At 43.8% G+C, this 71,504-nt stretch overlaps 3 protein-coding genes across 9 annotated transcripts in view; all 3 read right to left on the bottom strand.

Annotated features, from left to right (window-relative positions):
* cacnb2a (calcium channel, voltage-dependent, beta 2a) overlaps positions 1-4,282 on the bottom strand; it is a 106,951-nt gene extending 102,669 nt beyond the window's left edge. For 2 of the 4 annotated variants that reach the window (XM_064941817.1, XM_064941821.1), the window contains exons 1-2: positions 3,823-4,277; positions 1,634-1,726 (exon numbers count right to left, since the gene is read on the bottom strand). In XM_064941817.1, the coding sequence (XP_064797889.1) occupies positions 1,634-1,726; positions 3,823-3,900 (171 nt within the window). In that variant the 5' untranslated portion in view covers positions 3,901-4,277. Of the gene's footprint in view, positions 1-1,633; positions 1,727-3,822 lie in introns of all 4 variants that reach the window. The other 2 variants (XM_064941818.1, XM_064941823.1) reach the window with 2 other exon arrangements.
* Positions 4,283-18,631: 14,349 nt separating this feature from the next.
* LOC135517484 (zinc transporter ZIP12-like) lies at positions 18,632-33,336 on the bottom strand. Of its 2 annotated transcripts, none has more exons than XM_064941815.1 (13): positions 33,213-33,336; positions 31,659-32,335; positions 28,104-28,430; positions 27,714-27,921; positions 27,420-27,568; positions 27,102-27,273; positions 26,515-26,687; positions 24,773-24,925; positions 24,249-24,344; positions 23,279-23,354; positions 22,907-23,065; positions 22,497-22,684; positions 18,632-22,254 (listed from the first exon to the last, which is right to left on the bottom strand). In XM_064941815.1, the coding sequence occupies exons 2-13, from the start codon at positions 31,926-31,928 to the stop codon at positions 22,126-22,128; spliced, it is 2,100 nt and encodes a 699-aa protein (XP_064797887.1). In that variant the 5' UTR covers positions 31,929-32,335; positions 33,213-33,336; the 3' UTR covers positions 18,632-22,125. The 2 variants fall into 2 exon arrangements, with proteins under 2 accessions (XP_064797887.1, XP_064797888.1); XM_064941816.1 differs by having other exon boundaries at positions 31,659-31,961.
* A 17,709-nt stretch (positions 33,337-51,045) lies between these two features.
* LOC135517483 (macrophage mannose receptor 1-like) lies at positions 51,046-69,322 on the bottom strand. Of its 3 annotated transcripts, none has more exons than XM_064941811.1 (30): positions 69,138-69,322; positions 67,880-68,281; positions 67,360-67,533; positions 66,331-66,486; positions 65,859-65,972; positions 65,581-65,724; positions 65,013-65,198; positions 63,857-64,014; positions 63,472-63,588; positions 63,177-63,292; positions 62,892-63,040; positions 62,502-62,701; positions 62,202-62,317; positions 61,941-62,022; positions 61,573-61,717; positions 61,296-61,334; positions 60,869-61,032; positions 57,842-57,906; positions 57,512-57,612; positions 57,207-57,346; positions 56,778-56,886; positions 56,081-56,253; positions 55,664-55,769; positions 53,901-54,133; positions 53,372-53,537; positions 53,042-53,194; positions 52,691-52,807; positions 52,174-52,332; positions 51,996-52,028; positions 51,046-51,717 (listed from the first exon to the last, which is right to left on the bottom strand). In XM_064941811.1, exons 1-30 carry the CDS (start codon positions 69,205-69,207, stop codon positions 51,482-51,484), a joined length of 4,323 nt encoding a protein of 1,440 aa, XP_064797883.1. In that variant the 5' UTR covers positions 69,208-69,322; the 3' UTR covers positions 51,046-51,481. The 3 variants fall into 3 exon arrangements, with proteins under 3 accessions (XP_064797883.1, XP_064797885.1, XP_064797886.1); XM_064941813.1 differs by having other exon boundaries at positions 65,013-65,195; XM_064941814.1 differs by lacking the exons at positions 66,331-66,486; positions 67,360-67,533; positions 67,880-68,281; positions 69,138-69,322 and adding an exon at positions 66,107-66,230.
* Positions 69,323-71,504: the final 2,182 nt, after the last annotated feature.

The raw sequence follows: 71,504 nt of genomic DNA, 5'->3' as shown, positions 1-71,504 counted from the left end.
GACAGCTTGACGAATAGGCAGCGAAACATGTTTTGAAACCCAGTTCCCACTCTGTGTTAGTTTAAAGTTTTAGACACCACAGCCTCATACTTGTGTGAGAAGTGAAAATAATCATGTCCAACAAGATGGGGAGGGAGAGGGGGAAGGGAAAGAAGGTCAGCTTAACCCGCTGTTATGATAAAACAATTCAAAAAGCACTGTAGTTACTTTAGTAACTTAGTTCCTGAAAGGGCTGCTATTCCTGCAGTCCTCTTCCAGCAAACATCTAAAAGGGGATACTATAGCTGCTCTTAGCGTTGCCAGTCTGACCCCGGGACACAACCTTTCCCCTCTCTCTCTACTTTCTCTCTCACATCCTACATCATGTCTGGGTATCTCTCTCAGCAGGGTTGTGTCTCAGACATACTGTGGTTGCTTGTCTGACCCTCATACGTTCCCCCTCGCTCCCTTTTTCTTTCCCTTTCTCTCTCTCCCCTCTACTTGACGCTCCTTCCCTGTCGTAACTTCCCGCTCATGTCTCGGCGTCTCCCGCAGTGTCGTGTCTCGGATGTAAGTTACTGTAGTCGCGCTCAGTCTAATTGAGTTTGGTCACGGAGACTGAGAGCGTTGTAGAGGATGACGACAGTCAGTCAGAGGTGGTCGGCCTAATGAGTCTGTTGGCATACCCAGTGGGGGGGTTGAGGGGAAGGAGGGTAGCCATGACATATCACTGCTGAGAAGACCCTCACCACCACCCTAATCCACACAGCAACTCTTCACTGATCGTATAAACACACGGTGAAAGCAAATGTGAGCTCCCCTTAGCCTCAACTCAAACACCTTCTCTGTGCCTGAGAGAAAGCAGACGGCAATTCCACAACGTGCCATATTGTTCTGCTCCCACTCTGGTTTCACCGCTGCTCTGCTAAAGAGGAGGAGATCTGTGTCTCCTCCAAAAAAGGAAGAAACAGTTCTGCCGAGGAGCCCATCCTTAACCCGTCCTCTCCCTGTCGGTCGCCTGCAGGTCCGCTGCTCCAACAAAAACCAGACGCCGCGAGTGCTTCACGTACACACCATGTACCTCAGAGGGTCTGCTTTTATAATAAGCCACAGTCTCGCCAGCCACACTCAAGCTACTGAGTGCAGAGCTACAGGGCCACCGATGCCGGCAGTTCACAGAGATCGTTAACATACTGTGCCCAAGCACTGTTTACCAAAGGGGCTTTCGTTGCAACATGCAATGATTTATATCAATGACTTGGCTGTTTTCACTCTAACGCCAGTATGAACTTTACTGGCTATGTAATGTAAACCATAGACGTAGAACGTTCCAATTATATGCGGTAAACATCCAGTGCAGAGGTGATGTCGTAAGTGTCCGGTGGCCAGATATTCTAGCGCATACAGAACGCCTGGAGATATCATCACATTCATACCATTATAGTGACCTAATGCCCCTCGACGACGCATTCAAAGTCAGAAAAGGGTACTGTCTCAGGATTACTTTCACACTCCCACCCGCACTTCCTAAATCAGATTCTCACTGCCAACCACTGGGATCGCTGGCTGTGCAGAAAATCCACAGACCTTCCAAGATACTGAGATGATAAGTACCTTTTAGGTGACCTAAACGCTGCGTGCTTGTTCCCCTTACCTGTCGCACAAAGCTGTTGGTTGTTGTATCTGAAGAGGTGCTTCCATCTGATCCTTTGAATCTGCCTTTCCTCTGTGCTCCTTTTCCATGTGACTTCAGTAAGGGGAGAAAACATTATTATTATTATTTTTAAAGACCATTATCAGAAGGTAACACTAAAACCTGGATAACAAAGGGTATGACGTGTTGACATATGGGGTATGACATCTTATGTTGGTCGTAGAAGCTGGGGTCTTCGTGTGGGTGGTGGGGGTGTCTTCCCAGGAGATGTTGTTTTGTTGAACGACTGTGAGAAGGTTTTGTAACTTGTCACTCTGATCTTAAAAGCGTGTGTCAGCAGAAATTTTAGAAATTGTAGAAAATAAAAATATATATTATTTTAAATATTTTATTTTGGGGGAAGAGTGGCGGGGAATATAGGGGAAACAATGAGTGTATTACTATGGGAAAAGATTCTGGTGGCACTGAAGTTAGTTTTCAAGTCATTTGAAAATAAAAACAATGGACATTATTGCACGGGGCTCATATGATCAATAGTTGATATACTATTTGTGATCATAATAGGCTACACCTCGGGAAACTGCACTACAGGGCTGAAGTGCTATGTTGCTAGTAGCAACTGACAAAAACACCAAATCTGCTTTTATTCCAAAACATTCCCCCAGGACATGTAAATTATGAATATAAAAAGAAAGCTATTCTGTTGGTTACTTAGAAACCAAATCCAAATCAAACCAATCCAAATGTTATTATGTCTCGTCTATTTACTCTAAAATACCCATTTTGGTGCAGGCACTCAATATGCAGTGACGTTAGACAACGTTGAATGTCATTTCTGGTGCATATATGTGCTATATATTTTTATTAGAGCAGCCTAGTTGTCATTGATCATTCATTATGAATTCACTATATTCATAAACAGATTGGCAAGTGGAAATAGTACAACATCCAGTACTTATCATAATTGCAATCTGCTCTTTCAGTAGTTCAAAACCAAGGCTATTATATACTGCCCATTGGAGAACCCTCTGAAGAACACTTTTTTGGGTGCAGGTAAAACCCCTTTTGGTTGCAGGTAGAACCCTTTTGGGTTCATGTAGAACCATTTGTACCGCAAGTTCTACATGAAACTAAAAAGGATTCTACCTGGAACCAAAAAGAGTTATTCTATGGAGCCAGCCAAATAACTCTTAAAACCATTTTTTTTCTCAGAGTGTAGAGCTTGCCAGCTTGTAGTACAAAAAAAATGGAAATGAGTTTCCTCTGGTTTGTTCAGCCATTATAGGAATGCCGAAAATAAGATCTGAGATCCTATCAGTCAGTTAACATGACCTTTATGAATTATATAGCCTTTTATGTGCTTTATGTTCTTGTTTCGATTACATAAATGCTTCAAAATTCACAAAAAGTGACGTTAGCTGATGACGTTATATCAGAGAACAAAACGTATAAGACCCCCGACGCCTGTGTCAACCACAGACCTTACTTTCAGTTACCTCAAAAACCTATTTATATATATTTTTTTGTATCATTCATTTCCCCATAGGCTTTGGCCAACGAGTCACCGTGGAGTTAATGCCTACGAAACGACACATTTACTATTGCTCTCTATTACTGAATCCTGTCATGTAAAATTATTCAGACATCTTACTGAACCACTGAACTGGTCAAGAGACCATCTAAATATTTTCTTAATCACATCAAAGCAAACCCCATTTTAACTGCGTGGATTTCATATCCAACCCCCAAGGCTAATAACGTACTGCACTGGCCATGCAAAAAATGTACTAATATTTACTGATGCATAAATGTAAGAAACATTGCCTAATAAACCAGTTGGCTAGGATCACCAGGTAAAATAATCAGGCTGCTGTAATTCAATTGTCTTCAAACGAATGACAGCTATACCTATGTAACACACCTGAAACAATAGTAGACTAGTTGTTTCACTTTTTACAAGAATATTCGTCCTTATTATCCAAAAGGTAGGCTATACTACCTGGCATAACGCAGGCTCCTCCAACGTTTTGGTCATGGTTTACTGATTCGTTACATTTGGCGTCAAGCCAAGATGGTATTGGAAATGAGGTATTAGCATCTATTTTTGTTGGATAACTTCATAAATGGCAAGTTATTTATTACTATACACGTGCGACATAGACATGATAAAATGTTGCAACTGTACATACTTGTAGCCCAGGGTTTTCGAGCGAATCCATATGTCTGTCCAAAAGTGAGTGCGTCTTTTGCAAGTTATTATGGACCATTTGACATCCAACCGTCGATCGATCGTTGAGATAGACAATCAACTTGTTCAAGGCTCGGGGATCAAGCGTGACTCCCGCTCTCTTCAAAATGTAGAGCAGACATTTTTGTTTGACACGACTTTACGTCCCTCTGAATACAAATAGTTGCGTGGAAGAGACTTTTGCGACGGAGGAGTTAAAGTGACTAGGCCATTTTCCTCAGTCCACTCTGCCATGCAATCTGGAAGTTTGAGTCAGACCACAACCGGGAAGACTTAGGAAGGGAGGAGCAGTTTGCGGTAAAAAAAAAAAAAAATCAAAAAATCAAATCACACAAAAAAAATACGTTTTTCTAATGGGCTTGTGTCCTACCTTTAGGTGAAAAAGAAAGAAAGAATAAGACTGCATGTCATTGGACAGCTCAGTCACTTGCGAGTATCTGGCCCTCACTCCCACGTTAATTCACTGTCAGCCTTCCCCCACGTTCGCACTCAACTGGTTAGAGTTGCTCTATCGAGCAAAGGCACAGGTGCAAGCGTTGTCTCAAGCAAGGGACATCTAAACTAATTCTGGTTGCTCGAGTTAACATTTGCAATGATTTTAACTTTATTTTGTAAAATAATAGTTACTTTTATGATGGGGTTCGAACATAATGGAAAGGGGAAAATCTAAAAGCGTCGCACGTTGATAATTGTTTGTAGCCTAGTAAAGCTCGTTCACCAGACACTTCCCACTCATGCACAATTGTCCTGAGGATGAGGTTAGTTTGTGATTGACTCATTTCACAGTAAGAGTTGTTTTGGATACAAACACATTAAATGTTTATGTTTCGCAATAAATAGCCTTACTTAAAAGGACACTACTGTCTTTGCACTATAGCACATTTACACGCCACAATGTGCAAATTATGGGGGCCAGGGAATGAGACATTAGCTCCCCTAAATACAACAAAAGTCCAACATTGGTGGGGGGTGGCTCTAATTTTTTGCACTGTTATAGTGTTAAATATGAAAATAAAAGCTTGTTCCAAATTAAACGAACACTCCCACCACTATGTCATGATTTAAACCTTTCAATTGAATGAATCTCTCTACTCCACCTGTCTGCTAGTTTGGCTAACACCTAACTCTCAAATTCCACTGGACTTCAGAGTCTGGAATGGCTGTAATGGCTCTTTGATGCTGGCACATTGAGTCAATAATGAAGGGGGCTGGGCTTTTACTGGTTGGCTCTTGTGTCTTTCTCGCTCAAAAGCCTACATGCACAGCCACACACAGAACCTGAGCGCAGCTCTCTTCCATTACAACAGTTTTCAAATACAAACAACAAAAGGTCTCAACCCTTGTGAAAAAAAAGTATTTAAGCGAACCAATCAAATCACTAGCTCAATTTCTGAGCGAATAATGCATTAAAACTTCTTAAGGCTAGGGGGCAGTATTTTGAACTCCGGATGAAAAGCGTGCCCAAAGTAAACTGCCTGTTACTCAGGCCCCGAAGCTAGGATATGCATATAATTGTTAGATTTGGATAGAAAACAATCTAAAGTTTCTAAAACTGTTAAAAAAACGGATGAAATTACTGATTTGGCAGGCGAAATACCGAGGACAAACCATCCAGGGGGGGAAAAATTGAGGTCATAGGATTTTCCAAAAGATTTTCTATGGAGAAACCCTATTTTATTCGTAACCTGGTTGCAGTTCCTATGGCTTCCACTAGGTGTCAACAGTCTTTAGAAATTGGTCGATGTTTTTCATTTGAGAAATGAAGAAGTAGTGCTGTTCTTTGTATGTGTCAATCTGAAGGTCCCTAGTCTTTTGTTGCGCGTGAACAGGAGCGTGCTCCGTGTTATTTTTCTTCGGTATTGGAAACAGATTATCCCGTCTTAAATTGTATTGATTATTTACATTTTAGGATACCTGAGGTTGGATTAGGAACATTGTTTGAAATGTTTGGACCAAGTTTACAGGTAACTTATTAGATACTTTGTAGTCATGTTGGGCGAGTTGGAAAGGGTGTATTTCGGAATCAAACGCACCAAATAAATGGACATTTCGGGGATATAAAGAAGGAATTTATCAAACAAAACGACCATTCATTGTGTCACTGAGACATTTGGGATTGCAAAAAGAAGAAGATCTTCAAAGGTAAGGCATTTATTATATCGTTATTTCTGACTTTTGTGTCGCACCTGCCTGGTTGAAAAATGATTTTCATGTGTTTTTCGGGGCGCTGTCCTCAGATAATCGCATGGTTTGCTTTCGCCATAAAGCCTTTTTGAAATATGACACAGCGGCTGGATTAACAAGAAGTTAAGCTTTATTTTGATGTATTACACTTATATTTTCATGAATGTTGAATATTGATATTTCTGTAGTTTGAATTTGGCGCTCTGCAATTTCACTGGATGTTGTCAAATCGATCCCGCTAAAGGGATTGGCGCTTTAAGGGATCAGTGTGTCACAGCTCTCCCTGCTCTGTAAGTCGTGGGTCGAGGCAGCCATGCTACCTGTCGGCCTTGCTCTCTGTCTGTCTTAAGCTTTCCATAGTGAACTTGCAACATTGTATCTCGACTGGGTCCCAAATTGCTGGTGCATAGTGCACTCTTTGTGCACTCATCCGCAGGTAGCCTACCTTTTTAAGTGATTTGTTTGACAATACAATGAAAACATCATGACTGGTTGTGTTCATGCCACATTAAAAAGTAATACATTTTTACCGTTAAAATACTTCTTCACTATTAGGCCCAAATAAAAAGTCCTGTGAAAAAGGGATCCCCCGAATGAAACAAGGGACCCCCCCCACGAATGCCACAATATAATTCGCTCACTGCACACACACAGACACACAAATAAAATTGTATTTGTCACATACGCCAAATACGACAGGTGTAGACGTGAAATGCTAAATTACAAGCCTTTAACCAACAATGCAGTTTTATGAAAAAGAGTTATAATATTTACTAAATAAACTCAAGTTAAAAAATAAAAGAGCAACAATAAAATAACAATAACGAGGATATACAGGGGGTACCAGTACCTAGTCAATGTGCGGGGTACAGGTTAGTCAAGGTAATTGAGGTAATACCATATGTAAATGCATGTAGGGGTAAAGTGACTATGCATACATAATAAACAGCGAGTAGCAGCGGAGTAAAAAAGGGGTGGGTCAATACAAATAGTCTGAGTAGCCATTTGATTATCTGTTCAGCAGTCTTATTGCTTGGGGGTAGAAGCTATTAAGAAGCTGGGAGATAGAGTGAAGATAAATCATATATGTTTTACATTCTATCTGTCTTTTCATGCTTCATCACCAGGAATCCTATTCCTGTCAAAGCCAAATGTCACCACTAAAACGTTTTCTAATACACAATGACAGTTGCCTTTGTCATGGGCAAAATGACTGATACCTCCTGGAAACTGTCCCCAAACACCCCCTCTAGCAGTATGTTGTTGGTTGTTGGTAGGACAAAACTCAGTGCCTTTATTATTCATCATTGCCCTCTAGTGGTTTTATTTGGTTCAACACACCGGGCTCTTTTCCAATTCCTCTTTCCTTGATTCCTCGCGTCTTCTCTCCCAATCTCTTCTTAAAACTCATTGGAGGAACAGGTCCTAGGGGAGGGACCTTGAATCTACTATGCCAATGCTCTTTGAGAAGGAGGGGAAGAGAGAGGAAAGCGAGGAATCAAATAATTGAGATACACTCTGGGAGTTGCTACCCTAATTAATGACAAGATTTTGCATGAAAGTAGAGTCTGTTCTGATCGGATTGCCTTTAGACTGGTCTTTGTATTATGATCCATATACAGCAACTTACAAACAATAATTAGAGTAGGCCTATACTCTGCAGCATATTGTAATTGTGTTTTCCTGCGAAGGTTTGGTGTTTCAGAGTAAGAAATGTAGACATCGGTGGAAAAGGGATTTTATGGGTTAAGTAGGCACATTTTAACTCCTTACCATTGGCTCAATATCATAACTCCTGACACATCAAAACCTGACTCTAACCTCACACACAAGACACGCAGGTCAACATCTACAAATGGGTTAGCACGTACCTTTGGCACAATTACAATACATGAAGCACAATGGGTTATGTATTGAGTCAGAGCAGATTTAAAATCCAAAAGGATGACATCTGAGTGCATCGCTGACATATCCCATTGTATATCTGTCTTAGCCTTTCCCCTTAGCTCACGTCTATGCTCCCTCTGTCCTCCTGACCCCTGACTGTTACTCTGCTTTGGGGGCTCTTTGCTGAGTGAGTGAGGATAGCTGCGGATACAGAAGTGCACTCACAGCCCAGATAAAAATCCTTTCCTTCCTACATCCCGGCAGCGAACACCTTTCAAAACACACACACAAGCATGTCAAAGAGGGTCTTTTAGAACAACACACATGCGCACACACGCGCACACACACACACACACACACACACACACACACACACACACACACACACACACACACACACACACACACACAAACCAATAAACCTGGAGCTTTCCTGGAAATTCCAAAGGGGTGGCATTCCCAAAATTAGCACAGTAAATTGGAAGTATAGGAGAAAATGCCGTGAACTTCCTCCCATTGTTGTGGAATGACTCGGAAAGCTCTAATAAATGGAGTCAGCAGAATATTCACAACTTTGACACCAACCGTAAGCCAACTCCTCTAAGCACTATCTACAGTATTTGCAGATCTGAGGTTATACTGTGGTTATTATGAATAAACATATTGTCCTTGTTGTCCTTGTTGTATAGTTACTGGCAGATGACTACCTCCAGCTTGTGGACCAGACTTTTGTGAAATGATGTTACTGTACTGTATCGAGTACCAAAGAGAGCTTCTCATCAGAATTGTACATAAACGTCTCTTGTATAATATTGAATCATAGTTGTGGCCTTATACAGCCGATTCAAGATCACAAATGTATCCATTGTCTCATGAATATAGTATATGAAAGATTGGTGGAATCTGTGTGGGTAGCTGGACAGGTGGGATGACTGACAGTGAAGGTGAACAGGTGGTCACGTGTCAGGTGACAGGAATGGATGAGACTGAGGCAGGAATTCCTTTAACCATAAAGTAGTCTGTGGATTCATGGACGCACAGAACTTCTGGATCAGATGGTGTTAAGGAAGAGAAAGCAGCGAGATCAGGCGATAGCAATTTCCTCCTTTTATGGAGTTGAGATCTGTCAGACATTTCCACCTGACCTAATTAAAGCGCCCCTAGCCCAGCTGAGTAAATGGCAATGAATTAAAGGATTATTCCACCAACTCCATGGGCCTTTTCTACAGCCACCCCGGAAATTTGTTAAATTCCACGCTCCTCAAAAGGCTCATTGCTCCCCGTCCTCTGTCATCTCAGGGAGAGGAATTAGTCGGGCAACTGGCCTGATATATGTCCGGTTCTTCACCTAGATCTCCACTGATCTAACACGACCATCGGTCCCAGGCATGGTCTTAGTTATACGGCCCACCGGCCAGGAGGCTCGAGGCAGCTGAGGGTCCACCATCATTACTACTTGGCCAGTTTCCAGGCTGGCCATTTCTCTCCGCCATTTCCCTCTGTGCTGTAGACTTGGTAGGTAATCCTGAATGAATCGGGCCCAAAAATGGTCAGCTAAGATTTGGCTGTGTCGCCACCGGCGTCTGCCTACGAGGTTGGTATCAGCATACATGGCTTGAGGAAGTGACGCATCTCGGTGTCCCATCAAGAGCATATTCGGTGTAACCGGATCGGGGTCAGCGATGTCTGCAGAGAGATATTGGAGTTCAGAATCCCTTCCACCTCTATCAGGACAGTCCTCAAGACAGTTTCAGTGACAGTTTGGTCCCCTAGTACGACTCGTAAGGCCGTCTTTACAGATTTGATCTCTCACTCCCATGTTCCTCCAAAATGAGGAGCGCCTGGAGGGTTAAATTTGAATGAGATTTGTTGGTCCATCAGCTGATCCTGTAGGCTGGGTTTCATGGCTTGGAAGGCTTCCTCCAACCTGGCTTCTCCTGCCTTGAAGTTCGTACCTCTGTCAGCCAGGATCTCGTAGGGTTTCCCCGTCGGGAGATAAACCGCCGTAGGGCCATGAGAAAGGCTTCCGTATCCAAACTCTTCAGTAGGTCCAGGTGGACACATCTGGTTGTCAAACACTTGAATAGAATGCCCCAGCGCTTTTCCACACGACGACCTAACTTGATCATCAAGGGGCCAAAGCAATCTACTCCTGTTGACCAGAAGGGTGGTTTAAGGAGGCGCAAGCGAGCAGGGGGTAAATCTGCCATTTTGGGCACCGTAGCTCCGGCCCGCCATCTCTGACAATCTACGCAGGCGTATTGGTGCTTACGAATGGCTCCTCGTCCTCCAATTATCCAGTACTTCCGCCTCATCTCCCCATAGACCCTCTCTGGCCCTGGGTGGAGAAGCCGCTCATCATAACTCTTGATGAGGAGCCTGGTAAGAGGGTGTCTGGAGTCAAGGATAATTGGGTGGATAGCATCTGGGTCCAAAACCTCTGCTTGGCGCAGCCTCCCTCCGACTCTGATCACTCCAAGGATTGGATCATATTCTGGGGCAAGAGAGAGAAGACGGCTGTCCTTAGCCACTTCCCTACCGGCTTTCAGAGCTTTTAACGCCTCAGGGAAGCTAACCGCTTGTGCTTGCTGGAGGAGTAGCATCTCTGCCGCGAGGGAGGTGGGTATAGAAGCCACCCCATCTGAGGTCTGGTTTGTGGCGGTGATCAGATCCGGCAGTGTTTGGGATTGTGTTAGGTCAGGGAGAGCCGTTGTTGGTTCCGTAGAAATGCTGTAGCATTGGGCGGTCTTCCTTAACTCATAAGCTTCAGTTGGTGGCGGAGGGGCCGTACGCCTGGGGGCTGTCGGCCACTCGTTCTCTGGTTGGGACAAGAATGGTGGTCCCAAGCTCCAGCGATGGGGTTGAGCCAGTTCCTGAAGGGTTTTACCTCTAGTATTGTCATCAGCAGGATTGTTTATGCTATCAACATACCTCCAGTCCTGGACTTCTGTTAGGTCTTGGATTTCCTGCCATGCGAGTTCCGATGAACACCTTATACCTGCAGGACTCCGACTTGAGCCAGGTCAATACAGTGGTCGAATTACTCCAGTAGATGACCCTTTGGATTGACAAGGTGAGCTCGGCTCGCAAGGTAGAGGCCAACTGGGCTCCGGAAAGGGCAGCACTGAGTTCCAGCCTAGGCATTGACAACTGCTTCTTGGGTGCGACCCTGGACCTGGCCATGACAAAGGAGACATGGGTGTGGCCTGCCTTATCCTCCACTCTAAGATAGGAAACCGCCCCATACGCTCGCTCCGAAGCATCACAGAACACATGCAGTTCCAGGCATGATCCCGGTTGGTCAGCACAGGATGGTTCATAACATCTTGGCATTTGGACATCAGAGAGCTCCGTTAACTCCGTTTCCCAACAGATCCATCGTTCCACTAGGTCAGCCGGGTGGATTGGTTCATCCCAGTCCCTCTTGGTCTGCCACAGATCCTGGACTAAGACTTTGGCCCGTGTTGTGTATGGCAGGATATACCCAAGGGGATCGTATTGACTGTCCAGGGTCCGATAGATGGTGCGCAGAGTGGGGGTTTTGGTACTCGGGGATGAGCGGTGCTTATACCCCAGGGTATCCCGTATGCAGCTCCACCTCAGTCCTAGAGTGGGCTCTTCTGGGTTAGCACCCGACTGCGTTAGCCATAGTTCACTGCTACTGGACCTAGCTTGTGGCGGGAGGTGCTGGATAACCTCCGCTCTGTTACTAGCCCACTGTCGGACCTCAAATCCCCCTTTGGACAGGAGATTCCGTACTTTATCAAGGAGTGATTTCGCTTCAGCCGTGGATGGGATGCTCTGTAAGCAGTTATCCACATAGAAGGCATTTTCCACTGAATTCAATACTTCTGGGTCACTGTCTGGATGCTCCCGTGCGTGTCTCTGCAGAGCGTATATGGCACAGCAAGGACTGCAGGTGGTGCCAAATGGGAGTACCTGCCATTCATAGATTGTGAGCTCTGCATCTCGTTCCATATCTAGCCATATGAACCGGAGCAGTGTGGTGTCGGAAGGCAGTAAACGAATCTGATGAAACATGGCTTTGATGTCTCCACTGATGGCTGTAGAGTGCTGCAGGAACAGGAGAAGGACATCGAGCAAGGAAGGACCTAAGGTTGGTCCGGGGAGTAGACAGTCATTCAGGCTTTGACCAGCAGCTTGGAATGAACAGTTGAAGACAAGTCTATACTTCCCACCATGTTGCTGGATAACATGGTGAGGGAGATACCAGGATTCACGGAGTGAGTTTCCCTCTTCATGAGCTGTCACTTCAGGGACGTAGCCTGCCTTCACAAGGTTATGAATCTCTCGGTTATGAACTTCTGAAAGCTCAGGATTCTTCACCAAGCGTCGCTCCGTTCCACGCAGTAGTGGGAGTACAGCCCGTGTCGTGGTTGCCAGAGGAGGATGGTTGGGCACCCGTAGCAGTGGGGTTGCATACCTGCGAACGCCATCCATTTCAGTGCTGGTGGTGCTCTTCTCCAGGAGGTCTAATGCATAGGAGTCATGTTTCGAGCGAGTGACCTCCTGTAGCTTCCGGTTGGAGAAGGTGTCCATCTTCCAGAGCATCTCAACATTCCGAAGGAGGTCAGTGGCTGCATCTGGATTGCTTCTGGTGAAGAGGACTTGCTGTGACTGTACAGCTTGGGTGGAGAGATGGGATGGACCTTGCACAGCCCAACCCAAGGATGTATGGACAGCAATGGGCCCTCCTTCTGGTCCAGCTCGTATATGCTCAGTCGGGGTGACGAGATGTGGGTGGTCTGACCCGATCAGGATAAGTGGGGCTACTCTGGCCAGGTTAGGAAGTGGTAATCCTCGTCATTAAGGATATTGTTTCTGTAGAACACTTACCGGGCAGGAGTGCTCTGCGAGATTCAAGCCATCTGCCGTGAAGGCATTGGTGATGTTGTAGGCCATGTCCCTGTTTCCTGAAGGTGAAATGCTAAAGGTTACAGCAGAGCCTTTCATTTGGATAACATCATGTCGCACCGTTCTGAGATTAAGGGTCTCGGGGGTCCCCTCCAGGTTAAGCTGACGGGTGGCTGCCGTGAGAATGATTGTTCTTTCTGACCCATCATCTAGAAAGGCAAATGTATCAATGCTTCTCCCTTCACTTTGCAGAGTGACCTTGACCACCTTGGAGACCGGTTCTGCTGGTCGAGGTACAGCTCCTTTGCAGCTCCTACCATGAGCATACTCTGCTCCTTCTGTGCTTGGGGAATTAAATCATGCAACACAGTGAGATGAATTTCTTTACAGCGGTTGGAGATGTGTTCAGGATGTTGTTTAGTTCATTCTGGACTAGCTGACGTGGCTCACCATATCTCGCCTTCAGGGCCTGGAGAGCTGCAGTGTATGGTGTTACGGAGTGCATAAAGGATTGGGCCAGCCTGTATGCACTGGGAAACCGCAAATGATCCATTAGTACTTGGTATTTGTAGCGTTCTGACAGATGACTGTGAATACCCATTAGGCTCTCCAATGCCATTTCCAAAAGGACAAATTCACTCTCCTTTTCGTTTTCAAAGTATGGCAGTTTGGGTCTGGGAATTCCATAGGCTGAGGCTACTAGAAGTTTCATAATGTTGGCTCCCTCTTCTGGTTGCATGAAGGATAAACCCGGGACTTCTGATGAGCCCACTGTGGCCTCATTGGGCCGGTCCCCTACTGTCCCAGACCCTCCAATTTGTGGCAGCCGGAATTGGGCGAGAGCTCTTCGACCTGTTGTTTGAGGACTGGCCTGGCCCTGGACGAAAGGAACGATTTGCCTTGGTTGGTAATTGGCGGAAAGGCAAAGGAGTGATGCTTTGTCCAGATGGAGGAATGCTAACTTGTGTCACTGGCATAGAGGGCGTTGGCGGAGCGGCCTGTCTCCCGTGCTCTGTGTTAGCTGTTGACCCCGGAGCCTCCGGGGACTGTGTGCCATGCTGTACCAGAGGGGCAGATTGGGAAAGAAAGGCAGACAGGTCAGGTCCATGTGGAGGGGTGGTCACGTCAACTCCCTGTTCGTTCCTCTCCAGGAAGGATGAGACCATCCGTGCCTCCTCCAATTCCCTTCTGGCTTGACGGTGCCGTCGCTGCTGTGCCAGGTCCTTGGCAATGAATTCCCTTTCCTGTAGAGCTCTACGGGCCTGCACATCCAATTGGTGACATCGTTCGTCAGCCTGTCGTTCCTCCTCAATCTGACGCTCAATTTCTTCCAAAGCTAATAGTTTCATCCGCTCTTGTAGGACAGCGGTCTGTGAATCACTGAGGGCTAGTGAACGGCGGCTGCCATGGCCACTTCCAAAGGGGTATCCACTGGTCGAACTCCCACTCCGTCTAGAGTGCTTTGACGATTTCCCATTAGTTAAGGGGTGAGCGGAGCCTGCCTCTGGAAGCTGGTTGACCTGTGCGGTGGGAGTTACCTCCTCCATAGGTTCTTCATGTAGACCACTTTCCTGCTCCAAAGCAGTTTCCAGTCCTTGGCTCAGAGGGGATGGTTGATGGCTGAAACGTATAGCTGATCCATCACCACTTTGAGCTCTGGTGGGCTTGCCCTTTGATGTTGGAAACTCGACCACATAATCCTTAAGATAACCAGGTGCTTGCCTGGTTCTTCTGGTGCTGCTGGTGGTTGAGGATGAAGCATTTCTTGCTTTAGGCTTAGCTCCTGGATATTTCCTTTGTTCCAAGACTTCCCCAGCTGCTCTCTCCTCCTCTCGTCTTCCTTCCAGTGGAGACAATTCTTCCCTCTCCGCCTCCATTTCCTTTCCACCTGTCCTTTGTTCAGTCATCATCCATCTCGAAGGACCATTGAAAGATTAGTGGAATCTGTGTGGGTAGCTGGACAGGTAGGATGACTGACAGTGAAGGTGAACAGGTGGTCACGTGTCAGGTGACAGGAATGGATGAGACTGAGGCAGGAATTCCTTTAACCATAAAGTAGTCTGTGGATTCATGGACGCACAGAACTTCTGGATCAGATGGTGTTAAGGAAGAGAAAGCAGCGAGATCAGGCGATGGCAATTTCCTCCTTTTATGGAGTTGAGATCTGTCGGACATTTCCACCTGACCTAATTAAAGCGCCCCTGGCCCAGCTGAGTAAATGGCAATGAATTAAAGGATTATTCCACCAACTCCATGGGCCTTTTCTACAGTATAAGTGAATATTTTGTATACAGTATGCGTCTCTCTCTTTTTCCCCTGTCATGCCCATCTTCTACCTTTTCCTTCCCCTCCTTCTCTAGGCCCACTCTGGCCTTTGAGAGAGGGAGCACAGTACAGCGCTGTGTGGGCAGGAGCCCTCCGGAGTCTCCAGCTTGTTGAGTGTGGATTAGTCAGCCTAGACCAAGAGCTTTCTGCTGGATGAAGAGAACAGTACAGGCTGCTCAGGTGGGTGGAACTGCCCCCCGTTTGACCGCACACAGTGTTCACTGATCAGGACTGAGAATACATGTCTCCAAAATAGAGAGCTGACAGGCAGTGTTATTGTATAACCACATAGAGACAATAATTGATTTAGAAGGCATATCATGTAAACAGCAGTACAGAACCAAATTCCCTGACACTGGTTATAACTGAACAGAGCAGAGCAGTACCAAAATACCACCAAACAGGGCTAGACCTGACTTGAGCTGATCAGAACAAATTCTACATACTGTATAACAGAACAAAAGTGCAGTAACAAACTCTGATTTCCATTCTGGTCAGGTCAGACAAGAAAGGGGCAGCACATCCATTACAATGTAAATACCCAGCAGCAGAAAATTGGTAGATGATGTGTTTAACATAGTGGGTGAGCTACAGTGATCTTCTGTGGCTCAGTTGGTAGATAAGGACTCTTGCAATGCCAGTGTAGTGGGTTTGATTCCTGGGACCAATATGTAAAACATTTATACATGCATGACTGTTTGTCGCTTTGGATAAAAGTGTCTGCTAAACGGCATATATATACAGTGCCTTGCGAAAGTATTCGGCCCCCTTGAACTTTGCGACCTTTTGCCACATTTCAGGCTTCAAACATAAAGATATAAAACTGTATTTTTTTGTGAAGAATCAACAACAAGTGGGACACAATCATGAAGTGGAACGACATTTATTGGATATTTCAAACTTTTTTAACAAATCAAAAACTGAAAAATTGGGCGTGCAAAAATATTCAGCCCCCTTAAGTTAATACTTTGTAGGGCCACCTTTTGCTGAGATTACAGCTGTAAGTCGCTTGGGGTATGTCTCTATCAGTTTTGCACATCGAGAGACTGAAATTTTTTCCCATTCCTCCTTGCAAAACAGCTCGAGCTCAGTGAGGTTGGATGGAGAGCATTTGTGAACAGCAGTTTTCAGTTCTTTCCACAGATTCTCGATTGGATTCAGGTCTGGACTTTGACTTGGCCATTCTATCACCTGCATATGTTTATTTTTGAACCATTCCATTGTAGATTTTGCTTTATGTTTTGGATCATTGTCTTGTTGGAAGACAAATCTCCGTCCCAGTCTCAGGTCTTTTGCAGACTCCATCAGGTTTTCTTCCAGAATGGTCCTGTATTTGGCTCCATCCATCTTCCCATCAATTTTAACCATCTTCCCTGTCCCTGCTGAAGAAAAGCAGGCCTAAACCATGATGCTGCCACCACCATGTTTGACAGTGGTGATGGTGTGTTCAAGGTGATGAGCTGTGTTGCTTTTAAGCCAAACATAACGTTTTGCATTGTTGTCAAAAAGTTCAATTTTGGTTTCATCTGACCAGAGCACCTTCTTCCACATGTTTGGTGTGTCTCCCAGGTGGCTTGTGGCAAACTTTAAACTACACTTTTTATGGATATCTTTAAGAAATGGCTTTCTTCTTGCCACTCTTCCATAAAGGCCAGATTTGTGCAATATACGACTGATTGTTGTCCTATGGACAGAGTCTCCCACCTCAGCTGTAGATCTCTGCAGTTCATCCAGAGTGATCATGGGCCTCTTGGCTGCATCTCTGATCAGTCTTCTCCTTGTATGAGCTGAAAGTTTAGAGGGACGGCCAGGTCTTGGTAGATTTGCAGTGGTCTGATACTCCTTCCATTTCAATATTATCAATTGCACAGTGCTCCTTGGGATGTTTAAAGCTTGGGAAATCTTTTTGTATCCAAATCCGGCTTTAAACTTCTTCACTACAGTATCTCGGACCTGCCTGGTGTGTTCCTTGTTCTTCATGATGCTCTCTGCACTTTTAACGGACCTCTGAGACTGTCACAGTGCAGGTGCATTTATACGGAGACTTAATTACACACAGGTGGATTGTATTTATCATCATTAGTCATTTAGGTCAACATTGGATCATTCAGAGATCCTCACTGAACTTCTGGAGAGAGTTTGCTGCACTGAAATTAAAGGGGCTGAATAATTTTGCACGCCCAATTTTTCAGTTTTTGATTTGTTAAAAAAGTTTGAAATATCCAATAAATGTCGTTCCACTTCATGATTGTGTCCCACTTGTTGTTGATTCTTCACAAAAAAATACAGTTTTATATCTTTATGTTTGAAGCATGAAATGTGGCAAAAGGTCGCAAAGTTCAAGGGGGCCGAATACTTTCGCAAGGCACTGTAGATACAGTATGTTTGAAGAAAAGTTTTGTTTTATTGGTTGCCACATTTGTTTACACACTGAGACTAGGTGATTTCCCAAACGTCCCTCCCCAACATTAGTGATTTTTTTTTAAAGGCGATAGAGATGATAGACCTTGGCCGCAACATATGCATTAGGCATCCATCTCCGAATCAATAAGAATTGGGCTGAGTAAACAACAATCGTTTATTCAATCTTTTTGCTTGCGCTTCTAGATATCTGGGAAATATCAGCTGCTTACTAAGATCACTTATTGAGACCCCAAAGTGCTGTATTCAGAGTATTATACTGACACCCAATTATAGATATTCAGTAATGGAGTTTGTGTTCCAAGTATTTACTTCAAATATATTATCTTTAGTTTTGATCATCTATGTTAGTGAAATAAATAAGGTTGAGTCTTGGTTTGGCTTTCTAATCAAATGGGGATCAATGGATGGTTTGATTGTCAACAGCAACAGCCTTATATCATAATGAACATACAGGTAAGATGCCAAAATAAAGGAAACACTTGAGTAAATGAGGGATACAAAGTATATTGAAATCAGGTGCACCCACACAGGTGTTTGTTCCTGAGTTAATTAAACAATTAACAGCCCATCATGCTTAGGGTCATGTATAAAAATGCCCAGTTGCCCATTTTTTGTCTACCATGGCCAGAAGAAGAGATCTCACTAAGTTTGAAAGAGGGGTCTCAAATGAGCATAGTGGGTTTAAAGCTGTGTGTGTGTGTGTGTGTGTGTGTGTGTGTGTGTGTGTGTGTGTGTGTGTGTGTGTGTGTGTGTGTGTGTGTCTCTCTCTCTCCCACTCAACAGGTCTCAGCCCTACTGAACAGTTATGGATCGGTGCCTGAGACAGCATTTTCCAACCCCATCAACAAAACACCAAATAATGGAATTTCTCGTGGAAGAGAGGTGTCGCATCCCTCCAATAGAGTTCCAGACACTTGTAGAATATGTGCCAAGGCACATTGAAGCTGTTCTGCCGGCTCATTGTTACATTACAGCCCTATTCTAAAGTTGATTAAATAAAATAATTTCCTCAACAATCTACACACAATTCCCCATAAAGATGAAGCAAAAACAGGTTTTTGTAAATTTTTGTACATTTATTAAAACCAAAAAACAGAAGTACCTTATTTACACAAGTATACAGACCCTTTGCTATGAGACTCGAAATTGAGCTCAGGTGCATCCTGTTTCCATTGATCATCCTTGAGATGTTTCTACAACTTGGAGTCCACCTGTGGTAAATTCAATTGAGTGGAGATGATTTGAAAAGGCACACACCTGTCTATACAAGGTCCCACAGTTGACAGTCCATGTCAGAGCAAAAACCAAGCTATGAGGTCGTAGGAATTGGCCGTAGAGTTCCGAGACATGATTGTGTCGGATCACAGATCTGGGGAAGAGTACCAAAACATTTCTGCAGCATTCAAGGTCCCCAAAAACAAAGTGGCCTCCATCATTCTTAAACGGAGAAGTTTGGAATCACCAAGACTCTTCCTAGAGATGGCCACCGGGCCAAACACAAGGCCCTCTGCAATAAGTGTTTAGGGAGGTGGTCACTCTGACAGAGCTCTAGAGTTCCTATATGGAGATGGGAGAACCTTCCAGAAGGACAACCATCTCTGCAGTATTCCACTAATTAGGCCTTTGGGCTCCCGAGTGGTGCAGCGTACTAAGGTACTGTATTTCAGTGCTAGAGGCGTCACTACAGACCCTGGTTCGATTCTAGGCTGTATCACAACCGGCCGTGATTGGGAGACCCATAGGGCAGCACACAATTGGCCCAGCATCGTCCGGATTGGGGTTTGGCCGGTGTAGGCCGTCATTGTAAATAACAATATGTTCTTAACTGACTTTCTTAGTTAAGTAAAGGTTAAATAAAGTGGCCAAACGGAAGCCACTTCTCAGTAAAAGGCATGTGACAGGCCGTCATTGTAAATAACAATATGTTCTTAACTGACTTGCTTAGTTAAGTAAAGGTTAAATAGCCACTTCTCAGTAAATGGCATTTGACAGGCCGTCATTGTAAATAACAATATGTTCTTAACTGACTTGCTTAGTTAAGTAAAGATTAAATAGAGTGGCCAAACGGAAGCCACTTCTCAGTAAAAGGCATGTGACAGCCCACTTGGAGTTTGCCAACAGGCACCTAAAGACTCTCAGACTATGATGAAACCAAGATTGAACTCTTTCGCCTGAATGCCAAGCATCACATCTGGAGGAAACAATGCTGGGTGGATGTTTTTCAACGGCAGGGACTAAGAGACTGGTCAGGATTTGAACCCAATCGAACATCTCTGGAGACCTGAAAAAAGTGCAGCAACGCTTCCCATCCAACCTGGAAGAGCTTGAGAGGATCTGCAGAGAAGAATGGGAGAAACTCCCCAAATACAGACGTGCCAAGCTTGTAGCGTCATACCCAAGAAGACTCAAGGCTGTAATCACTGCCAAAGGTGTTTCAACAAAGTACTGAGTAAAGGGTCTGAATACTTATGTAAATATCATATTTCAGTTTTTGTTAATGAAATGAGCTAAAATTTCTAAAAACACAATTTTGCTTTGTCATTATTGGGTATTGTGTGTACAGTTGTAGCCAAAAGTTTTGAGAATGACACAATATTAATTTTCAAAGTCTGCTGCCTCAGTTTGTATGATGGCAATTTCTATATACTCCTGAATGTTATGAAGAGTGATCAGATGAATTGCAATTAATTGCAAAGTCCCTCTTTGCCATGCAAATGATCTGAATCCCCCAAAAAACATTTCCACTGCATTTCAGCCCTGCCACAAAAGGACCAGCTGACATCATGTCAGTGATTCTCCCGTTAACACAGGTTTGAGTGTTGACGAGGACAAGGCTGGAGATCACTCTGTCATACTGATTGAGTTCGAATAACAGACTGGAAGCTTCAAATGGAGGGTGGTGCTTGGAATCATTGTTCTTCCTCTGTCAAACATGGTTGTCGGCAAGGAAACACGTTCTATCATCATTGCTTTGCACAAAAAGGGCTTCACAGGCAAGGATATTGCTGCCAGTAAGATTGCACCTAAATCAACCATTTATCGGACCATCAAGAACTTCAAGGAGAGCGGTTTAATTGTTGTGAAGAAGGCTTCAGGGCGCCCAAGAATGTCCAGCAAGCGCCAGGACCGTCTCCTAAAGTTGATTCAGCTGCGGGATCAGTCATTTTCTCTGATGAATCCCCTTTCCGATTGTTTGGGGCATCCGGAAAAAAGCTTGTCCGGAGAAGACAAGGTGAGCGCTACCATCAGTCCTGTGTCATGCCAACAGTAAAGCATCCTGAGACCATTCATGTGTGGGGTTGCTTCTCAGTCAAGGGAGTGGGCTCACTCACCATTTTACCTAAGAACACAGCCATGAATAAGGAATGGTACCAACACATCCTCCGAGAGCAACTTCTCCCAACCATCCAGGAACAGTTTGGTGACAAACAATGACTTTTCCAGCATGATGGAGCACCTTGCCATAAGGCAAAAGTGATAACTAAGTGGCTTGGGGAACAAAACATTGATATTTTGGTTCCATGGCCAGGACCTTAATCCCCAGACCTTAATCCCATTGAGAACTTGTGGTCAATCCTCAAGAGGCGGGTGGACAAACAAAACCCCACAAATTCTGACAAACTCCAAGCATTGATTATGCAAGAATGGGCTGCCATCAGTTAATCAGAAGTTAATTGACAGCTTGCCAGGGCGGATTGCAGAGGTCTTGAAAAAGCAGGGTCAACACTGCAAATATTGACTCTTGGCATCAACTTCATGTAATTGTCAATAAAAGCCTTTGACACGTATGAAATGCTTGTAATTATACTTCAGTATTCCATAGTAACATCTGACAAAATTATCTAATGACACTGAAGCAGCAAACTTTGTGGAAATTAATATGTGTCATTCTCAACAATTTTGGCCACGACTGTAGATTGATGATAAAAACCATCAATTTAATCATTTTAGAATAAGGCTGTACACTAACAAAATGTGGAAAAAGTCAAGGGGTCTGAATACTTTCTGAAGACGCTGTATTTCATGGCAAATATACACATAGAAGCAAGGTATCTGTATATAAAGATCTCGTCTCTGGCACTGTAGACTAGACATCTGACCCTATCATGTCCAGACATAGATGTGACAGACAGGGCACATAGCTAGCTTGCAGTCTATGTTACACAGTACGTCATACAAAAATAAATCATCACACAGAAGATGTGTTCATGTCCTAAAGATCACATTTAGGCATCTGATTCATACAAAAGTGGATTCATCCAGCTCTAACACATTATGTGTAACCACTGGATCTAAAATTTGATTCACATCGTCACTGCTACTATTCACGTCACTCTATTATCCGGTCACTTATGAAATGTTTCTTGCTTGTGACATTTTAAATGTGCTGTTCACTGTCTTCATATGGTGTGTCAGTAAATAATGCAGTAATCAATAAACAAGATGTCAAAATGAAAAAAAAAGCAAGACCACAAAGTACCGTCAACATTGCCATCAATTACACATTTGCATGGAAGATACCATAGTAGGATGTGTGTGTGTCCTGTCATCAAAACTTAAGTTTGTGCTCAAACAGTGCAAGGAGCAGAAGACAGGCCCAGCCCATTAGGAGGCCAAGGTTCTGCAGGAGGAACATGATACAGGGCCTGTTGGTCTTCACACGACTCATCTCTGGGAGCTGAGAGAAAGAAACGGGAGGAAGAGAAGAGGGAGAAATTAGGGTCTGGGAGTTTGATTATTGGGTAAATCTCTCTCTATCCCAAATCACCTGTGAATTGCAACAATTTATTACCTATCAATAGGGAAAGAAGATTGTCCTGACTGCGAGCTGACTGATCAAGGGGACACACTGTCTGGTTAAACTCCTGTCCCTATCTATCAGTGTGTGTTTTACGAAGAACAGCAGTAGCCCAGCCTCACCATCTCTACCAGCGACAGGTAGAGGAAGATCCCCGCGGTAACGGTGAAGATCCACTGCTGGACCTCTGGTTCCGAGGAGACAAAGAGGCCGATGTAGAGGCCGATGAAGGCCGTCAGAGCACTGAGGAGGTTCATCATCACTGCATTCCTCACAGAGAGACCTGAGCTTAGCAACACCGCAAAGTCACCTGAGATGAAGAGAAAAGAAGAAGAAAAAAGTAAGAAGAAGAACATATTTTAGGTAATTTGGAACCAGTGTTTTCAGTTCTCCAAAACTGGGACACAAATGACTCAAGACATGTTTCTTTTCTGTTTGACAAAAGAACCCAAAGAAGAACAAGAAACGCTGCCACCCCATGCCAACAACCTTTGACCTTTCAGTAGCTGCTCTGTGACTTGTGACCTCTCACCCATTTCATGAGGGATTTCATGGCAGAGGATGGCCACGGTGGTCGCCATGCCTGTCTCGGTGGACGAGGAGAAGGCCGCCCCCACCACCAGGCCGTCAGCAAAGTTATGGAGGCTGTCTCCCACGATTACCATCACAGCCAGTACAGGAATACCCTGTCCTGGGAACACAAAGAAAGTCTGTCTGTGTGGCGGCTCTGTCCTGAAAGCCCATCTGCTACGTTCCCTAGCCCAGTCCCAGTCCTAGCCACACTAATTACACACAGCACACTAGACAGAACAAAACAGAAGAGGATCAAACTAGACAGAGAGGGAACTGAGGACTGGAGGACAGGGAGTGAAGATAAAGGAGGACGATGAAATATCTTACTTACTCGTCTGATGCGTAGGGGTTCTTGGTTCAGCCTCCTCTGATGGGATTTCTGTGCATTCTAAGTCCTCCACAGTTCCCTGTAGGCGAGAGACAAATACATTGGAGGATTTGTCCTTACATTACACTGCATTACAATGATATTACTCCGGTCCATGGCAAAAGCAGCACACGAGTGACCACAGTTCCCCCTGCCTATGTCATGAACGTTCTGCCAAAGTTGCCAAAACTACTCAGTTTCTCTAAGGCATGAATTATTCAACAGCAGCATCAAGGTCTCCTACACCATGGCCTGTTACAGATTTACTCTCGCCCACACTCCTCTTCACTTTCCCTGCAATGCAACATTCTGTCCACGTCAACATCGGAGTTCAAACTGTTCAAAATGTTGACCAAATATTTTTGAATCCTATAAGCCTCTTTTGAATTCCTGTGCTTTTATATTAGCCTCCCACAGCACATTGGCAGATCATTTCTCCCACTTTCACTCCAAACCTCTGCCACCTTCACCCATGTTTTCTCTTGTTGTTGATAGGCCTTTGTTGAAATGACACATATTTCCTAATATTGAGAACAGTAATCTATGGCATCACGCCAATTGTGTTCAACCAGTTCAAAGAGGGTTGACAGATTTGTCATCAGCTCTAATTTGAAGCATCAGTGGACACAGGAACACAGTTATACCACTGCAGCTGTTTGTCTCTCTTCAAAGCAGAAACCTTAAAAGCGCTCAAAAAGGACTGTTTCCCTTTCACAGACAGCTCATGTCCAAACAAGCCTAGGGGACACTTGTGTGAGGATGCACCTTCTATTGAGTTCTCTATTTCTGCTCTCATATGAGGAAGTTCAAGGGTCACCAATAGGTCTCATATTGCTTCAACTGTCCATTGATGCAATCACTGAACATGTTTTATTTTTAAAGTGCTGCCTGTTACACTACTGTATATGTGCCAGAGAGGGACAAACAGACTCACCAGCTGCATGGTTGAGATAGACATGCCCCTCTGTGACTGGCCGTTGCAGTTGAGCTCCAGGGGGAGGTCATGGGAATTGCCCAGGCCCCCGTGACCCTGCCAGAGAAAAAGAGACTCATCAGCCTCCAGTCACTCCAGAGGCCACCAGCCAGAGCCACAGCCACCTGCACAGTCAGCTCAGCTCAGGCTCTGTCACAAATGGCATCCTATTCCCTATGTAGTGCACTATTTTCGACCAGAAGCCATAGGGATGCAGCTTCATTCCGAGTTTCAGCCAGGGCCAATGGGAACCAATGGGAAAATAGTCATTAATAACCATATTTTTTTTTAAATGGATTTCGATAGATAACATTCAGATTTGGACATGAAACAGCCTGCTAACAGTAATTGTTGTTATTGTTATCTCCTTTTCAGGCCTGTAGTTCGATGTTGGTTGGTACAAACTGCATATTCGTTGTTTTAAACAGGAAGATGAACATGCCAAGAGACAGAAATAAATACTTTAGTAAAAACTGTCATCTTACATGGCCATGTGATGGCATCACAAGGGAGAAGATCCTTTCGATGAGGAAAAAGCCGTAGATTCCAGCGATGATTCCCAAAATCTTCCACAGATATTCCTTTCCCTCAGTAAAGTGATGATCGTAATGGTGACTGTCGTCATGGAGGCCAAGGATCTCCAGAGGAGACAGGGAGAGAAAACAATGAGACATTTAATCTACACTGAAAGCATTCTTATATGTTTTGTAATCAGTCCAGTAGTCATGACTCATGATGACTATAGAAAAAAAGGGGGAGCTAAGAGAGAAAGGAAATCCCAATGGGTAATGTCACTGACCATACTGTTTGTTTAACAATGGTTCAAATGTTGTTATGCAGGCTTAGAAAATATATTAGACCAAATAGGTTGGCGTGTTTACATGAAATAGCTATAACACCATTTTTGATGTACTTGGGAGGTGTCACCATTTAGGAGATATTCTCTATTCCCTATACCTGTGGTATGAGTATATCCTCCATTCCCTATACCATTCATTCCCTATACCTGTGGTATGAGTATAACCTCCATTCCTACCATTCCCTGTGGTATGAGTATAACCTCCATTATACCTGTGGTATGAGTATAACCTCCATTCCCTATACCTGTGGTATGAGTATATATTCCTCCATTCCCCTATACCTGTGGTATGAGTATAACCTCCATTCCCTATACCTGTGTGGTATGTAGTATAACCTCCATTCCCTATACCTGTGGTATGAGTATAACCTCCATTCTGTGGTATGAGTATATACCTGTGGTATGAGTATATATTCCCTATCCATTCCCCATTCCCTATACCTGTGGTATGAGTATATCCTCCATTCCCTATACCTGTGGTATGAGTATATCCTCCATTCCCTATACCTGTGGTATGAGTATAACCTCCATTCCCTATACCTGTGGTATGAGTATAACCTCCATTCCCTATACCTGTGGTATGAGTATATCCTCCATTCCCTATACCTGTGGTATGAGTATATCCTCCATTCCCTATACCTGTGGTATGAGTATATCCTCCATTCCCTATACCTGTGGTATGAGTATATCCTCCATTCCCTATACCTGTGGTATGAGTATATCCTCCATTCCCTATACCTGTGGTATGAGTATTCACTCCATTCCATATACCTGTGGTATGAGTATAACCTCCATTCCCTATACCTGTGGTATGAGTATATCCTCCATTCCCTATACCTGTGGTATGAGTATATCCTCCATTCCATATACCTGTGGTATGAGTATATCCTCCATTCCCTATACCTGTGGTATGAGTATATCCTCCATTCCCTATACCTGTGGTATGAGTATATCCTCCATTCCCTATACCTGTGGTATGAGTATATCCTCCATTCCATATACCTGTGGTATGAGTATATCCTCCATTCCCTATACCTGTGGTATGAGTATATCCTCCATTCCATATACCTGTGGTATGAGTATATCCTCCATTCCATATACCTGTGGTATGAGTATAACCTCCATTCCCTATACCTGTGGTATGAGTATAACCTCCATTCCCTATACCTGTGGTATGAGTATATCCTCCATTCCATATACCTGTGGTATGAGTATATCCTCCATTCCATATACCTGTGGTATGAGTATAACCTCCATTCCCTATACCTGTGGTTTGAGGTTTATGAGGCCTCTGTGACCTTTACCTATGGTTTAAGTGTGACCTTGGCCCTATACTTGTGGGATGAGTATGGCCTCTGTGCCTTATACCTGTGGTATGAGGTGCAGGAGGGCGTCCCCTGAGAGGGTTCCCACGGCCAGGCCCACAAAGAGCTGCAGGATGAGGGCGTAGGTCTCCTGGCAGGAGTTGAAGAAGATCAGGCAGATGCCCAACATGGAGCCCACGGTGATGAGTAACACAGCAGCCGTACTGTAGCCATATTCTACAGAGAGAGCAGAGACAGAGATGTGTTCAGAACTATAGCAGAGATAACATCAATAGTTAAGAGACAGACTACAGCAGCTTTATGTGTTGAAGCCGTACATAAACGGCATTTTTCAGATGGATTAAACATGTTTTAGGTATGAGGTAGGAGGGCGTCTCCTCTACTCAGGACAATACCGTACTGTAGCCATATTCTACAGAGTTTGAGGCAGAGACTCTGTGACCTTTCAGAACTATAGCAGAGTGTAACATCAATAGTTACTTGTGGGAGAGTATAGTGACATAGGCTCCAGGACAAATAGTGACAAATGGGGGCATGCTGAACATCTTAGCTAGACATTGACATCAGCCAAAGGACAGTGTAGACAAGCTGTTGATTTCTAATGATGGGTTGTGAGGTACAATGTCTTACTCTCAATGGCACTGGGTGGAGATCCTCGTGTAGCTGGCTCTGTGGACTCACAGGCATTCCCTAGCAACTGCTGGATAACAGCTGGGCAGATTTGTCTGAAGTGATCCCGGGAAATATGCAAATGCGGATCCAGAACAAAAATATCCACCAGCTGATTGGCTGAGTAGCATACCTAATCCAACAGAAAAGAATCGAAAATATTGTGAAATATTTTGTCTGGGAAAGCTCTCCATGGTGACTCCTCAAGTTCGAACCGTGAGCCTTTTCAGCTCAAATCAGTTTTCACCACTAAATGTGGAGTCTGAGTTTCTGTCTCACCTGTGTCCAGTCTGTGTTGATCCCCAAAGGCTCATGGACACAGCCTATATGGGTGGGGCCTGTGATGCTCCGCTTCTCCCTGCAATGTGAGTGATAGGCCCCTCCTCCACCACCTCCCACACCAAGCTGGTGCAGCAGCTCCTCCAAATCTATGCAACAGCCAGAGCACTGACATCAAACAGTGCTTACATCACCACATAAAACTCAAATCTATAGAGATGGACTAAATAGCTTTTTGGGCCCTCTATCCAACTCTATGGTCAAATCACTCACAGGAAGGACTCCTAAACTTACCCCTGACATGTAGGTTGCTGGTACGGTTGAGGGACTGGAAGATGTAATCTGTAAAGAAAGCAGGGGAGGGCAGGTTCCTCTTGCTGAAACAGTGGCCCTGCAGGGTGTGGGTGATGATGGCTGCAGACAGTGTGGCCACTGAGGATGGATCAGCACCTTGGCTATCTGTGATCCCCAACTCATCCAGTAGACGGGAGGCATCGATACACTGAAGGAGGATGACGTGTTACTGGTTAACAACTGGGAATATCTTCCTGTAACTCGCCAGTGTCCATCTCTAACAGTCTGAGGCTATTTCAATGTGTGGAGATTGAGATGATTCTCTGGTGATGTGAAGAACTGTGCCTTTGGTTGACATGACGTTTTATGCTAGAGGTGCAGCAGTCTTACCTGTGGGTGGGAGGAGCCAGATGTCTCTGGAGCAGGTGGTTGATAGTTCTGGTTGATGAGCTGCAGAATGCTCTCTATCTCATTGGAGGAGAGGAAGCCTCTTTCTTCTGTAGGTTGGAGGTTGGTCAGGGCCAGAAGGTAGTACTGGTAGCTCGGTGACAAGGAGGAAGAGGAAAAGGAGGAAGGGGAGGGGTTGGTGGCACACAGGTGTTCCATGTTGATCATGTAGTAGAGCAAAACGGTGGAGACTCTATGGTAGTCATCCTCGGTGAGGTAAGCCTTCCTATCATCCTCCAGGACAGAAAGGACAAGGTCTGGAGTGAGGCACTGTAAACATAGAAATCAAACATGTTATGCAGTGTGTGTGAGACGTAGGGGATATGTTGCAAAGTAAACATTTCAGCTGCTTGGAAATGAAGTAAATCCTTTACTGGAAGCTTACACAATGAGTCAGGCAGAAATAGGGGTGAAAAGGGGGAGGGGGTCTATTACTGGAAACCTTCTATCAGAATGATTTAATATATCACCAGACATCTAGTGGCCCTTTTGGGTACTTCATATTTGTACAGGTGTCTGTAATGATCCCTATTTTTTAGTATTTATTTTACTTTGTCTGTATGTATTTGTTGTCAATGTTTAACCGTCAAACTGTTGGCAGTTGTAAAAGACGTCAATAGTTGCAGTTATATAATAATAATGCCTTGATTAGATTAGATTAGCTTTTTTCATTAATTGAGCTATTTTCTCTTGAACCATATCGTCTATCGACTAGAAACTCATGGACAATATGGACACTGATATAAAAAGTGAATGCTACACTGAACAAATATATAAACGCAACATCTACAGTGTTCATGAGCTGAAATAAAAAAGATCCATGAACTGTTTCCATAGTCACAGAAAGCTTATTTCTCTCGGAAGTTTGTACACAAATTTGTTTACATCCCTGTTAGTGAGCCTTTCTCCTTTTCCAAGATAATCCATCCACCTGGCAGGTGTGGCATATCAAGAAGCTGGTTAAACAGCATGATCATTACACATGTGCACCTTGTGCTGGGGACAATAAAAGGCCACTTTAAAATGTGCAGATTTGTCACACGACACAATGCCACAGATGTCTCAAGTTTTTAGGGTAGTGTGCAATTTGCATGCTGACTCGAGGAATGTCCACCAAAGCTGTTTCCAGAAATTGTCCTGTTAATTTCTCTACCATAAGCTGCCCCCAACGTAATTTTAGAGAATTTGTCAGTACGTCCAACCAGCCTCACAACCACAGACCACGTGTAACCACATCAACCCAGGACCTCCACATCCGGCTTCTTCGCCTGTGGGAGTATTTATGTCTGTAATAAAGCCCTTTTGTGGGGAAAAAAACATTCTGATTGGCTGGGCCTGACTCCCCAGTGGGTGGGCCTGGATACCAAGTGAGTGGGCCTATGCCGTCCCAGGCTCACCCACAGCCGCCCAGTCATGTGAAAACCATAGATTAGGGCATAATGAAATTATTTAAATTGACTGATTTCCTTATGAACTATAAGTAAGTCAAATCTTTGAAAAATGTTGCATGTTGCATTTATACAGTATGTTTGTTCAGTATACAGTACCAGTCTAAAACTTAGACACACCTAGTCATTCAAGGGTTTTTCTTTATATTTCATATTTGAGGTTCTTCAAAGCTGCCACACTTTGCCTTGATGACAGCTTTGCACAATCTTGTCATTATCTCAACCAGCTTCATGGGGTAGTCACCTGGAATGCATTTCCAGTCAGCCAATCTAAAGCCACTCAATTTGGTCTGATGAGTCCAAATTTTAGATTTTTGGTTCCAACCACTGTGTCTTTGTGAAACTCAGAGTAGGTGAACGGATGATCTTCGCATCCACAATGTGAAGCATGGAGGAATGATCTCCGCACCGTAAAGCATGGAGGAAGAGGTGTGATGGTGTGGGGGTGACACTGTCAGTGATTTATTTGGAATTGAAGGCACACTTTACCAGCCTGGCTACCACAGCATTCTGCAACGATGCGCCATCATATCTAGTTTGCACTTAGTGGGACTATAATTTGTTTTTCAACAGGACAATGACCAAAAACACACCTGTAAGGGCTATTTGACCAAAAAGAAGAGTGATGGAGTGCTGCATCAGATGACCTGGCCTCCACAATCACCTGACTTCAACCCAATTGAGATGGTTAGGGATGAGTTGGACCGCAGAGTGAATGAAAAACAGCCAACAAGTGCTCAGCATATGTGGGAACTCCTTTAAGACTGTTGGAAAAGCATTCCAGGTGACTACCTCATGAAGCTGGTGGAGAGAATGCCAAGAGTGTGCAAAGATGTCGCCAAGGCAAAGGGTGGCTACTTTGAAGAATCTCAAATCTGAAATATATTTTGATTTGTTAACATTTTTTGGGTTACTACATGATTCCATATGTGTTATTTCATAGTTTTGATGTCTTCACTATTGTTCTACAACGCACAAAATAGTATAAACAAAGAAAAACCCTTGAATGAGTAGGTGTGTCCAAACTTTTGACAGGTACTGTATATATCAACTCATACACCCTGTGCTATGGAAACAGTACAAATGTGTTTACAGTAGCTCATTTTTATCCAGGTCAAATTGGCCAGCCATCAGTGAATGTGAATAGAGTGATTAATAAGAAATCTGCCAATTTGACTAAAAGGACTTAAAGCCATCAAGCAAACACTTTGTGCTAACGATCTAAGGCATGTTCTTTGTTGCAGTTCACATTTTGTTTTGTGTTGAGGTCATATAAATTAAGAGGCAATATGCTTTTCCCCCTGTGCAAAGCAATTAAATCCATATAATTCACAGATTAAAAAAAAAAAATCTTTAACTCCCTTCATTGTTTGATAATAGGCCTGTTTTACCCAAGTGAGGAGCTTTGTGTTAGTGTGAATACAGCCCTGGCCAGACAAACACATGAACACACACAAGAGGAAGAGAGTGGGCAAGGCACTAACCCTTGCAAATATTTTCAATGCACAATGTTTCAGGGTCATAAGAGTCAGTTTCTAATGAATGAGTTGCTTTCTTAATTTCTAAAACCCCTGCTCAAATGAGACCTCCATTCAGGGATTCTGACACACACACACACACACACACACACACACACACACACACACACACACACACACACACACACACACACACACACACACACACACACAGTAATCCCACCCATACAAACACACAGAAACCCTGTGCCTCACAGACCACATTTTTATGTAGTGTTCTGTCAAATTGAGGGACCTCTAAAGCCACTCAGCATGAGTGCTGCATAGAGGGCAAGGCCTTAAGCCTCCACACACTCACATTCCAACCATGACAAGCAGGGTTGAAAGAATGAACAGACAGGGGTGAATGCAGATCGTATCTAGTGTGGTAGTAATTGCTGTTAACATGAATGTTATTTTTTGGAGTAAAACCATAAATGGAATAAAAGTGTCATATAGCCGAATGTTATGCATAGAAACCCATAGCAGATAGAGAGTAACAGTTGGATGTCATAGAATGTTCTAGGCCTTACCTTGTCACAGAGCTCCTGTGATCCCCCAATCCGTTCTGCACAGTGCACAGCCTGGAGGACAGTGGAGAGTAGGAACCCTGTCTGGTCCCTCTGGAGCTGGGTCTGAGACCCAAGTTGTAGAGCCCTGATGGCCTCTTGCAGGTAGCCCCTCTCCTTGCCCTGTTCTGGGGCCTGGCCCTCCACGATTCTCCCCAGCAGACACAGGGGTAGAAGGAGCAATGTGGGGACAGCATTGCTCCAGAACCGCATGGTCCCACCTGGGACCCCCATCACCCTGCTGGGTCCCCTGCCACTGACTTAGGGCTGGATGGAGAGACGACAAGGAGGACAGGAAATGAAAGAGAAGGAGAGAGTGCAGCGAAGAGTTCGAGAAAGACAGAGAGGAAGAGAGAAGTTTTATCAGGCAGGGAAAATAGGATTGAGAAAGACAGACAGAGAAAGAGAGTTAGAGAGAGAGCGAGGCTAGAAGCAACGAGAGGGAGAATGTGTTTGGGCTGAGGGAGGCCTTAAAAATGTACCCGCCCCGCCTAATCTAGTGGAGGATGGCCAGCAGGAGGGCTGGCTGGGCACCCTTCACCCGAATTAGCCCCCATTACACAGGGATGGCCAGTCAGCCAAGAGCCCTGGCCCCTCAATACTCCACAACAAAGGGATTAGTGCAAGCAAGTGAGAGAGAACTAAGGGCAGGGAGTGGGTGCGAGAAGGGGAGAAAGAAAAAGGGGGCAGGGGAGGGAGCATGAAGGGAAGGACTTTGAGTTTAAATACAGTAATTGCTCCATATGGACAGAGCCTGCTATACAGCATGTTGGTAATGAGACAAGGGCCAAATGGCTGGAGAAACTCTCCTGAGTGGATGCACTCAGCAGTAACGTGTGTATCATGTTTTGGGGGAAAAAGTTCCCTCTGCGTGGACTATTAGCTGCAGATCAGACAGACATAGGGATTTTCTAAACTCCTGGCCTCACATCTGAACAACAACATTCCTCCGAAGGAAAATGTTGCAGATTAGAGAGTTAAGCCATATTACCAGAACACAGAGGCTATAACACATTCTGGTGGAACACTTTCCATGAACACATGCACGCTTACAGTATAGAAATAGATGTTCAAGTTGTTTTTCTAATTGAAAATCCCACTGGATGTCCACCTGCTCACCAATGAGTCAGATTACCATCACACATCTAAACAATAATAAATAGCTGTTCAGAGATGAATCCCACAACATGAGGACGTACTAATACAGGAAGGGGCATGATGAGTAACTGTCCCAGATGCCCGAAACAGATCCCCAGACATTAACATAGAAGTATTTTTGCTGTATTTGTGCTGTACGGTCCCTGAGTCACCACAGGTCAAACGCACAAGTGCACGCACGCCAACACTACCTCTGAACACATTCGCAACATCCTCCCACACACAATGTACCCTGCATGTCAGACAAATCTGAACAACACACACTTCTGTAAGACCGTATAAAACGGTATACCCATCCAAAACTACCATTGGAAATGAAACAAAACATTTCATGAAACATGAAGAGACCGAGCTACCTACCGTTTTTCCCTCTCTACCTTTTGTTTTCTCACTCTGGTGGATGGAGAGGAAGGGTTTGTGTTGTTTTCGGAGAATCCCTTGCATCGGTAAAAACCTCTTATGAGAAGAAGTAAGAATTGTGTAAGCTCCTGAGGATTAGCTGCCAGTTCCCCTGCCTTATAGTGCTCCGGTTGCCATGGAGAAACAACGAAGGCACTGGGAGCAGCACACCACAGGCTGGGGGTGGGCGAGGGAGAGGGTTGGAAGGGGTGGTGGGCAGGGTAGAATGGAAGGGTGTAGATGATCTAGTTGAATGATTGAAGCCTGAGAGAGCACTGTTCTGAGAACTGCTCATTCCTGCAAGCTCTTTGCCACAGAGCAATCAGTATGCACACTCCGAATAGACCGCAGTCTGCTGTTATGTAATACAGTACTAGCTATAAATATTTTCTTTGCAGATGACTTGCATTGCATTGCATGTAATTGAATGTAACTAAGTGAGTGACTGACTGGCTGACTTAGTGACTGACGGACTGACTGACTGACTGACTGACTGAATGAATGAATGACTGATTGAATCGCTGACTGACTGACTGACTGAGTAAGTGACTTAGAGACTGACTGACTGAATGACTGACTGACTGACTGACTGAGTGACTGCCTGGCTGAATTAGTGACTGAGGGACTGACTGACTTCTCAGGTTTCAACAAATGTTTCCACAACGTTCACTTAAGAGTCTTATTTTATAGGGATGTTCCCCTTATGAGCAAGGAATGTTTTCCGGAGACCATTAATGTCAATTAGAATTGACCCAGAATGGGATTACCATGTTCTCAGAATTTAAGATATTAATGTTATAGACACATTTAATGGGTACATTGCATGATTAAGATAGCACCGTTTTGCAATCTCCGACCCTTTATTTTCACGACATGTATCCGATATTATTTCTTACAACCGACAAGAACCTTTGAACATCAGATCGACAGTTACTTACCCTAATTTCAGCTTCAACTTCGATTAATCTGCCAGGGGCTCTCTATGTAATTACCACCCAATTTTCGGGCCACACAAGAGGAAACGCCGTTGTTACAAAGGCAAGAGGGGGGGATCCTGCTGAGATTAAGGTGAGGGGAAAACCAGCCACTTCCCTCCATTCTACTGGCCAATGTACAGTCACTTGATAATGAGATGGATGACCTCCGATCGCGGATTTGCTACCATCGTGACTCTCGATACTGCAATATTCTTTGCTTTTCTGAAACATGGCTCTCGGACAAGATACCCCCCATGGCTATCCAACTCACTGGGCGGAAAGGACAGTGGAGTCAGGGAAATCTAGGCGGGGAGGGGTTTGCCTCTGCATCAACATACACTGGTGTGCTAACTCCAGTGCAGTGGAAGTGTCAACCCACTGTTAACCCATCTTGGAATACCGGATTGGCAAATGCCGACCCTTCTACCTCCCGAGGGAGTTTTCAGCTGTTATCGTTAGTGTTGTATACTTTCAACATCAAAACAAGAAAATAACAAGCTGGCACTTAATGAACTGTACAAGGCTATAAACCAACAAGAAAAGCTACACCCAGAGGCTGCTTTTCTGGTTGCCAGCGATTTTAATTCTGCGTCGCTAAGACATGTGATGCCCAAATTCCATCAACACATCTCCAATACCACTAGCGGCGATAAAGTCCTAGACCACAAGCAAGATATTTGCCATTCGGCAAATCTGATTATGACTCCGTACTCCAGCTTCCTGTTTACAAGCAGAAAAGAAACAGGAAGTACTCGTGACACGCTCCGTTGAGAAATGGTAACCAGAATCAGAGATTATGCTATAGAACTGCTTTGCTAGCGCTGATGTGAATATGCTTTGAGAGGCCGTTGAGATTGTTGACGAGCTAACCACCTCCATTACCGGCTTCATTAGAAAATGTATTGGCCACGTTGTCCCCACGGTGAGGGTTCGCTGCGTCCCCAATCAAAACCCCTGGATTAACTCAGAGGTTGGCGCTAAACTAAAGGACAGGGCTACCACACACAGAGCTGTCATACACAACCCCACTATGACACTCCGCAGAGTCATCAAACGAGCAAAAGGACAATATAGGAATAAGGTGAAATCATATTAAACAGGCTCCGCCGCCTGGCACGTGTTAGGGTCTACAGTCCATTACGGATTACAAAGGAAGACCCAACTGTGATCTGCCCAATGATGCCTCTCTACCAGATGAACTGAATGCATTTTATTTTTAACGTGCCGGGTTTGAGGGCCGTCACCGGCCCAGAGGATTGGGTGATCTCACTCTCCGAGGCCGACGTGGGAAAGCTCATTAATCAGGTCATGCCACCATGACTACTGCCATGTAGAACTCACTTCTGTAATCATCATCCAAGACACCCTAGGCACACTCCAATTTGCATACCGCCCCAACAGATCCATAGATGACGCAATCTCAATTGCTCTCCACACTGCCTTCACCAATCTAGATAAAAGGAATGCCTATGTGAGAATAATGTTAATTGACTACAGCTCAGCGTTCAACACCATTGCTCCCTCCATGCGCGTCACCAAGCTTAGGACTCTGGGTCTGAACACCTCCTTCTGCAATTGGATCCTGGACTTCCTGATAACCCCATAACCTCTGCCACACCCCCATTCACATTGATGGGGCTGCAGTGGAGCAGGTCGAGAGCTTCAAGATCCTCATGTCCAAATCGCTAAACACTTAAAATGGTCCATACACACGCGCATAGTCATGAAGAAGGGGCGACAGTGCCTCTTCCCCTCAGGAGGTTGAAAAGGTTTGGCATGGGCCCTCAAATCCTCAAAAAGTTCTGCAGCTGTACCATTGAGAGCATCTTGACTGGCTACACTACTGCCTGCTATGGCAATAGCACCACCCTCGATCGCATGGTGCGACAGAGGGTGGTGCGGACAGCCCAGTACATCACTGGGGACAAGCTTCCTACCATCCAGGTTATCTACAGTACAAGTCAAAAGTTTGCACACACCTACTGTTACAGATACAAGTATCCTGTGTGTGTATCCTGTGTGTGTGTGTGTTTCTTTTCTCTCCTTCTCCCCTCACAAGTGAAAATCATCACTCCCCAATCAGTCACCAATCATCAATCAGAAGACACACCTCCTCCTGTTTCCTACCCAATCACCGTTCCTTTCCCTTTGTTTAAAAACCCTGTCAGTTGTTTGATGTGGAGCTCAATCTCTCTGTAAATACCATGTCTGTAGATCTCTGTTTCACTCGCTTTGTGTATTGACATCTCTTTTGTTTGAGCACCTCCATAGCACTTTGTCATCACCTGTGAGTATTGTTGTTGGTTATGGTGTTTGTGTTTTTTGCTGGTGGGAAAAGGGGGAACCAAGACAAGTCGCCCATGGGCATACACTACCCGTAGGTAAACTTTGTTAAATACACTAGTTAGAACTGGGCGGACCACCCACTGTATTTTTGGTTAGTTAGCTGTTGTTAATGTAGGCTATTCTAGCTTAGGGGTGTTTTTGAATACTTATTGTTTCTTTCCTTGGGTCCAGCTCAGCCCCTTTTCCTGCCCCCCCCCCCTCCCCCCATTACCGTGTGTTTATTAATAAACCCTGAGTTTGACGATAGATCTCAGTTGTCGTAGTTATTTCGTTCTCACTTTTACTTTGTCACTATTAGAATTTGTATGAGTTATGTTACGGGTCTCATTACCATCCCCCCCTAGACTGTCGGGCCAAAAGGGATTCATAACATAAGTGGGGGCTCGTCTGGGATATGTCATAACTGACACCCATGCCGCTCATGCAGATTGTTCTAGTGGTATAGTTCAGTGTTGCGCGTCATAGCTGCTGTAGAATTAGTGTTTGCTATTTTCGTTGGCTCTTGTGAAGTAGTTTAAGATGGCTACTTTTGAGTTGAAGTCCTTTTTGGATAACCCTTCGTGGGAGGTTTTAGACAAATGTCGTAGAGTTGACTGAATGACCTTGGCTGACCATTATTCAATATCGATTCAGCAGAGTTTAGTTAAGGCGGAGGTTAAACAGCTAGTGTTAAATGTATTGTTGGAAGAGCAGGTGCTTGTGTTACCGCTGCCTAAGCCTACTACCCCTGTAGCGGATGTTGCTGCTCCTGTAAGCCCATTGGTGTCTGATAAAGAGGGCGGGGCTAAAACACCAGCCACATTGTCCCGTTTTGATCCATTCTCCCCACTGTCAAATGGTGATGTCAGGAGGGATGTCCGTTTAGCACAGTTCCAACTGGAGGCGGAAGAGAGCCCAAATTAGGCGAGAGACTCTCCAGTTGGAGATGTGTAAAGTTGAGGCAGACAGAGAACAAAGGCAGTTGGAGTTCAAAATGCGCCAGATGGAACTGGAGGCAGAGACAGCAAGGCTAGCCTTCGTTCCTACTGTGCCTGTTTGTGAGCCGTCCTCACCAGCTGTGTCCTCAAACACGTTTGACATTAGTAGGCAGATTGCCTTAGTACCTTTGTTCAGAGAGTCGGAGGTTGACTCCTATTTTTGTGTATTTGAGCGTATAGCTGTAGCATTGAAATGGCCTGAAGAGGTATTGTGTCTATTACTTCAGTGTAAATTAACTGGTAAAGCCCAAGAGGTTTTGTCAGCGCTACCTCTGGAGGACAGTTTGAATTATGAAGTGGTCAAAGCTACTGTTCTTCGTGCCTATGAGCTTGTGCCTGAGGCATACCGACAGAGATTTAGGTCTCATAGAGATTTAGGTCTAATTCATACGGTTGTGAGGTCTGCAACAAAACAGGTGCCTCAGGGTAACTTTGAAAGTCTCAGTCCCCGACCGCAGTTATGAACCATTCATTTTCGAGGTGTTTGTGTCCCTAACGAATGACGAAGCGTCTCAGCGTCCGGTTAAAATCCTTAGAGATACTGGTGCGGTGCAGTCGTTTATAGTGTCTGATGTGTTGCCCTTATCTGACGATACATACTGTGGTTCCAGTGTGTTAGTACAGGGTATTGAAATGGGTTTTGTCCCAGTGCCATTGCACTTTATGAATGTATACTCTGCTTTAATCAGTGGAATATTCAGTGGGGGTACCTCCTATGTTGCCAGTGAAAGGTGTGACCTTTATAATGGGTAACGATATTGCCGGAGGAAAGGTAGTACCCGTATTGGAAGTATTGGATGAAAGTGACCGCTCTCTCTCGAATGAGCTGGCACAGAGTTATCTACTGTGTTCCCCGCTTGTGCTGTCACTCGTGCCCAGGCACGACAAGAGGGTGACGTGATAGATTTGTCGAACACTGTTCTGTTCAAAGAGGTTGATCAAGAGGATGGATTGTGTGATACCTCTGAGAAGCTGATCACCTCTGACACACAGCCCAGGAAAGAATCAAAGAACGTTGAACTTATTGCTGATGCAATACAGTTACCAGTCACTCGTGAACAGCTGATTGCTAACCAAAAGGTTGACAACAAGCTTGCTAAATGTTTTTCTAGTGTTGTCTCATTGGAAGATGTGAAGAAGAAGAACGTGGCTTACTTCATTGATGGTAATCTCCTCATGCGTAAATGGAAATCCCATGTTGACGCGGGTGGAGATTGGAATGCTGTTTACCAAATAGCGATTCCTACAGCCTTTCGACAAACTGTATTATCCCTTGCTCATGATCACCAGTGGTCTGGTCATTTAGGAATCACAAAGACTTATGATCGGATCCTTCGACATTTCTTTTGGCCGGGTTTAAAACAAGATGTGTCTCAGTTCTGTCGGACATGCCACACATGTCAGATAACAGGAAAACCAAATCAGTTTATTCCTCCCGCTCCTCTTTGTCCCATACCTGTCATAGGTGAACCATTCGAACATGTGGTGGTTGATTGTGTCGGACCGTTACCGAAGACAAAATCGGGTAACCAGTTTTTGTTAACGATTATGTGTATGGCTACAAGATACCCCGAGGCCATTCCTCTGCGAAGGATTACAGCCCCGGTAGTGAGTAAAGCCTTAATAAAATTCTTCACGACATTCGGGTTACCTAAGGTGGTACAAAGCGATCAAGGTACCAATTTCCTATCCAAGCTCTTCAAGCAGGTGTTAAAATCCTTGTCAATTATGCACCATGTGTCAAGCGCCTATCACCCAGAGTCTCAGGGTGCGCTTGAAAGATGGCATCAGACACTGAAGTCTATGCTACGTAAATATTGTTTGGAATCTGAGAAAGATTGGGATAAGGGAGTTCCTCTAGTTTTGTTTGCTGCTCGTGAAACTGTGCAGGAGTCCCTAGGTTTCAGCCCGGCTGAACTAGTGTTTGGTCACACAGTGAGAGGACCAATGAAAGTCCTTAAAGAACAGTTCTTGTCCCAAGAGTTGTGTACAGGAGACGAGAATGTGTTGGACTACGTTAGTCGCTTTCGTGAGCGCCTACACCAAGCTTGTGCCCTCGTAAAGGAAGCTGTCTTCCTCACAGAGGAGCATGAAAAGACACTATGATAAAGAGGCTGTTTCTCGTCCACTACAGCCAGGTGACTAAGTACCGGTGTTATTACCTGTTCCAAGATCTTCACTGTCAGCTCGTTTCTCTGGTCCTTATTTAATTTAAAAGAAAATAAGTGAAACTGACTATGTGCTTCAAACTCCTGATAGACAACGCCAATCTCGTGTGTGTCACATTAACATGTTGACAGCTTACCACACCCGACCCATCACACAGAGTTCAAAAACAGAGGAAGGTACTGCTGTCTACTCTGCTACTCCTGCTATCATAGTGGACTGTCATATTGATGATGTTGATGGATTGGAGTTGCGCAATACTCAACAGCAGTGTGTTAGATTGGCCAACTCAGAAATGCTGCTGTCTATCCAGTCAGGTCTGGTTCATTTAACGGATGGACAGGCCAATGATATTGTGAGGCTACTACACAGTTTCCATGTCTCTTTAATGACGTTCCTACTGCACAAACGTGTTGGAACATGACATTGATGTTGGAAATGCTACACCTATCAAGCAACACCCATATCGTATCAACGCTTCCAAGAGGAAGATAATGAGGGATGAGGTGAAATATTTGTTGCGAAATGCACCAGCCACTTTCCAACGACTGGTTAACTCCATATTAGTTGGCATTCCTAATTGTAGTGCATACCTTGATGACCTAGTGATTTATTCATCTGAGTGGTCAGATCATGTTGACTCTCTAAGGTATGTGAACGGTTGGCAGCTGCTTCTCTAACCCTGAACTTGACAAAGTGCGAGTTTGGGAAGGCTACTGTTCTCTATCTCTGTAAAGAGGTTGGCCATGGACAGGTGCGCCCTGTTGATGCCAAGGTCTTGGCTATAACTGCATCCCCTGCACCTACCACCAGACGAGAGCTACGCCGCTTTTTATGGATGGTTGGCTACTACCGTAGCTTCTGTAAAAATGTCTCTGCGGTAGTTGCTCCATTGACCGATTTTGCTCAGTCCGGCTAGCCCTCTTATGTAGTACACCTGTACTTGCTGCTCCGGATTTTGAACAACCATTCAAACTTGAAGTAGATGCTAGTGCCAGAGGTGCTGGTGCTGTTCTACTGCAGCAGGACAAGAGTGGAGTGGATCATCCTGTTTGTTATTTTTCCCGTAAATTTAATAAATGTTAAACAAACTATGCGACAATAGAACAAGAAGCTCTTGCTTTGTTGTTGGCTCTGCAGTACTTTGAAGTATATATCTGTTCCAGTGCCCTACCAGTGATAGTATATACTGACCATAACCCCTTAGTGTTTCTCCACCGGATGTACAACCAGAACCAGCACCTTATGCGTTGGGTGCTGATTGTACAAAATTATAATTTGGAGATCCGCCACAAAGGGTTCTGATAATGTATTGGCAGATGCTTTGTCTCGTGTGTAATGATTTTTGTAAGGTTGACTTTGTTGTTCTTGTGAGTATTCATTGTAATACTGTGGTCGCAATCCCTAGGGTTGCTCTTTTAAGGGTGCGAGTGTTACGGATACAAGTATCCTGTGTGTATCGTGTGTGTTTCTTTTCTCTCCTTCTCCCCTCACAGGTGAAAATCATCACTCCCCAATCAGTCACCAATCATCAATCAGAAGACACCTCCTCCTGTTTCCTACCCAATCACCGTTCCTTTCCCTTTGTTTAAAAACCCTGTCAGTTGTTTGATGTGGAGCTCAATCTCTCTGTAAATACCATGTCTGTAGATCTCTGTTTCACTCGCTTTGTGTATTGACCTCTCTTTTGTTTGAGCACCTCCATAGGACTTTGTCATCACCTGTGAGTATTGTTGTTGGTTATGGTGTTTGCTGGTGTGAAAAGGGGGAACCAAGACAAGTCGCCCATGGGCATACACTACCCGTAGGTAAACTTTGTTAAATACACTAGTTAGAACTGGGCGGACCACCCACTGTATTTTTGGTTAGTAAGCTGTTGTTAAAGTAGGCTAGTCTAGCCTAAGGGTGTTTTTGAATACTTATTGTTTCTTTCCTTGGGTCCAGGTCAGCCCCTTTTCCTGCCCCCCCCCCCCCCATTACCGTGTGTTTATTAATAAACCCTGAGTTTGACGGTAGATCTCAGTTGTCGTAGTTATTTCGTTCTCACTTTTACTTTGTCACTATTAGAATTTGTATGAGTTATGTTACGGATCTCATTACCATCCCCCCCTAGACTGTCGGGCCAAAAGGGATTTGTAACACCTACTCATTCAAGGGTTTTTCTTTATTTATACTATTTTCTACATTGTAGAATACTATAAAATGCCATAACACATATGGAATCATGTAGTAACCAAAAAAGTGTATATTTTTTGGTTACTACAAAAGATGGCTCAGAAGAGAGCTCTATTTGGTAAAAGACCAAGTCCATATTATGGCAAGAACAGCTCATTTTTATTTATTTTACTAGGCAAGTCAGTTAAGAACAAATTCTTATTTTCAATGACGGCCTAGGAACAGGGGCAGAACAACAGATGTGTACCTTATCAGCTCGGGGGTTTGAACTTGCAACCGAACTTGCAACTTATTTTCCACCATAATTTGCAAATGTATTCATTAAAAATCCTACAATGTGATTTTCTGGATTTTTCTTCTCATTTTGTCTGTGTTAGTTGAAGTGTACCTATGATGAAAATTACAGGCTTCTTATCTTTTTAATTGGGAGAACTTGCACAATTGGTGGCTGACTAAGTACTTTTTTGCCCCACTGTAAATGCTTCACGGAGTTCAAGTAACAGACTCATCTCAACTGTTCAGAGGTGACTGCTTGACTCAGGCTTTCATGGTTGAATTGGGTCGAGACACGAGCAATGGACATTAGATCGGTGGAAATCTGTCCTTTGGTCTGATTTATTTTTGCTTCCAACCGCTGTATGTTTGTGACGAAGAGTAGGTGAACGGATGATCTCCGTATGTGTGGTTCCCACCGTAAAGCATGGAGGAGCTGTGATTGTGGGGTTGCTTTGCTGGAGACACTGCCAGTGATTTATTTGGAATTGAAGGCACACTTAACCAGCATGGCTACCACATAATTCTGCAGCGATATGCCATCACATCTAATTTGCACTTAGTGGGACTATGATTGGTTTTTCAACAGGACAATGACCCAACACACATCCAGGCTGTGTAAGGGCTATTTGACCAATAAGGAGAGTGATGGAGTGCTGCATCAGATGACCTGGCCGCTACAATCACCCAACCTCAACCCAATTGAGATGGTTTGGGATGAGTTGGACCACAGAGTGAAGGAAAAGCAGCCAACAAGTGCTCAGCATATGTGGGAGCTACTTCAAGACTGCATTCCTCATGAAGCTGGTTGAGAGGATGCTGAGTGTGCAAAGATGTTATCAAGGCAAAGGGTGGCTACTTTAAAGAATCTAAAATATATTTTGATTTGTTTAATACTTTTGTGGTTACTACATTATTCCATGTGTTATTTCATGGTTTTGATTTCACTATTACATTACAATGTAGAAAATAGCAAAAATAAAGAAACCCTTGAATGAGTAGTTGTGTCCAAACATTTGACTGACACTGTATATCAGGTGGTATGGTAGGAAGGCCCAGAAAAAAAGACTCCAACCACCCAAGCCATAGACTATTCTCTCTGCTTTAGCTTGGCAGGCGGTACCTGTTCATCAAGTCTGGCACCAACAACAGATTCTATCCCCAAGCAATAAGACTGATAAATAGCTAACAAAATAGCTACAATAATTTCTAAGTTAATCTTTATTGACCTTTTATTTTTTGTATTTCACTGTTTCTATGCACACTCACAGGGCCCTACACACTCACGCACACAGACTCATGCCATCTGCTCACTCACACATGCACATACATTTATACTGACTACCCACACGCACACCCACACATACTAGCTTCTGCTAATCTGTTTCTTTTATCCTGTTGCTTAGTCACCTTATCCCTATACATATATGTTGCTGACAGGTATAAAATAGAGCACACAGACATGCAATCTCCATAGACAAACATTGGCAGTATAATGGCCCGTACTGAAGCGCTCAGTGACTTTCAACATGGCACCGTCATTGGATGCCACCTTTCCAACAAGTTAGTTTGTCCCATTTCTGTAAGTGCTGTTATTGTGAAATGGAAACGTCTAGGAGCAACAACGGCTCAGCCTCGAAGTGGTAGGCCACACCAGCTCATAGAACGGTACCACCGACTGCTGAAGGGTGCAGCGTGTGAAAATGGTCTGTCCTCGGTTGCAACACTCACTACTGTGTCCTCAAATTGCCCATGGAATCAACTTTAGCACGAACTGTGGGTCCGGAGCTTCATGAAATGAGTTTCCATGGCCCAGCATCCGCACTCACACAAGTCTAAGATCACCATGTGCAATGTCAAGCGTCGGCAGGAGTGGTGTAAAACTCAACACCGTTGGACTCTATAGCAGTGGAAACGTATTCTCTGGAGTTATGAATCAGTCACTATCCACCATCTGGCAGTCCGACGGACTAATCTAGATTTGGAGGATGCCAGGAGAACACTACCTGTCCAAATGCATAGTGCCAATTCTAAAGTTTTGTGGAGGAGGAATAATGCTCTGGGGCTGTTTTTCAGAACAATGGATGCATGAATGTTCTTGCAATGTCCCATAAAATGCTTTTAGAACATTGTTGTATATTCTGAGAACATTGTAACCACGTTCTGGGTAAGTTATGTTTGACATTAAGGCAATGGTCTCCTAACTTTAACACCAAAACACGCTAAAAAGGTTAGCAGAAGGTTTTTGCGAATGTAGAATGTTCCACGAACTAACGGAAAACTAGACACAAACATTAGGGGAATATTAGGGGAACATTAGGATTACAAAAATGTTATTTCTGCCTAGAATTGTTAGCTGAGTTAGTCTTACTAACTTGATTCACTGACTAACTTAGTGACTGAGTTAAGGAGTGAATTTTAATCAAAGTCTGTTCATTTCTCTCAGAAGTTGTTAATTACCGTAACTGGTGTGTGTGTGTGTGTAGTTAAGGACATGCTGACAGTTAGGTTTGAGTGGGTTTTGAGGCACTGTGTTTCCTTTGTGTTGTTGGACAGGGTTGCACAGCCTAAAGGGCACACTGGACATTCCACACCGCTCTCCTTTCTGAGGCTCTTTGTGGTCCTAATGGTAACATTAATTTGAGCTCTCTCCTCTCTCTCTCCATCTCTTCCTGTCCTCGTAAATATGTGTAATAGGGTGGTTCCACGAAATGACTGCTCTTTGATATTTTAAGTAGAAATTGTGCACCAATATTGAATTTTAAAAGCCTGTTATATTAAATGAAGTGCCCTTTAATATATATACACTGCTCAAAAAAATAAAGGGAACACTTAAACAACAAAATGTAACTCCAAGTCAATCACACTTCTGTGAAATCAAAATGTCCACTTAGGAAGCAACACTGATTGACAATAAATTTCACATAGTGTTGTGCAAATGGAATAGACAACAGGTGGAAATTATAGGCAATTAGCAAGACACCCCCAAATAAAGGAGTGGTTCTGCAGGTGGTGACCACAGACCACTTCTCAGTTCCTATGCTTCCTGGCTGATGTTTTGGTCACTTTTGAATGCTGGCGGTGCTTTCACTCTAGTGGTAGCATGAGACGGAGTCTACAACCCACACAAGTGGCTCAGGTAGTGCAGCTCATCCAGGATGGCACATCAATGCGAGCTGTGCCAAGAAGGTTTGCTGTGTCTGTCAGCGTAGTGTCCAGAGCATGGAGGCGCTACCAGGAGGCAGGCCAGTACATCAGGAGACGTGGAGGAGGCCGTAGGAGGGTAACAACCCAGCAGCAGGACCGCTAACTCTGCCTTTGTGCAAGGAGGAGCAGGAGGAGCACTGCCAGAGCCCTGCAAAATGACCTCCAGCAGGCCACAAATGTGCATGTGTCTACTCAAATGGTCAGAAACAGACTCCATGAGGGTGGTATGAGGGCTCGACGTCCACAGGTGGAGGTTGTGCTTACAGCCAAACACCGTGCAGGACGTTTGGCATTTGCCAGAGAACACCAAGATTGGCAAATTCGCCACTGGCGCCCTGTGCTATTCACAGATGAAAGCAGGTTCACACTGAGCACATGTGACAGATGTGACAGAGTCTGGAGACGCCGTGGAGAATGTTCTACTGCCTGCAACATCCTCCAGCATGACCGGTTTAGCGGTGGGTCAGTCATGGTGTGGGGCGGCATTTCTTTGGGGGACCGCACAGCCCTCCATGTGCTCGCCAGAGGTAGCCTGACTGCCATTAGGTACCAAGATGAAATCCTCAGACCCCTTGTGAGACCATATGCTGGTGCGGTTGGCCCTGGATTCCTCCTATAATGCAAGACAATGCTAGACCTCATGTGGCTGGAGTGTGTCAGCAGTTCCTGCAAGAGGAAGGCATTGATGCTATGGACTGGCCCGCTCGTTCCCCAGACCTGAATCCAATTGAGCACATCTGGGACATCATGTCTCGCTCCATCCACCAACGCCACATTGCACCACAGACTGTCCAGCAGTTGGCAGATGCTTTAGTCCAGGTCTGGGAGGAGATCGCTCAGGAGACCATCCGCCACCTCATCAGAAGCATGCCCAGGCGTTGTAGGGAGGTCATACAGGCACTTGGAGTCCACACACACTACTGAGCCTCATTTTGACTTGTTTAAGGACATTACATCAAAGTTGGATCAGCCTGTAGTGTGGTTTTCCACTTTAATTTTGAGTGTGACTCCAAATCCAGACCTCCATGGGTTGATAAATTTGATTTCCATTGATTGTTTTTGTATGATTTTGTTGTCAGCACATTCAACTATGTAAAGAAAAAGTATTTAATAAGAATATTTAATTCATTCAGATCTAGGATGTGTTATTTTAGTGTTCCCTTTATTTTTTTGAGCAGTATATATATATATATATATATATATATATATATATATATATATATAGACCACATGGAAGATTCAATCAATCAAGTTTTTAATATGAATGAAAACTTGCCGAAGTGCCAAAATTCAGCATTTTAGAATGTCCCTCTGTGCACCCTCTGTGCACTCTCAGTGCACCCTCTGTGACTTCTAGAAAGATTCTAACCCACTTAACCCCAACATTTCTTCAAGTTGTCATCATCATTGTAAAGCTCTCGTGCTTTTGTTGCTTCGACAGTCATTTCTGAAGAGTATTATGTATTTCATGTGGTTAGGGATTCATTGATGTCTGTCCCTCATTTTAAGGTCAACCCTGTTACGTGAAACCTATCCTTGAAAAAACGTCTTTTTTTCAGAAGAATCATTGAACATCTAATAGTCAAATCAAAGTGGAAAAGCCGGTTGAGTTGGCTCTATTTGGCCATTTGTGTCACGAATCTCGCCGAAGATGGTGCCTCTTCCTGTTCGGGCGGCGCTCGGCGGTCGTCGTCGCCGGCCTATTAGCTGCCATCAATTCCCTTTCCGTTTTTTCTGTTTATTGGGTAATTGGGTACACCTGTTTTGAGTTAGTGTTTTTATTTGTAGGCTATTTAAGGGCACTAGGCCCGCTGGGTATTTGTGCGGGCTTGTTTTCTGTCATCTGGTGTATGAGTGTAATTAGTATTTTTTCCGCACAGTTTAGTCTGAGACAGGGGTACATTCGGCCCTCCATGATGGAGTGTGACCGCCTTAACGCCGTGCGTAATTGGCCGACTCCGACCACGGTAAAGGAGGTGCAGCGGTTTTTAGGGTTTGCCAATTACTACCGGAGGTTTATCCGGGGTTTTGGCCAAGTAGCGGCGCCCATTACCTCACTGCTGAAGGGGGGGCCGGTGCGTCTGCAGTGGTCGGCAGAGGCTGATGGAGCCTTCAACCAGTTGAAGGCGCTGTTCACTGAGGCTCCCGTGTTGGCGCATCCGGACCCTTCGTTAGAATTCATAGTGGAGGTGGATGCGTTATGCTCGGACATCGAGCGGGCGTTGAGGGTAGAACCTGCGCCTACACAGTATCCGACCGGTCGTAGGTACGTGCCGCTTGGTGTCCGTGATAAATTGATTCGGTGGGCTCACACACTACCGTCTTCGGGTCAGTGCGGGGTCTTAGGGGGAAATACTGGTGGCCCACCTTAGCTAAGGATGTGAAGCTCTATGTCTCTTCCTGTTCCGTATGCGCCCAGAGTAAGGCTCCTAGGCACCTTCCTAGAGGGAAGTTACAACCCCTCCTGGTTCCACAGCGGCCATGGTCCCATCTCTCGGTAGATTTCCTTACTGATCTTCCCCCATCTCAGGGGAACACTACCGTTCTGGTTGTTGTGGATCGGTTCTCTAAGTCCTGCCGTCTCCCATTGCCTGGTCTCCCTACGGCCCTACAGACTGCAGAGGCTCTATTTACCCACGTCTTCCGGCACTATGGGGTTCCAGAGGATATCGTATCTGATCGGGGTCCCCAGTTCACGTTCCGGGTTTGGAAGTCGTTTATGGAGCGTCTGGGGATCTCGGTCAGCCTTACCTCTGGTTATCACTCCGAAAGTAATGGGCAGGTGGAGAGAGTAAACCAGGAAGTGGGTAGGTTTCTGAGGTCGTATTGCCAGGACCGGCCAGGAAAATGGGCGAGGTACGTCCCGTGGGCAGAGTTGGCCCAGAACTCACTTCGGCATTCATCCACGAATATGTCACCATTCGAATGCGTACTGGGCTACCAGCCGGTCCTGGCTCCGTGGCATCAGAGTCAGACCGAAGCTCCTGCGGTGGAGGAGTGGGTACAGCGCTCTAGAGAGACCTGGCGGGCAGTCCAGGATTCTCTCAGGCAGGCCAGTGAACGGCAGAAGAGAGACGTTGACCGCCACCGCAGTGAGGCCCAGGTGTTCGCACCAGGGGACAGGGTCTGGCTCTCGACCCGAAACCTGCCCCTCCGCCTGCCCTGCCGGAAGCTGGGGCCGCAGTCTGTGGGGCCATTTAAAGTCCTGAGGAGGATAAACGAGGTGTGTTATAGATTACAACTTCCCTCTTACTATCGCATTAACCCCTCGTTTCATTTGTCTCTCCTCAGGCCGGTGGTATCTGGCCCCTTACAAGACAGTCAGGTACCGGAGGTCCCTCCACCCCCTCTGGACATCGACACAGTACAAGCTATTCTGGGCACGAGACGCCGGGTGAGGGGCCTGCAGTACCTCGTGGACTGGGAGGGGTACGGTCTGGAGGAGAGGTGCTGGGTACTGGGGAGGGACATTTTAGATCCTTCCCTCTTGAGGGATTTCCACCGCCTCCACCCGGATTGCCCTGCGCCTCGTCCTCCGGGTCGTCCTCGCTGTTTGTAGGCTATTTAAGGGCACTAGGCCCGCTGGGTATTTGTGCGGGCTTGTCTTCTGTTATCTGGTGTATGAGTGTAATTAGTATTTTTTCCGGACAGTTTAGTCCGTTGTATTTTGGGACGGTTTGTTTCATGCACCCTGGTGTTTTGCATGTCGTGGTTCCACAGTCTATGGAATAAAATATCCACAAACTGAATTACCTGCTCTCTGCACTTGACACCACCACCCACCAAATTGTAACAATTTGCCCATGTTTTGTGGTGGAAAACTGAGCGGGTCGAGCATAACACGTCAACCCTGTTATGCACAGATAGGCACAGATAGGAACAGATAGGCAGGCAATTTAATAAAAAAACTGTTTCCAGGGACCATTCCCTTCATGTCAAACATAACTTACCCAGAACCATGATTACAGTGTTCTCAGAATATTCAATATTAATGTTTCATTGGAAGAAAATTAATATGTCAAGTTTTCTAAGGGTTAGGAGAATATTCCATCAATGTTCCACCAAACATACACAAAACATGGGTGCCATGTTCTCAGAATATAATATATGAATGTTCGAGACACGTTTTATGGGAACATTGCATGAACATTCCTGTGTTGCCTGATGGTTCCAAAGAAACTTTCTTGTTTCATCATTACACATCACCCCCTTGTTGCTGTGGCCGAGCACATCAATGGTCTGATTGGTGAACCACTGATCCATTCACTGCCCTCTGTTTACACAAATAATGCATTTAATGTAAAGTGTTTATAAACATACATATTTGACACACTTTGACATACAGTGCCTTCAGAAAGTATTCTTATTCCACATTTTGTTAAATCAAACAATACCTTTACACACAATACCTAATAATGACAAAGTCAAAACGCATTTTTGCAAATGTCTTGAAAATGAAATACAGAAATAGCTCATTTACATAAGTATTCACACCCCTGAGTCATTATAACCACATTGGCAGTGATTTATAGCTGTGAGTCTTTCTGGGTGAGTCTCTAAGAGCTTTCCACACCTGGATTGTGCAACATTTGCCCATTATTATTTTCAAAATTCAGGAAACTCTCTCAAATTGGATGTTGATCATTGCTCGACAACCATTTTCAGGTCTTGCCATAGATATTCACTCGACCACTCAGAAACACTTATAGTCTTCTTGGTAAGCAACACCAGTGTACATTTGATCCTTGTGTTCTAGGTTATTGTCCTGCTGAAAGGTGATTTAATCTCCCAGTGTCTGGTGGAAAGCAGACTGAAGCAGGTTTTTCTCTGTGATTTTGTCTATACTTAGCTCCATTCCGTTTCTCTTTTATCCTGAAAAACTCACCAGACCTTAACGATTACAAACATACCCATAACATGATGGAGCCACCACTATGTTTGAAAATAGTGCTACTCAGTAATGTGTTATGTTGAATTTGCCCCAAACAAAGCACTTTCTATTCAGGAGAAAAAGTTAATTGCTTTGGCACATTCATTTTGCAGTATTCATTTAGTTCCTTGTCGCAAACAGGATGCATGTTTAGGAATATTTGGGGTATAGCGTGTAGGCCAGTGACACAAAATCTACATTTAATAAATATTATATTCAGGCTGTAAGGGGTGTGAATACTTCCAGAAGACACTATATATAGAATGTTCCCCTGAGTAACGGAAAACTGGACATTACGGGTAACATTACAATAATGTTCTCTCTACCTAGAATTGTTAGCTTGGATTACTCTTGTCACAAGGGGTTTTATGGCTGACTTATGATGAAATTTGTCAACCCTGTTATGGTCAAACCGTAGTCATTTTTTATTTATTTACCTCTTGAAAAGGGAAAACATGTTTTTTATGAAGTTGATCATGTACTCTTAATGACAGAATGTTAAAATTAGGTGAAATCAAAAGTTTTTTGGGGGGACCATGTCACACTTCTTAAAAGTCACCGAATTGGTGGAACGATCCAATAACCTCTTTAATCTGCCTCTTAGTGATGATAGCTGTGTTTAAGTGTACCTCAATTACTGTATATAGTTCCAAACATTTTGTATTAATCCTCTAAATGCGCCTGGATTCAGTATGTATTGATATAGCATGCAATGTGTGAGTAAGAGTATAAGGTCAAAGACATTTGTTTCAAAACTTTATTTCTCTCTCTTTGAGCATATATTTACAATATAACTTGGCAAAAACAAAGCAAAGTACAGTGGTTGTATTTTGAACTTCAATTTCACACACCAAATAAATCTGTACAAGGCTCCATGAAACCAAACAAAATGACTGTTGTTGATTCTATAATTTGTGCAAGGGTTGCATATGCAATCTTAGCTGTACATCTGGACTGTATCCTTGACAACTGATGCTGATATGCACAAAGTGCATATGATGTTCACCCATTATTTACAGAGCAAGACAATTAACAAAGATAATACGTAAATGGTTTCAGATTTAGTTGCAATCTCAGAATGGGTAGGCCTTAACACCAGCAGCATGCTTTTGGGGTATTTTTCATACCAAAACTTGTCTCAAAAGTGTTTTCACCTGTTGGTGGTTCTTTGTGTCCTGTCTAAGCTGTTTCGTTCTGCTCTATGTTGGCCACCAGGCCCTTGGTGTCCACAGTGGCTGTTGAGCGGATGGGGTTGTTGAAGTACAAGGTGTTGTCGAAAGTACACTCTCCCAGGACGGGGGTAGGTATCCGTTTGCGGAGTAGGAAGGCACCGAGTCCTACCACTGTGATTATCACCAAGACGACTGCTACAGCGATGCCGGCATAACCATGGGGAGTTTCCTCCACTAGGGGAGCTAGAAGAAAGGAAGTCACAGTGTTATTGGCAAAATTATTGTGGGATTGGTTTTAGTCTCTGTATAATGTTCAGAAATGTGGATTAGAGTGAAGTTGCCCCTAGACGCTGATCTTGGGTCAGTTTTGCATTTTCTCCACTAATGGTTACGGATTGGGTGAGGGGAAACTGATCCCAGGACTATGCCCTGGAGCAAGAAAAGCATTGATTTGACTGTCAAAACTGATCAAATGTATCATTCTTTACGCTAACCAATTATATCTGCTGTGAGACACTCACCAACAACTGGTTGCTTCTCTGTTGGTGTGATGACTGCAAAAGAAAGAGATAAAGTTGTTCACAAAACATAATTGCAAGACAATTCTAAGCTGATACAACAAACACAGGATGACTGGAATAATGACTCTGATATCATCCCATCTTAAATACTTGAATCTATCAGCTGAGTCCAACTCACCTTTGGCTGTTTTGCAGATGTACGACTTGTACCGGTTGCAGCTGTTAGTGCTCCACAGACCACTATCAGACTGGATCTCCACACATTGTTCACTCTTTGGCATCCCTTGTTTCCAGTTGGTATAGTCCACCACACTGTTGTCAATCCACATCCAGTCGCCTGGAACAAGAACAATGGGTCAAACCTATATCCTTTGACATGGGTGATTCATTGTCATTGAACAACTATGAATCAATAAACATGGTTGTGAAATGGGACATAATCTTAGAATTGCAAGAGATGGGTAGGTACTGTACTTGCCATTTGTTCATTTAAGTTGATGTTGCTCGTTAAACATGTTTTATATTCGAGGGAAAAGGCTTTTTGAGCCAGCGGCCTCAATGTTATGGGTTGTCAGTAAAATGCTCTGATAGGGTTTCAAAATTCCGGTAATTTTTCAAGAATTCCTTGATTTTCCAGAAATCCTGGTTGGGAATTTTGGGAAATTTTGCTGAATTTTATAACCATAGGTACTTACCTTCGTGGCTCTTGTGCATGCCAATCCAGAATGACTTGGATCCATCCTGCAGTAGCTCAAGGTTCTCCTGGATGAATCTGGCCTCCAAGGGATCCTCGACACTCACCAGGGATGCTCCTGTTGTCAGAGAAACTTACTACACATATTCATCATCACCATCAATCACTTTGAATTTCTTGCATTCAATTAATGAATATGCTCTACATTCAATTAAGACATTGGGTATGTCCCAAATAGCACCCCAGTTCCTATGTTGTGTACTACTTTTTGACCATGGAATAGCATGCCGTTTGGGACGCTATTCCATTCTGGTCTGAATGACAGTTGGTGTGAAGGAGGAGAAGTGTGTACCCATTCGGAGACATTCCACAGTGGCGTGGGCCCAGTTGTCCACCACAGAGTTGAGGAAGGCGTAGCAGTAACCCCTGAAGGGAACCCACGTCTTGCGTTTCTTGGGCTCGGGGCAGTTGCCAGGGAGCTGAGGGGGCTGGCTGGGGGCAATGTCTTTAAAAGAGGCCAGAGAGGTTCACATACCGAAGTTGATGTACATGAGATGTATATGGTCAATGTCGGCAAAACTGATACATTACTGCATACAACACTTTTAAAAGACACACTTTTGGATTGATCAGGCATTAAACACAGACATTGTGGGTAAATGGAGTAAAGGCCTTGTCTGACCTGGTGATCTCTTGCACAGTGAGGAGTAGGTGTTACTACAGTCGCCTGTCTTCCACTTGGCGTCCGTATCCATGTAAACACAGGCCATATTGTTCTTTGGCTCATCTTCACCCCATTTGGTGTAAGATAGAGGCCAGTTATCCACCCACTTAAAACGCCCTTCAGTCTGAGAGACAGAGACAAAGACAACAAAACACAATGGGGGCAAGGTCCAGCTGAAAGCTTGCAGTTTTTCAAACACAAAATCACTTTGGTTTCTTAAATGAACACGTCAGAGTAGGAGATCCAATGGATAACAGTGGGAGATCATATCAATGCTCAGTCCTCTTTGGAGCTGCACTAGCTCTTAAACCAAAGCCAGAGTCCAACAAGTTAGGTAATTTTTTAACTACTGGGCCTAGTAAAGAGGAAATTGAAGATCACAAATCTCCATATTTATAGTTAGTCTGATCAACATATTGTCTAGAATATTTAGTCTCTCTAACCCAAATGATTGACATAGAGCAATGTCAATACTAAAGACTTTTACCAAGTTGTTGTTGAGGCCGATCCACATGGGCTCATTGTATTTGTGGCTCTGCATTGTGATGAAGGCCTGGGTGATGGGGTTCAGGATGCTAGCCAACTCTGCATCGTCTGCTTTACATTGCCTCCGGGCCTCGTCCCAGTTCATCTTCTGGACCACCAGTTTGAAGGAGTCATTTCCCAGCTTGTAGAACGTCTTCGTTGACTCTGTGGTGGCAGGGACCACAATCTGAGAATCTGAAACCAAAGGAGACTTGTTGGAGGGGAACCTAAAGAGGGATACTCTATTGGACCACATACCGAAGAATTGGAATTGAACAGCCTCAACTAGGGTTATCGATAACTTGCCAAATATTGGCAGGTTCTCCAGATATGCTGTCCGGTCCTCTGGCAGTCTCTATGGGGGTGCCACAGGGTTCAATTCACGGGCCGACTCTTTTCTCTGTATATATCAATGTTGTTGCTCTTGCTGCGGGCGATTCCCTGATCCATCTCTACGCAGACGACACCATTCTGTGTACTTCCGGCCCGTCCTTGGACACTGTGCTATCAAACCTCCAAACGAGCTTCAATGCCATACAACACTCCTTCCGTCGCCTCCAACTGCTCTTAAACGCTAGTAAAACCAAATGCATGCTTTTCAACCATGTGCTGCCTGCACCCGCACGCCCGACTAGCATCACCATCCTGGATGGTTCCGACCTAGAATATGTGGACATCTATAAGTACCTAGGTGTCTGGCTAGACTGTAAACTCTCCTTCCAGACTCATATCAAACATCTCCAATCTAAAATCAAATCTAGAGTCGGCTTTCTATTCCGCAACAAAGCCTCCTTCACTTACACCGCCAAACTTACCCTAGTAAAACTGACTATCCTACCAATCCTCGACTTCGGCGATGTCATCTACAAAATAGCTTCCAACACTCTACTCAGCAAACTGGATGCAGTTTATCACAGTGCCATCCGTTTTGTTACTAAAGCACCTTATACCACCCACCACTGCGACCTGTATGCTCTAGTCGGCTGGCCCTCGCTACATATTCGTCGCCAGACCCACTGGCTCCAGGTCATCTACAAGTCCATGCTAGGTAAAGATCCGCCTTATCTCAGTTCACTGGTCACGATGGCAACACCCACCCGTAGCACGCGCTCCAGCAGGTGTATCTCACTGATCATCCCTAAAGCCAACACCTCATTTGGCCGCCTTTCGTTCCAGTTCTCTGCTGCCTGTGACTGGAACGAATTGCAAAAATCGCTGAAGTTGGAGACTTTTATCTCCCTCACCAACTTCAAACATCTGCCATCTGAGCAGCTAACCAATCGCTGCACCCAATTTTACCTACCTCTTCCCCATACTGTTTATATTTATTTACTTTTCTGCTCTTTTGCACACCAATATCTCTACCTGTACATGACCATCTGATCATTTATCACTCCAGTGTTAATCTGCAAAATTGTAATTATTTGCCTACTTCCTCATGCATTTTACACACAATGTATATAGAATCTCTTTTTTTTACTGTGTTATTGACTTGTTAATTGTTTACACCATGTGTAACTCTGTGTTGTCTGTTCACACTGCTATGCTTTATCTTGGCCAGGTCGCAGTTGCAAATGAGAACTTGTTCTCAACTAGCCTACCTGGTGAAATAAAAAAATAAAAAAAAATAAAATGCTGCTTGGAGGATTTACGGATTTCTGGAAAGAAAGTTACTGGAATTTTGCAAACCAAGAGCAGCCTCACTGAACTATGGATTCTTCTCACCAATATTCCTTTTGCAGATGAAACCACGGGATAATAAGCAATCCTCGACCTTCCACATTCCTGCCTGTTTTTGAGAGCTGCCCACCAGAACCACACAGTCAAACACCTGGAAGAGAGATTGGGAAGGAGATGAAAAGGTTAGATCCCTCTCCAGAATTCTCATTTGACTGGTTAAGGCTGTTTTGCATTTGGATTTATTGACAATAAGTCAATCAAAATCCCAAAGCCTAACATGTAAAGGTTCCCAAACCCAGATTGAAGGCGCAGTTCTGGATTAAAAGTCATTCTCAATAAAGAATCTTCCTTGAAAGTAGATTTTAGTCTACCTACTTTCAAGGGGGATTCTCTTTTCAGAACTATTTTTGATCTGTTTCCAGGAAGTCACTTAATCTGTGTTCAGTACTGTAAGTCTTGTACCTCTTCCATAAATGAATATCGTCCGTCTGGCACTGACGTTGGATGCCCTTTTGCCCAGTTGGTATAGGAAACCCCTCTCCCCTCCGTCCATAGGAAGCGCATTTCCCAGTTGATGTCGTTCAGACCTATCCAAATGTCCTGAGGATTCCCAAGCATCTGGGTGGTAAGGAATGCTGGGAGGAAGACCAGTCAGAACAATGAAGAGTCAACAAGTGAATCCATATATACTGTTTACATGCAAAGGATTATCAACCCCTGTTCCATTGGTTAGCATTTCAATTATTTGGCACTTGTTAACCAATGTCTATAAGATTTCTTGTTGCATGCTTATAATTGCACAAATCCTCAATATAATTGAACACACAAAATTTGACAGAATTTTAATAGCATGGTTTTATGCTAAATTACTTTTTAGAATTTCAATGTTCATTCTATTTCATTCTACCTTGGGCAATGCCATTGTCTCAGGTAGATTTGGCGGTGCGGTGTACACTTTTATTTATTTAAACTTTATTTTACTTGACGAGTTAGTTAAAGAACAAATTCTTATTTACAATGACGGCCTAGGAACAGTGGGTTAACTGCCTTGTTCAGGGGCAGAACGACAGATTTTTATCTTGTCAGCTCGGGGATTCGATTGAGCAACCTTTCATTTACCCAAAGCTCTAACCTCTAGAAGGATGGCCTCCTCACCCACCTTGCTCTTTCTCGCTGAGGACAGAGGCCAGGTTCCCTCCCTGGTTAATGCAGTAGGTCCTGGCCTCCTGCCACGGCTTCTTATCGCTGTCTCCAATGAATTTGTAGCACTGTGGAAACATGATGCATCAACACGCTGTGTGTTGGAACATCACACGCTACAACAGCAAACAAACTGGATTCTATAGTGCATGGGCTCTGGTCAAAAGTATTGCACTATAAAGGGAATAGGGTGCCATTTGGGATGTAGACAATGACTCTCCACACACAGGTCAGCATCACATTGGGTCATCACATGATAAGGAAAGTAGTTTGTGTGAGGTTCTCTCTGCTGGTGTACCGTACGTACAGGTGTATGTAGATTACAGAAGGATGTCCTTGTATGATTTTATAGTATGTGGTGGTGGTACTGTAGTAGTGTAGCAGTTACCTTCCCCTGGAAAGCAATCCATTCTGGGGCACAACCTCCCTTGGGTACAGTGGTGGGGGCCATGGTCGTGTTAGTGAAACTGGTGGTTCTTTTACAAATGGAGGCCAGCTCTACTCCACAGTTGATGTCATTCCAGTACCCTAGAGATGCAGAGAAACAAAGAGACACAACCCGATATAGACCCAGCTTACAAAATGACATCCTGGGAGCGTCCCCTGAATGTTAGTGAAAGTCCCATGGACGTTGCAGTATAACAACACTGTAACGAGAGCGTAACTGCTAAATCCCTCTGGAATTAGACGTACCCATACTCTTGTATATCGTCACACAGTTCTCATCGTTGTTGGCGAAGTTGGGTTCGTTTTGATCCCACGCGGTAAACACAACAGGAGACCCATCCAACCAGCTGAAACATACAGTACACAAACCCAGTCTGAACGTTGAGCATCTATTCAATCAACTACACACCTTGAAAGCACACGTTTCTCCACTCGGCAGAGAAGCACAGATTTCAGGTATGTACACTGGACTGTGACAAACAAAACATGCTCATGCACAAATATCTCTGAAAAGAGGTGGTAGGACTTCAGGCTGTTTTAAATGTCCAGAGAACAGTCAACAGTCATTTTACGTACCTAAAAGACTTATCCAAACCAACGGTCATTCCAATGTAATATTGTCCCTCGGTTCCTCTAGATATCTGGAAAAAAGTTGCAACTCTTTGAGGAAACAACCATTTCTAGATTGAACATTGAACATTTCAGTGACACTTGATGTCATCCTGTCATAGTGTAAAATCCTCTCTTTATCAGATCCCAAGAACCAAAGCTTTTCGGACGTCACAGGACTGCATATACACAAGTATAAACACAACATGTAAAGTTTTGGCCTCATCTTTCATGAGCTGAAATGAAAGATCTCTGAAATGTTCAATAACGCACAAAAAAAGCTTATTTCTCTCAATTTTAGTGCACACGTTTGTTTACATCCCTGTTAGTGAGCATTTCTCCTTTGTCAAGATAATCCGTCCACCAGGTAGGTGTGGCATATCAAGAAGCTGATTAAACAGTGTGATCATTATACAGGTGCACCTTGTGGTGGGGACAAGGAAAGGCCACTCTAAAATGTGCAGTTTTGTCATACAACCCAATGCCACAGATGTCTCAAGTTTTGAGGGAACGTGCAATTAGCATGCTGACTGCAGGAATGTTCACCAGAGCTGTTTTCAGAGGATTGAATGTTCATTTCTCTATCATATGCCGCCTCCAATGTCATTTTAGAGAATGTCGTCCAACCGGCCTCACAACTGCAGACCACTTGTGTGGCGTCTTGTGGGTGAGCGGCTTGCTGATGTCAACGTTGCGAAGAGAGTGCACCATGGTGGTGGCGGGGTTATTATGGTATGGGCAGGCATAAGCGACTGACAACAAACACAATTGCATTTTATAGACCATAACGACATCCTGAGTTCCATTGTCGTGCCATTCATTCACCACCATCACCTCATGTTTCAGCATGATAATGCAAGGCCCAATGTTGCAAGGATCTGTACACAATTCCTGGAAGCTGCAAATGTCCCAGTTCTTCCATGGCCTGTATACTCACCAGTTATGTCACCCATTGAGCATGTTTGGGATGCTCTGGATCAACTTGTTCGACAGACAGTTCCAGTTCTTGCCAATATCCAGCAACTTCACACAGCCATTGAAGAGGAATGGGACAACATTCCACAGGCCACAATCACCAGCCTGATCACCTCTATGTCACTAACATTGAGTGGCTGCTGCCAACACACTGACACTGACTCAACTCCAGCCACTTTAATAATGGGAATTGATGGGAAATGATGTAAATATATCACTAGCCACTTTAAACAATGCTACCTTATATAATGTTACTTACCCTACATTATTCATCTCATATGCATACGTATATACTGTACTCTATATCATCGACTGCATCCTTATGTAATACATGTATCACTAGCCACTTTAACTATGCCACTTTGTTTACATACTCATCTCATATGTATATACTGTACTCGATACCATCTACTGTATCTTGCCTATGCTGCTCTGTACCATCACTCATTCATATATCCTTATGTACATATTCTTTATCCCCTTACACTGTGTATAAGACAGTAGTTTCGGAATTGTTAGTTAGATTACTTGTTGGTTATTACTGCATTGTCGGAACTAGAAGCACAAGCATTTCGCTACACTCGCATTAACATCTGCTAACCATGTGTATGTGACAAATAAAATTTGATTTTTGATTTAGATTTTTTTTTTTTTTTTTTTTTTTTTGAAATGTGTCATGCTGCCAGAGGCAAATGGTGGGCACACCAGATACTAACTGTATTCTGATCCACGCCCCTACATTTTTTTTCAATGTATCTATGACCAATAGATGCAAATCAGTATTCCCAGTGATGTGAAATCCATAGATGAGGACCTACTTTATTTATTTAAATTGACTGATTTACTTACAGTATCAGTCAAGTTTGGACACAGCTACTCATTCAAGGGTTTTTCTTCATTTGTACTATTTTCTACATTGTAGTGAATACATCAAAACTATGAAATAACACATATGGAATCATGTAGTAACCAAAAACGTTTTAAACAAATCAAAATATATTTTATATTTGAGATTCTTCAAAGTAGCCACCCTTTGCCTTGATGACAGCTTTGCACACTGTTGTCATTCTCTCTACCAGCTTCATGAGGTAGTCACCTGGAATGCATTTCAATTAACAGGTGTGCCCTGTTACAAGTTCGTTTGTGGAATTTCTTTCATTCTAAATGCATTTGAGCTAATCAGTTGTGTTGTGACAAGATGGGGTGGTGTACAGAATAATAAGAAGAGATTTGCTCGGGCCAAGAAACACGAGCAATTGTCCTTAGACCACTGGAAACCTGTCCTTTGGTCTGCTGAGACCAACCACTGTGTCTTTGTGAGACGCAGAGTACATGAACGGATGATCTTCGCATGGGTGGTTCCCACTATGAAGCATGGAGGAGGAGGTGTAATAGTACTTTGCTGGTGACACTGTTGGTGATTTATTTAGAATTCAAGGCATACTTAACCAGCATGGCTACCACAGCATTCTGCAGCGATACGTCATCTCATCTGGTCTGCGCTTAGTGGGACTATCATTTGTTTTTCAACAGGACAATGACCCAAAACACACCTTCAGGCTGTGTAAGGGCTATTTGACCAAGAAGAAGAGGGATGGAGTGCTGCATCAGATGACCTGGCCTCCACAATCACCTGACCTCAACCCAATTGAGATGGTTTGGGATGAGTTGGACCACAGAGTGAAGGAAACACAGCCAACAAGTTCTCAGCATATCTGGGACCTCCTTCAAGACTTGGAAAAGCGTTCCAGGTGAAGCTGGTTGAGATAATGCCAAGATTGTGCAAAGCTGTCATCAAGGCAAAGGGTGGCTACTTTAAAGAATATAAAATATATTTGGATTTGTTTACATGATTCCATATGTGTTATTTCATAGTTGTGATGTGTATACTACTATTCTATTATGTAGAAAATAGTAAAAATAAAGAAAAAGTGTGTCCAAACATTTGACTGGTACTGTATTTGAACTGACATTTTTTCATGTTGCATTTATATCTTTGTTCAGTATAGAAGTGTCTACCTGTTTCCATATAAACTTCCTCTCGCTCTCTGCAGTAATGACCACCAGGTCACCAAAGTTCTTTTTACAGAATTCTCTCGACTCGTCCATGGGGAGATTCTCAGTGTTGAAGAAATACTGAGTGTCGTTGTACTCAATCCAGCCGTCCTTTGTCGTGTTGTACACTGAAAAGGCATGTAAAAAAGGAGTACATTTCCTGTTTGGCATTTTTAATAGTACATTTTCTCTTAGTGTTTGTGTTGAACTATGCTTCGCAAACTAAATGATAGATGGTGTGCTATACATTATGTGCAGTGATTAATTTGACTTAAGGGAAAGGCCAAGAGCTTGAAGGAGAGCAGGGATAGTGAGAAGGAGGAAGTGGAGACAGGAAGTGGAGGAATGAGAAACAGGAAACTGGACATATTCCTAAGATCCTATGCATTACCTGGCTCAACTTGAGTGGGATGGGGCTTTGGGGTAACACCTGTGGATACCAAAAAAAGTTTGGGTGAGCACATCTGCAAGGTTGAGGGTCAAAATTCTATGTTCATCAATAGTTTCATGACTTACATGCCCATTGGGCACACACACTGGTTGAATCAATGTTGTTTATACGTGATTTCAATGAAATGACGTTGAACCAACGTGGAATAGATGTTGAATTGACATCTGTGCCCAGTGGCTGGTGAAGTCAGTGCTCCAGCAGATATGGTCTACTGTACCTTTGCGAATCTCGCAAATCCAGTCATTGTAGGCATCACAGTGTCGATCATTCCAGTGGCGTCCGTAGTAAAACTGGACCTCTGCGCATTTTTCGTTATTGTTGTAGTCGTTTGGTTCTCCAAATCCCCAATTCTCATAGCTGAACTGGAGAACAACATTGGAATAATGTTACACCGTAGCACTGTATGGTGTCCATATTAGCCTCAGGCTGAGGCTGTCCTTATATGGACACCATAGTACAGTATGAACTTTCATTCCCTTTAAAGACAATGACTGCAAATCAATGATTGAAACAAGAGTAGTGAGTAATAAACTACTTGCAAGGAGAAGGAATATCACAGTAAAGATGAGGTGGCAGGCTACTCACTGCTGATCCGTCAGCCCAGACGAAACCTGCGGAGGGATCCAGATTGTTGAGGCCGATCCAGGCTGCATCAGAGGAATGATACCTGAACAGAGAGAATGGAAACCACAGGTAGTGGTTATTATGACTGTGTGGTTTTCAACCATAAACAGTGGTTATTACGACCGTGCTGATTTTGACTTCAACCACAGACCGTGGTTAATAGGACCACACTGGTTTTGACTGATACTCATGGCAACAGAGACAGTTATGAGGATAACTTACGGAGAGCCGTTCAGGTCTGTGGCACTGTGAATGCTCATTAGATCACCACCAATGGCCTTGCAGAATTCCCGCGACTCTGACCATGACTTCTTGTTTTCAGTCTCTTTTCTGTAAAGCTTATTGAGGGGAGAGAAAATGATTATTGATGAATTATTAATTAATTATTATAATAAAGGATTATCAATGATTTCATGCTCATTGATTAAATTACTGATAAAAACAATAACTATTCACTTAAATTCACTGATCAAAGTGTTTGTTTCACATACAGAACATGTACAGCATATACCCCAACTGTACCTTGTAACAGACATTCCTTTTAGCAACAGGTGACCACCCAGAAGGACAGCTCAGTGCCGGCGTGGTGGGAGGGGCCATTGTTGATGTGACGCCCTCCGCCATTTTCTTACAGATGTACTTCTCCTTGTTGCTGCAGCTGACCACATCCCACAGACCAGCAAACATTCCAGTTGTCATAGCTACGCAGCCTTGTTTTCTGTCTTTTTTCAAACACACAGAAAGGCGAGAGAAAACTTAATAGTTTCATTTAGTTCTGACATTTGCCAGGCAGTTAAGGTGTGGGAGAAAGTAGTCCTCTAATACCGCAGACATCATAGCAATGACAGTTCATGCTACAATCGATCATCAGTTGCTACAATCAATCACCATTGTGGGAAAAGGACACTGTACCTGGCATACCCACGTTGAAGTGGGTGAACTTGACCTCCGAACTGGTAGTCCATGTGAACGTGTCGATATCCGCCATGTTGGAAAGTCCAGTCCAGAAGTACTTCTCCGGCCTCAAACCCACCAAACTGACCAGGAAGGCATTTTCATACCTACAAACCAACAAACACACACACATTAAATCTATTATCTGACAACTTATTGCTATTATCTTGTCCAGGATGTGACTCAAATAAGTGAGTCAAATATATCTTATCTTTATAAAATGGTCATGATGTGATACCGTACCTGTCAGCCACTTCCACCAGGATTGAGTCACTCCGCTGGCAGGTCTGCTTGGCCTCATCAAATGTTTTGGTTTCTGATCCAATGTTGTAGCAGTAAGAACCATACCGGATCCAGCCCTTGATGACAAAAATACAGAAACAATTATCCTCCTACTGGTGAATCGTTGTCAGTCAAGATGACACCATTCTAGTCCTTATCTAGAATCATTTTCAAGCTTCCATTTCATGTGATATAATTCTGTATTCATTAGTTACTGTACTCTCCCTTTCAACAAACAGGAAATGACCTCACTCACCAGCTTACATCCTGGACTATCTTCCTCTGGGGCACCTGCCACCGGTTTGGTGGAGGCCTTTTTCTTACACATGTACCCGTAGGTCTTCTCACACAAATGATCAGCCCACTTCCCATCCTGTGAGAGAATATGGAGTCCACATTGTCACAATACCACATTTATTACTGCGTTGACACCACTGTTAAACGTTGTCATCATTGCCATTGCTAGCCGTAGCATTCAGCTAGTGTTCGCATTTATCTAGCGTCAGCAGTTACCTAGCACTAGCATATAGCGAGTGTTAGGATTAGTTATACAAAATCTGTGGTGTAAGCATTTAGCTAGCGTTAGTGTTAGCATTAGCATGAATCTAGTCTGTCCATTGAGGGACCAATGTGAATGTTACCTTTCCTCTGATCAGGACACAGTCCTCCTGGAGGTTGGCACCGTGGGAGGGCTCCCCTGTCTGCCAGTGGCTGAATGTCACATGGGATCGGTCGGTCCACTCAAACAGCAGCGCGTTCCTTTGGTCGTTCAGGCCGATCCACAGCTCATCTGTGGCCGCTGAAGTCAAGCAGATGGACATTAAGAGTCAGAGCCAGGAAGACAGTGATAAACACCTGATATACTTATCGTTGCCTTTGGCTGATCAAATTTGCTGAGGTGACATTATGATTATTATTATTTATTCATGGTAGCCCAATTTAGACCAGGGTCTCATTCACAATCATGCCCTGAGTACAAACATTTTCACAATGAAGAAAATGAACATTCCAAAGAAAACAAGACGAATAAAAAGTTGACAAGGTACAGTTACAATACTACCATTTCAACAAATGAACCATTACATCAATAAAAACAACTGCAATTCACAATGAATGAATTTAACACCAGCATCCTAAACTGCTTTAACGGCACCAGGAAATAAAGATGCAAGGAATTTTGCAGGTTATTCCAACAATGGGGGGCACTAAAGCTTAAGCAGGATTTACCAAAATAGGTAGAGATCACTGTGACGGGTTTGGTCGCCTATTCTTTTATACTTTAGCGACAAAGTTAGGTAAATTAGATGCTTGTGTAGTGGAACGTTGTAAATAAAAAGGGAGTAATGAAGTGATCTACAGGACTTCAATGAGGACCAGCCAACGTTTTGATACAGGATGCAGTGGTGAGTATTAAAATTGTCACCTGTGATAAAGTGAAGGAAATTATGGTAGAAGGCATCCAAACGTTTAAGACTAGTGGCTACTGCAACCTGGTAAATGGTGTCACCATAGTCAAGAGCAGGCAGGAATATTGACGGTACAATCTGCTGCCTGCTATTTAGGGAGATGCCAGATCTAACAAAAATAAAATTAAATAGCTTTTTAACTAGCTCATCCGCATGCTTTTTAAACATAAACTCTTTGTCAATCCAAATACCCAGATTTTTATTGGGACACATCTCAGAGTTGTTTTCAAAACTGATAGAAATGACAACCCATGAGAAAGATCCTTGAAGTGCATAACAGATCTATCAGATATAGAGGTAACTGTAGCTACAACATGGATAGTGTGCTCACTATATCCTGACTGAGAGATGATGAAGCTTTGTTCTTCTATGTTGTGGATGCTGGCCAGGTCCCCTCCATCTTTGTGGCAGGCGGCCAGGGCATCCCTCCACATCTTCTTGGTACGTTGTAGGTAGTAGCAGTGGCCTGCATAGGGAATCCAGTGACTGGTGCAGAAGGTGGGCTGATCTTTTCCTACTGAGGGGGGTCAAAGTTCAATAGTCAGAGAGAAGGTAGAATGTCCAGAAAGTGGTAGACTGTAAGGTTTTATCTGTTTGATCCAAACAACCTCTGGGTCCGTATTCATAATGCATCTCGGGGTGAGAGTGCTGATCTAGTATCAGCCCGCCCTGTCCATGTAACCTTATTCATTATAATCTAAAATGCTAAACTGACACTAGTTCAGCACTCCTACTCTGAGACACTTAGTGAAATTGGGCACTAATATATAAATGTTCAGTTTACCCTACCCTACACAACCTGACCTGGTGTTGTTAACCTTGTGTTGCATGGCATTTGAACTAAGTCAAAAATTGTGTGTAGGTCATGACTGTTATGTACTGTATGATTCAACTCTTACCTATAGGGGCAGAGGCCAGAGTAGTGGAGTTTCCTTTGCGACAGATATATCCCAGCTTCTTGGAACATTCATTGGTCTCCCATTTCGAGGCCTTGCCAGCATTCAGGGTTGCACAGCTGAGCCCGGGTTCAGTTGATGGATGTCCTTTTGGAAATATTGACCCATGTGTTTATTAATTGTCTTCCTGCAACATTGGAAGTCATAACATACTTGGACAACCTCAGTTGTTCCCTAGGCTGTAAAGTATAGTATGATGTGTTGCATGCAGTTGCACTCACCTGGGGCCCAGTTTAAATATCTGAATGGGTTTCCATTGCTCCACTGCCATCCAGCCTCAAAGTCTAGGCTATTCAGTCCAATCCACAGAGATGTGCCCAGGATATTGGTCAACCCTGCATTAATAAAAAGCATCACAATACGTCCACGGGAGTAGTGTGATATTATTAAAAGGAATTGATTGTATCAGATTGAATTATCTCTAAATCAAGGTGAGGATGTAGGTTAGACCAGGTCTGACTGTACATACCTGAGATGTAGGTCTGACCAGGTCTGATTGTACATACCTGAGATGTAGGTCTGACCAGGTCTGGCTGTACATACCTGAGATGTAGGTCTGACCAGGTCTGACTATACATACCTGAGATGTAGGTCTGACCAGGTCTGACTGTACATACCTGAGATGTAGGTCTGACCAGGTCTGACTGTACATACCTGAGATGTAGGTCTGACCAGGTCTGACTGTACATATACCTGAGATGTAGGTCTGCTCGTGGAGCTCTACTATACTGAGCAGGTCAGCTCCTTGCTGCTGGCAGCTCTTCCTCGCCTGGTGCCAGGTCAACACAGACTGGGTGTTCCTCTGGTACAGGACACCAGTCACTGGGTCACTGTCCCATCCTGAGGACGCTGAGGGGGACACGGAAACGTTAGGACACACTTAAGGTGGGAAAAAGAAATCATCAATAACAGTCCAAGAACTGAATCAAATCGTGTTCTGTTCATCTCTATCACTTTCCGTCATGACAGAAGTGCCCCTCATATCTGTGACTATGGTGGCAGTTCACCAGGAACCTCAGTGAAAGGGGGCTTCCTTCCTTTTCCTGTCCCAGTTTTGGAGCTGTGTCAGGGGAAACACAGGAATGAGCTCCAATCAGGATGGAAGGGTAAAGAGACACAGAGCTGCGTCCACAGCTAGGGGAACTAGAGAAAGCCTTTGTGTTTTTCTGTCAGGAGGTCAGAGACCAGACCTCGTCAGCGCTGACCTGGCCAATCCTGACCTCCAGCGAGGTCACGGAAAAACAGGAAAATCGAAGAATTCCATGTGTAGCCTCTGTTTTAATGAGGAATCTGTCCCTATCACAGGCTTGCAGGGTGTTTTATGGCATTGTTTTAATTGGATACCATCCCCACATCTTAAACCCTGGTCGTTTGCCTTGTTTTTACAGACTCATCAGAGTCTAGTATAGAGTAGGCCACTCATATTAGAGGGTTGTGTACTCCCATGAGTCAAATTTATTTTACCTTTTTATTTTAGGAACTGTGTTGTATTCAGAAAGCATCCCAGAGTAGGAATGCTGATCCAGGATCAGGTCACTTTGTGTCCTTATTCATTTTGATCAAAAGGCAAAACTGATCCTAAATCAACATTTCTACTCTGAGATGCGTGATACATACGGCTCATGATTTTCTACAGGTGTCACCTGCTGACCCTTTTCCTGATCACTGGAAGATGGCAGTAAATGACAAAAAACATAACATGAATTGTGAGGCTTGACTCACATTTCGAGGGACAGAAGCCCCATTTCTTGGCTTTATTGTAATCTGTCTCTGTGGCGCACCAGAGCTGTCCATCTGAGCGCCCCTGCGGAGTGCACTCAGCATACCACTTCTCCCCAAACTGAAAGGGGAACTGGCAGGGACTTCCAAAGGCATTCCCCCCTAGTGTGAACACCTCTGATGAAGGGGACAAAACAGTTTGTTACATTTAACATTTCTGTAATGTAGCAGATGCTCTTATCCAGAGCGACTTACAGATAGTGCATTCATCATAGGATAGCTCGGTGGGACAACCACATACTGTATCTCAATCATAGTGCATTCTTCCTTAATAAAGTAGCTATCAGCTATCAGTCAGTGCTAGTAGGGAAAAAAACACATTGTTAACAGTATAAATCATCCCAGGTCAGACATTCATTCCCTGGCTTTAAGAAAGTTTATGACAACAGCATCTTACACTTCTGATTCCTACCTCCAATCTCCAACCTCCAGTGACAGTGAGTGTGTCTTGTAGCTGACTTACCTTGGTAGCCCTTGGAGCAGAGGTTTTTCTGAGTACCATACATCTTCCACCAGCTCCAAGACCCAGATCCCTGGTAGATCATCATATTCTTCTCGTTGCGGTTGCCATAGTTTAAGTGCAGCGCCTTGTCTTTGAGGCCGAACAGGGTCTCGTTCTTACACTGCCAGTACTGGAGCTCGCTCTTCTCATCACAGGGGAAGAGCAGCACCTTGACCCAGTCCTTCAGGTCCTGAGCCCCCAGGCAGAGCTTCAGGGAGATGCTGAGGAGACGAGACTGTGAGGCCCAGCGGAATTGCTGGTTCTGGGACGTGTGGTCACAGGGAGCCACTGTGACTTGACTGGCGCTCACCGCCACCACACACTTGTTGTGATCCTGGTTGTAGATCAGGAAGGAGCTGCTGTCTGCAGCAGGGGGGATAAGGGTCTTCTTATTTCTTATCTTTTTTGTATCTGTTTTTTGTTCTACAGGACCTTGTTATTTTTAGTATTACATTGTTATTGATTACTGCATTGTTGGGGTTAGAGCTTTCAAGCAAGGCATTTCACTGTACTTGCACATGTGACAATGATACTTGAAACTAAGGACAATGATGTGATCTATCCAAGGTCTTATCCTTCTTTCAGGCTCTACAACTGCTCTCATAAACAGCACTGCAATGCTATTGAACTGTGACATTGTGTCTAATTGTACAGGAACTGTATTTAAAAATTTATAAAAATCACAACTTTTTAGTTCCAACTACACTAAGTTGCATAAGAAAGCATGTGTATATAAATATTTGTTGTACTTTCTTATTTTCTGCACTTACAGCTGTTATACCTGTTTACAGCATTCAAATAATTTTCAATCATTTTTAAGAACTCACAGTGTATGTAACTACAATTGAAATACATGTGTTTTTAAGCCACTCAAAAAAATAGGCCACTTTAATGTTTATATCTAAAAGCATCAAAAACGCCTTAAAATATTCTAAACGTTATCTAGCTCGTCAAATGGTTCACTCGTGACTCCTGGAATAGATTCCATCACAATATATCTCACTGTGTCTGCCAATGAAGCAAAACTTACTGAAGGACCTAGAAATTCTGGATATATATATTACCAGTCTACAAAAATATTGTTACTTTCTAGCAGCCTCAACCTTGTCTTCCGTTTATTGGTAAAGCATATCAACAAATATAATTTGTAACATTTTCATTATACAGATTGCTTAACCATTGCATGAAACCAATTAAAGTGGAATAAAACTCTACATACCTATCTCAGCAGTGCAGCGGAGAGCATGCATAAGGCACATGAGCACAGCGAGGGATGGACTGGATGCCATCGTAGCTAGTGCATAGTTTGCTATCCCAGGGCGAAAAGGTGGTGTAAAGTAGCTGTACAGTCCAGAGAGGAGAGAGGGATCTGGCTGTGGTGTATTCAGGTGTCTCTCATGGAAGAACAGTGACACAGAGACATGGATGCTGCCCCCTTAATCCAGCCGATGTGTATCCTGTCACATGGGTTGGCGGAGGGTCGGCCAAAACCACTGACATCAGGAGAGGAGAGGGGAAGGAGGAAATGTGCAGCCACTATTCATTCCCTTATCAGGAGCACACAGGGGACGCGAAGAGCCACAGGTCTGAGATCAGCCAGCGCATCAATGAGCCAGGCCTCACTCACTTTGATTGGATAAAGTCAAACAAGGACCAGCTCTCAGGGCAACTCTCTATGGACGATCTGTAAAATCAAAATAATGTAAGTAGTCACCAAGAACATGGCCGAAGTCCTTTTGATGACTGAGGAACATCCTTAAGAGTGCCCTTTGCTTCCCCATTTTAAGTAGAAATTGTGGACCAATATTGCATTTTAAAAGCCTGTTATATCAAATGAAGTGCCCTTTAATATAGACCACATGGATGAAACAATAAATCAGATTTTTTTTTATTAATAAAGGCTTGATAAACTGCTAAAAAATCTGCATTTTGACATGTTACTTCCTAGGAAGATTTCAACCCACTTAATACTAACATTTCTCCAAGTTTCACACCATCATTGTAAAGCCCTCGTTATTTTGTTGCTTTGACAAAATCTTTTCTGAAGATTATTATTTATTTATTTAATGTGATCCCTTACTGAAAAAACACATGATTTCACATAACATTTGACGTGAAATCAGATGAAAACTTGTTGTTGGAACACTTCACATGACCACTGCACTTCATGTTATCACATGTTGCTTTACATGTTGTCACGATATCACATTAACTTCAAATAACATCACAGGTGATCACATGAAAACATGTGTTTTTACAACACTTCCCATGTGATCACGTGAAATTCATGTGTTTTTGTGGGAAGGGAGAACACGTCAATCCATAGATAGACAGGCTTACATTCAATTGCCACACCCTGTTGCACACAACAAGCTCACTGTCACACGGTGATTTATAGCCACCCTGCTACTTAATTTGGCACTTAATAAGCATTTACTATAGTAATTTGTTAATTTAACCTTTTGAGATCGAAAATGGTGTTTTTAGGTGAAGTCCAGACTCATTATGAATATGCAAATAAGGTTAGGTTTTTGGTTACTTTGTGTATTAACAACATTGAAATGTGTATCTACATAAACCAAATCACATATAACTTTAAAAGAACTTGCTTCCCACAGAGAAACTAAACTAAACATACTAAATGTACTAAATATACTAAACAACATGTATTAAAAATTCCTGTCCAACGTCAAATCATCAGCATGCTAATGAAGAAAAGAGGAAATACTGAATATTTCCCCAAAAAATTATTGAAAATATTTATTTTTATGTAGCTACTGTACAACATTTACATGAGAGAAATGTGAACACTATGAGGATGTTGGCCTTATGATGTTTAAATGGAATTTACATGAGCCAAGTGATAACTGAGCAATGAGCAATGAGTTTTTAACCAATGAATGTTTCATATACCATGAATACAATTTAAATATTTAAAACAACAAAAACGAAATCAAAGTTCAGAACTATCAACTTTTTGAGTGAACTTTGGAGTTTTCAGTCCTGTGGAAAACCTTTGTCTAAAGCTTGTTGAATGCTCACACTGAATCAATCAGAAAATACAAAACAAAAACAACATTAGGATACTGAAAACATGTTTTTTGATTGATGTCTTAAAAGGTAGACTCAGCTGCTAAAGGGTTTGTGTGGCTTTGGAAAAACAGAGTCAGCTGTTACAAAGTTGCCTTGATGTTGCTATGCTTCTCACTTAAACAGGCATTCTATATATTTTTTCAGCATTCTATGTATTTTTTTTATAGCATATAAACTAACTATGTTGCTTGCATAAACTGTGACTTAGGCCTACTAAGTCTATCCTTAAATGTGTCGCCAACTGTTCCTAGAGAGCCACAGTATACCATTTTTTCTCCAGCCAAGCCCCAACACAACTGATTCAAACTAATCAACTAATTATGACTCAGGTGTATAAGGCTTGGGTGGAAGAAAAGCAACATAAAATGTAGTTATGCCTAATATGGCAATTCATATTATTTTTCCCCAAAATTATTTATTTTTAACACTGTAAAGGGGTTGCTGTAATTTTTACAGTAACTTACAGGCAGCTCAGTGGCAAGTAAAATATTGT

The sequence above is a fragment of the Oncorhynchus masou genome, chromosome 28, assembly GCF_036934945.1.
Source record: "Oncorhynchus masou masou isolate Uvic2021 chromosome 28, UVic_Omas_1.1, whole genome shotgun sequence".
In the NCBI taxonomy this organism is placed as follows: domain Eukaryota; kingdom Metazoa; phylum Chordata; class Actinopteri; order Salmoniformes; family Salmonidae; genus Oncorhynchus; species Oncorhynchus masou.
The sequence above is the reverse complement of the archived record's forward strand: the minus strand, read 5'-3'. Positions and strand labels throughout refer to the sequence as shown.

Excerpts from the sequence above, each read along its gene's own strand:
- LOC135517484 (XM_064941815.1), bottom strand. The coding sequence starts at position 31,928 with ATGGGGGTCCCAGGTGGGACCATGCGGTTCTGGAGCAATGCTGTCCCC. Across the intron at positions 26,688-27,101 it reads TCCACCCAGTGCCATTGAGA|AATATGGCTACAGTACGGCT; the intron begins GTAAGACATTGT and ends CTCTCTCTGTAG. Across the intron at positions 24,345-24,772 it reads TGATGCCATCACATGGCCAT|GGTCACGGGGGCCTGGGCAA; the intron begins GTAAGATGACAG and ends TTTCTCTGGCAG.
- LOC135517483 (XM_064941811.1), bottom strand. The coding sequence starts at position 69,207 with ATGGCATCCAGTCCATCCCTCGCTGTGCTCATGTGCCTTATGCATGCT. Across the intron at positions 61,335-61,572 it reads GATTTGCGAGATTCGCAAAG|GTGTTACCCCAAAGCCCCAT; the intron begins GTACAGTAGACC and ends TGGTATCCACAG. Across the intron at positions 51,718-51,995 it reads AGAGAAGCAACCAGTTGTTG|CTCCCCTAGTGGAGGAAACT; the intron begins GTGAGTGTCTCA and ends CCTTTCTTCTAG.